Here is a 72,089-nt window from a genome sequence, read left to right on the forward strand (position 1 = left end):
GTTGGGAAAATGCTATGTACTTGCAGTCAGTGCCACAGTGATACATTCAACAGTTACAGTAGGTGGCATTAAAAGACAAATTAAAGCTCTCCTGGCCTTATTTCATAGCTGATCTGACCCCATGCAAAATAAGACCCAAACTATTGCCCGAATGTCCTTTGATACGCCATCACCACTGAAAAGAATACAGTCTGCCTTGTAGTCTCCATATGTCAGTTCTCAAATCCTTCCACAAAAGAGCCACATACACGCCATTTTTGTTCTTGATCTCTCAGAAACACAAACTGTCTCTCTCCCTCCCTCTCTTTCTTTCAAAAACAAACACTCTCTCTTTGACTGGCCTATACACACACTGTACTCTTGCATTTACACTCGCGCAGCACACAGTCCTCTTCTCACAGTATAAAGCCTGAAGACAGGTGTTGGATTAGCTTTCTGGAAGAAAAGAGCTCAGCTCCTTTCATAGGAGTTGAGCTGGCCTGGAGAGCCGGGGAGGCAGGTGCACCATGAGAAGAGGGAACGGGAAAGAAGTGCGTGTATGCATGTGCGTTTGTGTGTCAGAGGATGCAGCCCAGTCATCCTATCTATTGAGAGGAAAAGAAGGGGCTTTTGGCAAAGCTGGCTCCTGTAATTGGAGATCCTGGCGTGGCCAGAAGTGAAGCGTGGTTGGCTGTTGCCACGTGGTGACAGTTGCTTGCCAGCCATCCTGTCTATACACATATACAAGCACACTTTCATACACACAGAGAGACAAATGCACACTTGGACGTTTAAACTTTTGAATGCCTTCCACTGACTAACAGTTGCTCTAATCTGTTTAGATTTTCCCCACAAAAATTGTTATGTTCATCATGAGAATCAGATCATTTATGCATCATCTCTAAAATGAAAAACAATCTTTTTATTATTAATTGTAAATCCAACAATCATGCAATCAGGAACCTGGCCAACCTAGCAAATACTTACATTGCAGACTCACAGACTTTGCAAACATGCACAAGCTGCCAGCTTGTAACCAGGGTAACAGAGAGAGCAAAGGAGGCCTCTTCCAGATGCTTTTGTTCTTAAGGACAACCCTTGGAGACTGTCTGCCATATTACCATGGGACTCTAGCCCTCTCTCTCTCTCACTCACCCTCTCCCTCGCTCTCTCTTCTCTCTCTCTCTATCACCTTTAATCCTCCAATTTGAGGCTTTTTTCATTTAAATGACCAATTACAGAGATGCAGAGTAAAGGGGGAAGCGCAACAAAGTAGAGGGGGTTTGAGGAGGGGAGTAAACTGAAGGGCAGATGGAAAAGTACAAAAAGAGCTGAAGATAGGCAAGCATACTGTAGTGTGGTTGTGTGTGTCTGTGTGTGCATGTGTGTGTGGGTGGGTGGATGGGTGGGTTGTGTGTTGGTGTGTCATATTAAAACCCAGAGGAACCCAACCTTACCCTGCCAGCTGTGAGGCAGGTGTAAGGTTACATTCTACACTCAAGTTGCACTCCAAAAAAACTCTTGCATTTGTGTTTAGCAAATAAGTGTGTGTGCGTGTGTGTGTAGGTGTGTGTGTGTGTGTGTGTGAGGCACTTGAATTTCGTCTGAACATTCAAACAAAAAGTAAAGTAGTAGCTTTTTTTCATACATTTGCTTATCATAAAAGCAAAAGAAGTTTGGATCTTCACATTTACGGTAGCTCATGAAATAAAGTCTTCAGCATAGCGTGGCTCGTGTGATTTTTCCTGTTTTTTTTTGCATTTTGATCTTCATTTAATTGGGAATGGAAGATAAACTCAAAGTGCTTAAGGTAATAACACACAACCACACACTTATTAATTAATAACAGGTCCTCCTTTACCCCTGAATAAATAGCTGCAGATTTGAAATCATGTTTTTCCCTCTGCTGTATTTCAGCTATGGGTTGATCTTTTCATGTTTGCTTGCAGTGCTCGTTTTGCTACATGCTACGTGTTCTTCCTAAATTAAGAAACTTAATAAACCAAACCTTTCTGGGGAACTGCTCTATCCTTTTAAAAAAAAAATCTTATATTTATTATACTTTTTTGGCAGTTCTCAGTTAAATGGCTTGAAACAAGTGTGTGAGAGAGAGTGTGACCCTGTGGGGTGTGATTCAGCGTGATTAATTGTTGTTAAGTGCGCTTCTTATAAGAGATGTTGTGCCTGCAGAGGAAAGAGACTATTACAGCTGAGACCCATACATCAAGCCTGATAGACCAGTGAAAGACGACCACCATCAGCGCACATGTGCACAAATGGTACAATTAAAACAGCTAAAAATGTGGGGGTAGGTAACTACAGGGACATCAGGCTATTGACCCAGCAATCTGTGCTCATAATGTGTGCGTGGCAGGGCATGTGCATTAAGTGTTACTGGCTATTAATAATTTTGTGTTGGACGATGTATAGGATTTATACCTGACAGCTCCTTTCAGATCATATTTCCTCTCTATTTGCCTTCAAATCCATAACTTTGAAAATCCCAGTCTTCTCTGTTTATTAAAGCATGATGGGAGCATAAGGATAATTATAATTAAGGATAAACATCATTATTAGTTTACTGAAAATGATGTGAAACTGATCCTTTTTTGGTCACAATACATTACATGGATGCCATTACTGAAGGGCCTGTGTCAGAATTACATTAGCATTTATAGATATGGGATTTCTCTCAATTACTTCTTCCCATATTACTGGCTTACAGGGCTCATGGCCCATATAAGAATGAAGCTAAAGATAAACCAATTAATTTAACCAAAGATTACTGCTCTATCTTACTTTTTTTTTCTCACCACAATTCTTTCCAACTGAATAAATGCTGCCTTGGTTTAATGTCTGTACAGCTATAACTTTGACAGCTTTCTCTCCAAAGAGAAAGATCACCTCCATCACAATGGCACTTTTGCCCCCTCCAGTCAGTGGTTTATGAAATACAGCATGGTCCAAGTCCAAGTGGAAAGTCCAAGCTTCCAGCCCTGGAATGGCAGATTGACTGAGGAATCAATAAGATGACAAATAGGCCACAACACCAAGGCTAAGGATTCAAGATGGATAAATCTGGTCTTCCTTCTCTCCATCTATCATACAATATAAGAGAGGCAGGGAGAGCAAATGCAATGCAGCTACGATCACTACTACAAAATCTTTCTTATCTTTTGTCTCACTTGAAAAAAAAATAACAAGAAAACATTAATTAGTTTCTGTGTAAGAAATCTTGAAACTTCAGTTCAGAAATGTTGAATTATGGATGCACATTTCACAATTGTAATAGCTTTTGCAAAGAATCAGCTTTCATTTCCTCTGTGCCTCCAATTCTCATCATAATATAATATAACAGGAAATAAATAAATCACATTATATCAAAGAGCTATTGCACAAGCCTTGGCATCGAGGAAAAGCTCCAGTTGCAGATTATTTTATTTCATGAGCAGAATGTTTCAAGTTTTCATTGGCTGCACCGACATCAAATGCTGTAAAACTTTTTTAAAACTTAATTTAAGTATTAAAATCATAGTCTACCTTAAAATGACTGTCAAACAGTACACATAATAATATCAGTAAATGTTTGACGAATGTAGGTCAGTGTCTAGATAGTATGTAATGGTGCTGAGGCTAGGCTGAATTTGTTTACTGTTATTGCAGTTCCCACGAAGTCCAGTAGATGTCAGGCTTGTTAGCAGAAAGTTAATATTGACTGCAGTGTGGGTGTTGACGTCGGTAGATTGATGGCAAATAATGTATTGCCATGAGATGCTTAAATTATTTATCTGATATTTTCATTTATAACATCTCTGTCACCATGGGATTTTTTTCTTGTTAAGATTTAGTGGCTAATGGAAGATAGATTTGTATGTTGTACAGATAGCAAAGCCAATTGATTGAAATTGTGATTTTTGAGACTGGGTTATAGAAATATAACTGACTTGATTTGCTTATATTATGTCTATTAGATCAAATTATCCAGAATTATCCAATCATAATGAGCCTTACTGTGTAGTATAATTTAGAGCACACTAACAGAATAGCTTAAAGTGTCCCCCCCCCCCCCCCTCCCTACCTCTAAATAAGACTCAGTTATATGGGTGCTTAATATAGCTTTTAAGATATAGTGTATATAAATTATGGTGACATAATCAAATACACAACTCTCGAGGCAAAATAGCTTAATAAGGTGTACTTTTCTACCAATTCAATATAGATATTTATTTTAAATATGTGAAAAATATTTATTTAAGATTAGTGCCACTTGAACACTGCATCATGAAATGAATGGTTGGTGGAAAAAAAGGCTAATTGGACAACATTTTCCTATACATGACCAGTAACTTCCAGAGAAGGTTCACCATATAAATCAGAGTATAATGAAATAAATTTGCAGCGGAAGAACACAAGACCACAGACGAGAACAGGGGAAATCATAGAGCAAAGGAGAATAAAATGGCTTCTGTTGCAGCCACAACACTGAATCAGCCATGAACATCTCTGTATACCAAAGTACTCTAGAATCAAATGTGAGGCCATCTGTCCAACAGCTGAAGCTTGGTAAAAACTGAGTCATGCAACAGGACAATGATGCCAAGCACAGCAGAAAATCTACAACAGAATGGCCAAAAAGGAAAAGAATCAAGGTGATGCAGAGGCCCAAAGTCCAGACCTGAACCTTATTAAAATGCCTAGAATAAAACCTTAAGAGAGGTGCATAAACAAATGCCTGTAAACATTTAAAACAGAGGAACTGTAGCTTGCCAAGTGAAGGGACACTTCAGTAAAATCTTGTTAAAATGTTATTGTTCCACTTTCCCATGAGAAACAATACACCAGCTTATTAACAAGTGAAAGTTTATCTTGAAACATTTGATTTTTAACATGGTAACAATGACACCCTGCTAACAGCACAATATTATAGCTATGTTGCTGTTTTACTCTGTAACTAGATAATGAGAACTTTCCAAACTTTATTATTTATTTATTTATTTTTTTACATTTCATTGAAAAATTACACCCGTCAGCCACAACATTAAAACTACTTGCCCAATATTGTACTGGTCCCTCACCATGCCTATCATGGTGTTCCGTTCAGTTTAGTTCAATTCAGTTTATAAAGCTGCCAACAGATAATATTATTGCCATGGGTTTGTGATGTGCAGCAAAATTTACATGGATGGTGGGTTTTCTCAGAGTAATATCATCATGAATGCCTGGACATACTGTAAGACTTCCAAACAGAATAATACACAGAGTATCACGCTCCATCTCCACAGCTTGTGTTCCTTCCTATCCTGCTACTATCTCAGATAAAAGAAAAAAAATAATTAAGTGTTGCTATTAACATAATACACAGGAAAAAGTCCATACATCCTTGTTTGATTCTTTCAAGAAATGGGTGTGATGCTTGGATGCACAGTGTGAAGTAGACAAGGGTGTAACCAGTTTGCAGCTTTTCAGGCAACACACAGTAAGTGGTAATGCATATCTTAGAAAGCATTCTTCTATAACCAGCAGAAAGCACAAGAAAAAAGCACTGTCTGCTTTTGAAATTTAATGCTAATGTATATGCCATTATGCTTCCATGCAGCTTAGTTTTTTAATACAGCATTTCATTGTATCTTATATCTGTGTCATGAAAATTTTACGGATAAATTTGAGCATCTAATAAAATGCACAATACAAACTTTACAAAACATAACCTCAGTTTTACTCTGCATGAGAAATGTCCACCTCAGTAGTACTTAAATCTGCATGCAAACCCCTTTTTATTTAAATAAACACAAAGTTGTACTTTTTAAAATACTGTATAATTACAGGGGATGAGGCAGTTAACCTTGAGGTGAAGGCAAACTCTGGAAGTCCCCAAAAGTAAAGAGGTTGATTTAGCAAACCTGTTATCATTACTGTCAAACCATTTCAGGGCTGCAGGATAGCTTGTGGTAAAATTGGAGTTTCCTTCATAATCAGCTGTCATACACTTATACACAAAAGGCATCTTGAGTCATAATGTACTCCGGCTGCAGCATCACTGCTAATGTAGGTCACAATGTCCGGCGGGTTGCCAGGTACCATCACCCTATATATCAGTTAACTTAAGTGATATGCCAAGAAGCAAACATGAGCAATATGAGATGCTTTCTTTCTTATATATATTTCTTATCCTATTTACTGTAGTGTTAAAAGCTATGTGCCTTCTATAGCTACACAACCTGCATCCATTTAGTAATTATTGTGCTGTATTTCACACTAAGTGTGTTGTAGGTGAACAACCTGTTAGCCAAACAAACACCAGACACACAGTATTTAAGTAGCATACCTTTAATATAAACATTTTATTATTTTATTCTACTGTGACCAATACTCGGCCCTGCTCTCTGCAGCTCAGTGCTGTCTCTCTCTAATGAGCTATGGTTTGCCATCAGTCATTACAGGAAGCCTGATTATCCAACTGGCATTCTGCACAGCTCACAGAGAACTTCCTGAAGGTGACCTTCTCAGGTTGCCATAGAAACCTCTCTCTCAGTGAGATAGAGAGAGAGAGTGAGAGAGAGGCAAAGAGAGCGAGGGACAGAGACAGAGCAATACAGAGAACAATAACAGAACATTTTGTCCAAATAAAAAAGCATTAGTATGCTGTGGTGTCATTGCACAGGCACATCATCTGGCAGTAGAGTTGTCTTGTTAACCAGTGGTAAACAGATAAAAAAAAAAATCCCCTATCATTATTCAACAGCCTTCCATTTACTTTATTTATTTCATTCATTACCTTATTACCTTATTACCTGATGCAAAAGATGGTTTAACATTGTCTTGCTAAAATGTGAAAGGCCTTCCCTGAAAAAGATCACATGTGCAAAGGAGCTGTGTGTTGCTTTAAATACAGGTTGCTGTTAATATACTTTTGAGCACTGATGATATCTTTTTCAAATGTGCAAGCTGCCAGTTTCATAGGCACTAATGCAACCCCATTCCATCAGAGATGCAGGCTTTTGAACAGAGCGCAGAAAAAAGACAGATGGTCCCTTTCCTTTTTTTTAGTCTGGAGGATGTGGCCTCCATGTTTTCCCAAAAAGAATTTCAAATTTCAATTAATCTGACCACAGAACAGTTTTCCACTTTGCCTCAGTCAATGATAAATGAGCTTTAACCCAAATAATCCAGAAGTGTTTCTGGTTCATGTTCACATATCATGGCTTCTTTTTGTTCATAATAGAGCTTTTACCTCCACATGTGGATTGCACAATGAACAGAGCCTGTGCATTCATTTGCATGACTGACCCAGAGTCTTTGGAACTTTATGTTGAGGAACATTATGCTGAAACTATTCCACAATTTCCATGCATTTCTTTGAGATTTGTGAACATCTGCCTATCTTTACTTCAGAGGAACTCAGCTTCTCTAAGATGCTCTTTTTATACACAGTCATTTAACTGACCTTTTGCCAGTTAACCTTATTAGTTTCAAAATGTTCCTCTAGGTGTTTCTTTTTGCTACCATCTACTTTTCCAGTTTTTGCTGTCTCTATCCAAACTTTTTTGATGTATTGCTGCCAGCAAATTCTAGGGTTTTTTTTTTCAGTTTAAAAAACTGATGCGGTTCCAAGTCACTGGATTCTATTTTAATAATGCTGTGCACAGCAACATTTTTGCGATGCTGGTTGTACATGTAATACTTTGATCTTACATTATTACATTTCCAGTGCAACAAAAGCATGAAGGCAACTTTACTTTCCTAATACAGGTAAAAGAAAACATGTTGATTTGAAGCATAAGGTAACTTGACCTCTTTTTCAAGACATTACAGCATCACTTCATATATATCCAATGACTTTCATAGTGGATATTTCACTACCTTTCCACTAGAAAAACTTAAGAATTCCTTTACTGTGATTTGACTGCGGCACAGAGACTTTTCAGCGTGCACTATCAGTCATTCAAAATAAAGAGATGAACTTTCTCAGTTACCTTTCTGCCAAATCACTCTTTAAAATTTGAATGGTCCAGCCCTTGTTTGTTCTCCTGTTGTTTTTCTGCTCCAGTCACTTACAATTACGCCTTTTGACCAATAAAAGACAAATTTTATTAAACCTGTTCTGTCTTTCTCCACAACCAAGTCAACAAAACAAACAGTGACAGGTTTTCTTTATACAACTTAAATTCCAAAGCCTGTATCAAAAAAAGCTAACATTTTTCTAAAAGCTGAAATAAAAATGTCAATTACATTATTAAAGCAAGGCATGAGCAAGGCAAATGGGGAACTAAGTCTGCCATTCTTATTCTTTCTTTATTCCGCATGGACTTTATTTCTGAGGCGCAATATAGTTTGCTCTTTTAGATTCCACCTCCTTCATGATGATTGCTGATATGGTGACTAACACTTCCTTCAGCCATTTATGTCACCAAGTGAGCTAAAAATAGAGAGCTCTGGAATGTGACCAGAAAAAAATATATGTTTTACGTCACTCTGTACCATTGCATGTTCTCTGACTTTGTTCTGACTTGTTCCCCTTGAAATCTATCTATCTATCTATCTATCTGTAAAATTATGAATGAAATTCTTTTTTTCTAATCCTTCCATCCCTCCTGCCTGGTTATTTATAATCGTTACTGAATCATATACTGTCATGGATGGAACGCCTGCGCAGTAGACAGCGTGAAAATGTGAATCATCGACAGAGAGAGAGGGGTGACTGTAGAGTGATGGGACCCGGCTAAGGGAAGAGCAGCGAATGATCACTCTCCGAGCTGGTAATGACAGGTAAATGGCGATTTATCATCATCATTATTATTATTATTTGGAAATATGGGGATAGTGCTGTAGCATCGGTGCGGGTTGTTGTTTTTGTTAGTAGCACACCGAGAACTCACATTTTCTAAGAAGACTCCTTCAGTCGTGTCCTCCATGCACCGCTGCACATCTGGAAGAAGCTTCCGTGTTGACAATGTCAAAGTAATGTTTGTTTTAATCACCGTGCATTCATTTGTATCTCATTTTTTCTATGTCGAGTATTTCTGTCTTACTTTAAACTCGTTTCGGGCGTTGCTGTCTTAATGACATGGAACAACGTTTCTCCAATACGTTTCTTCGGCGTATGTCATTTCATGCTAAAGGATTAGCTACTTTTTCTCAAGTGGTTACAATATCAGCCAACTTGATTTGGACGTTTTTTGTGTTGTTTTTTTACGTGAAGTCCACATTTGCAAGGTTAAGCTTCAACGGTGCAGTGGGTCTCAATCTCATAGGGGGTTGGGAGGGCGAGTGGATGAAGTCTATTTTCAGACTGGCGTCACATATTACGTCTGTGTGTTTTCCTGCTGGGTTAAGGCTGAATGATTTTCAGCACCACGGTCAGTGGTGCTGATATGTTTGGACCGTTATATCAAGACATTCCGGTTTGATTTGTCCTAACAGCTCTGATTTTTAACCGAGATGGGTTAAAATGTTTGTGTTTGATTTACTTTTATTTTTATGTCTTGTTTTATCTGTTGTAGAAAGGAAACACACAACAGCTGATTGAAGATTAGTTAAAGATTGGATGTTGTTTAAAGTTATTCAAGCCATTCTAATTAAAAATGTTTGTTTTCTTAAAAGCTATTATAACAAGTTCCCATTAAAGTTAACAGACTGAATTAAATTTGAATTACACCTTGTTGTTGACTCAACAACTAAAAAAACAGAAAATTAAAACTAACAGTCAGTCAGCAAACTCAAGCTTTCATTGTTCATTTTTCAGGTACATGATATATGAGTACAATATAAATATTCTTCTGTACTTTGTACAATTAAGCTGTGTGTGACAAAGGTAAACGTACTAGGGAAGAGTGTGCCTCATCTGTATGCAGCATTTCAGATAAGAGGCACTGGCTGGGTAGAGTAGCAACATGAGAGCTGTTGTTTGCACAGAGAGAGAATGTGTCCTTTATCTACTTACTTATAATTACAACAATGAAGACAAAGTGAACTAACCCTTTGTTGGTATTTGTCATATGGTTAGTTTACGCCAATTAAAAACTTTTTGAACTATTTTGTGACTATGGAGTACATAAATAAAACAGACAAAAGTATAAACATCATCAGGTCCACTGATTATGTAATGGTAACTATAAAAGCTAAGTAAAAATAAGCAAACCGACAGTTTAAACTAGAGTTGTGTAACCATATTAATAGCACTGTGGGTTGGAGGTTAAAAAATACTTGACATGTCCACTCAAATTTCCTCCTGTAGGACTCTTTCATATTGCACTATCACTGTACACTTTGCATTAGTAAATTGATTTTATATGATTTACTCTACAACTCATCCACATATAATTTGGCTGTAGAACTTTCATTTAAAAATGTTGTTTAGATATTAACTGTAAAGCTTCAGATTATGACTGATAATATTGTTTACTGCCTCTATTAACATTATTTGAATGACTATTACAAAGGTGAACATCAGGTTTATAATATATGTGAAGTGTAACAGGAGTTTGAACATTAAGATCACAATCTGTTTCAATTACTGTTAACGTTTTCTTCGCTAGATGGTTAGGTTTGGGCAGCTTAATGTTGTGGTTTACACCATTAACCCTGCATATTATAAATGTCCAGTGCATGCAAATGTGAGCAAGAGGTCTTTCACAAGAGGTTTGGATCACTGATCAGCAAATAAACCATTATTACCTTAGAATGATAGTGTCTAGGAATGATTAAAACCAAACTAACAAACAAACAACCAATATGTTTTATAAAATGCAATGTGTGCTGATGTGTGTGAGGTGTTATCGTCTGACATTGACTATGATGTAATGCACAATACTATATTATTAATGATTTTTTAAATTTGATATCATAGAAACTGATGGAAAAAAAACATATTATATAAGATTACTAATTAGTTAAAAGTGAAGTTATTTAGTAATTTAGTTATTTAGTAATGTGTAATTAACTATGAATTTATATAGATGATTATTATATATTATTATATACTATTATTATTGTCATTATTATTTTATAGTATTGTTCTGTTTATTTATATCCTGCTGCTAAACTAAACTAATTTCCCCTTGTGGGACAATAAAGAAATTGAATTTAATTAAAAAAAATAATGTTTTTCTTTTAATAATAATATTGTAAATAATTTACTCGCTAGTTTGGTATAATGTGGTTCCAGCTACAAGAGGTATGTAATTTCATGTACTATTATGTCTGACATCTAACTGATGAGTTTTACAATATCAGGCCAGTGGTTTTCTTATGAGGTTAGACACTTAGTTTTTTTTTTCATTATTCCAACCACAATGCATTGTATACCAGTGTCTTACTTGAAAGAGCATGATCACATTTTAACATATATGGACTCAATATTTCCTTCCCACAATTAAACCCTTTTCTTATTGTAATTCAGTCCAGCAGAAATAGTCGATTTAGTATTAGCTAACAAAAACATGAAGCATAATTGGTTTGTACAGAGCAGAACTGTGCAATGCAGTTAGCTCTCAGTCAGTAGGGGATTAATGTTCATAAAATCTATTCACATATGGTCACAGATATTATTAGTTTTTAACTAACACCTAATAGTTACATATTTCACATATTTCACTGTTGAGGCAAAGTCCAATATGCAGTTATGTTTGTTAATAGTTTTTCTTTAAACATTACAAAAAAGATTTTTCTATGTATGTCAGCACCCTCTGCATTTAGCTGAAACATCATTGGATCCAAAGAGTAATATGTCACGCTTTATTTTATAACAGCAGACAAGCAGAATGCATCATTAAACTCAATGCCCTATGGCACCCATTCCTTCAGTACATTGTTACATAACAACAGTGACTACATGCTTATGTGTACAAAAGCATAAATGTACTGCACATGTGTATGCAATTATGCGTTTAAACAGTTTGTCCAGAAACTGTGTATGCAAACAACAACAAAAAATAAAATAAACAAACTGCCTTTTTTAACTCCTACTGCAAGTATGATGTATAAAAACAGAAATAGCCTCACCCATGCGGCTTTGGCTGTGGTGAGCAGAAGGCTGTACTATTAGGCTTTAGTAATGCCACTGATATTAGGCTGCTTTCACGGTAAGTCTAAATCTTTGAATATGAAGATACATCCCATTATATTTAAACCCACACTTTCCTTTTGACTGTCATTTTTTTTTCTTGCCTTGCTGAATCGAGAAGTTTTTGAGCTAGATTTTCCCCCATTGAAATGAGGTTTCCAATATTGGGAGATATGTACATTATATAATTAAGAAGAGGTGCAAGAGTTTAGTTTCCTCCCAGATCTCTTGAATTAAATCAGGCTTAAAGGTTATTGGAGATGTGTGTTTTTTATGTGTGTTCTCAGGTAGACAGATGTGAAGGATGACTTCTTGCTCAGAGATCTGTGGGTCAGAATATAGTGAGCAAGTTCAAACCGGTGGGAACTACCAGCAGTATGGCGTCCGCTCCTACCTACACCAGGTAACAGTGTAACCAGACTCAGCACCCACACAAAGTAAGACGTCTCCTATGAAACTCACAAACGGATAAAAGCACAAAATCACCAAACCTTCATTTCTTGTAGGTTTAGGTTCAAGATGTGAATTTTAAGAATGCCTGTACTTTTCTTTGATTCCTTATCCAGTTTTATGAGGACTGCACAGCTTCTATCTGGGAACGTGATGAAGATTTTCAGATTCAGAGATTGCCTAGCAGGTGGAGCTCTTTACTCTGGAAGGTCAGATTAACCCTTAGCTTGTTCAAAACGACACCAATATAATGGAACTGAAAATAAACCAAATTAACCAAATTATTTACAACTATAACAATATATGTTTTTGACTTTCGTTGTTTTTTGACTTTTTCTTTTCACAGGTCTGTCTCGCGTTCGGTACCTTGATCTTGTTTGCGGGCCTCATTGTTGTTTTGGTAGGTTATGCCACTCCAGCCAAGATTGAAGCATTTGGTGAAGATGATCTACTCTTTGTTGACAGGTATAGAAACAGTACAACGTACGAGTGGGAAAGAATTTAGGTAACCTTTGCTATTCTGAAATAGTAAAGGTTACATAGACTTACAATTAACAGATCATGAACTTTATTTGAAGTGTTACTTCTTAGTCTTGACAATAATGTCCAAGAACAGTGTTCTAGTAGGACATGCATATGTTTAAATTTAGAAATAACTCTAAATAGTTGTATAAATATTGAACAAAAAGACTTGGTGGCAAATAAATGATTGCTTTGAACTGTTCTTGTAACAGCCATGCCGTCAGTTTCAACCGTGCACTGGATGTTTGTAAGCTGACTGGTGCAGTGCTGTTCTGTGTGGGAGGCACCTCCATGGCTGTGGGTCTCCTGCTGTCTGCCTTTGCCAAAAGCTACTCCAAAGAAGAATTGTTTCTGCAACAGAAGTTTAAGGAGAGGTTGGCAGATCTGCAAGCAACAGTTGGTAAGTTTTCATTCTCTTCTTTCCCAGTATAACACGTTCAAATTAATGTAAGCAGAATAAATGTAAAGGTTGTTGAAATGGCTCTGCGTTTGTATATGAATATGGATATCTAAATCACAGTAACTGCTTATGCCACAGGTACTCCAATAATGAGAGCACCAACTCCCGGAGAAGGAAAGGTGCCAGTCACACTTACCAAAGTTCAGAACATCCAGCCAGTGACCACAAAGTCAGAGCCCTGATCAAGGCTAAGATCAAGGCATAAAGTGAAAGTTGTAAGAGGACCGGTGTGTGTATGTCGATCCATGTGTGCAGTTTATCTTTTTAAAAGGTCAGCTTACATAACAAATAGTATTGCTTCCTCATCTTATTTTGTTTGACATTAAAATGAGATTTTAAAAACTTAGAAAGGATGAACAAAATATAGGGGATTTATTTATCAGATGTTATGAAACTTTAATATTAAGAAAACATTTTTTTTAAATTTCACTGGAAAAGACATCTGCAGAATAGTGACACAGTGCAGTAGTTTCCACAGAGCGTGTTTTCTGTTTGTTTACTGTTGAGAGAATTCTTACTTTTGTAAAAGGCAATGATGTTACTGCTGGAGGGCGATGGGCAGCAAGTGGCATATTTGAAATTTTTGTCCCCCATTCCCAGAAATGATCAAATGTACCACTTAACACTCATTACCTCTGACTAGTGACCATCAGGATGAGTGCATGTTTGGAATTATTAGCTGTTAAAAGTGTAAATGTACTATATTTACCTGAAACGTTCATCCAGGCTGACAAAGCACGACATCGTTTTATAATACCTTTTTTTTTCCCCTTTCTGATAAAGTAGTAACTCAAAGGTCTTAACCTTTCTAAAGGTTCACAGTGTCCTAACAGATTAGACATAAATGCAGATTAGAAGAGACAGTATGGGGAGATTCTGTGTCTATCTTCTGTCTTATTAGGCCAGTGACCTTGTTTCCTTCAGTAAATCTTCAGACAGAATCAATACACAAGAGCAGACAGGCTGATGAAAGTTACATTGAACCAGACAGAGCATGCAGAACAGCAATGATATGTCAGATTACTTCCAACATACAGCAAATAAGACATTCATCATGTCTTCTATCTTTATTTTTAAGTTTTTAATACCTAAACACTGGCTTACCCACCTTTTCCTTTCCATTGTTTCCTTTTCACCCTGTGACAAAAGGCTCATAGACACACACAGATCCATCAGAGCAGACGCTGTTTTGAATCAAAATGCTAATAGCTACCAGACATGAGTCAGTGCTACTCATGAAAATGAAGATGGGTGCATCGAGAGAGACAATGTGACACACAGGTTACATAACGGAGGGAAGATGAGAGCACGTTCAGCTCTCCAATGGGATCGCAGCAACATTGTATCTGACAGCACTAATGGATGAATTAAAGAGATTCAATAAATGCCTTCCTACTATCACACACAAAATTTGAAACTCAATAATTTATATCACAGTCAGCAATGTTTAACACCGGAGAGCTGTTAAATTCCAGGACCACATTTTTTACACTATAGAGAATTTGCTTATGTACTGGATGTGAAACTGAAGGAGTGATTATTAAGACGGTTCCTGTTTTATTCATTCCTTTATGCTATACAAGAATTCACACTGTAACTGTAACTTAGAAGCACAATAAGCTGGTAACGGCCATGTTTTTCTGCTTTTTAACACACTGTGTCCTCATGTGTTGTACATATATTTATTACAATTACTGTAATCCTACCCTATCACTTTAAAAGCTTGTTTTTGTTTGTTTTTCTTAACATGTATCTTTTGTTTCATCATTATAAACAAACCTGTACTGTAAAAAAAATCTGTACTTGGTTAGAACAATTCTACTGTCCAAGATACAAGCTTCAGTTTTTTTTAAACCATATCTCATCATCAAATTCTTGCAGCACAGCTTGTATATTTACTCTATAAGATGTTGATTTGCTATGCTGACTACTATTGTCAATGTAAGTTGACCTTTTCAATATTATTCTAATTACCTCCAATCTTCTTTCTACTAAGTCCTGGTGTCATTTTAACACATTTACTCTCAGATGCAACACAGAAGCATAGCTGTAACTACAAAAAAAACCAACCTAGTAATAAGCAAGGCATTTCATTTTCAAGATACACAGCCACTGAGCTGCGGGCCTTCAGTACATGAAGAAAAGCCAAGCTGTTAAACAAGCCATTACGGACAAACCTTCTAGTGCGGCCAGGACTTTAACAGGCAGTGCTGGTTTGTAATGTTATGCTGTTTCCTGCTGCATTACAAACTCTAATCCATAATGGATATTTTTTTTCTGCTATATATCAAACTTGAAGTCTTTCCTGATGTAACAGTGGATCATCCCACTAAATAAAAAACGATGCTACCCTTATTTGCGAACAGATCGGATAAAGAACACATATAAATCAGTGTCTACATGCAGTATGTCTATTTTTCGAACAGCACAATAAAACTGACATATCGGTGGATCGGAAATGTGTGAAAACTGTATTGCAGCACACTGTGCAGTAAACTGACAGCCTGGTGGCTTAACTGTTGATAAAACTTTATACCTCCCAACAGAAGTGAGAGGTATAAAGTGGTATAAAGTGGGAGTATAAAGTGGCTTAGTTTATGTCTCCCTACAGAAATAAAAAAATACTTCACTGTTGTCACAAGGGTCAAATGTTTTTGATCTTATTTTAATCTTTAATCTTCCCTGCTGTTTTCCTTTAATATCTCACAGTTGCCATCTATGTGTGCCAAACAACTGACACTTTTACTTCCTAAATTCCCTGCAGGGTTATTTAAATATACTGTACAATACTAGCTAAGCAGGACTTTGTGTTCTTTAAAATCTGGTGCCTTCCCTTTTTTTCTTAATCAAGAAAAAATTATAATTTTTGATTATTGATTCAAATCAATGTTTAAATAATTATAGATTTAAATTAATTCAAACAATATGTTAATAATGTTCATTTTTACATTGTAGAAGCCCCCCTTGTAATCAGTCTGGAGGGTGTGTTATTTAGGGCCTTACTGAACACGCCCACATGCATACACACTCAGAAAACAGTAGCTGGTGGAGGAGATAACACAGAATTAATGGTGACGCCAGAAATAGCATCTTGAGGATCATCACCTCAACCAGGCAGGCCTTATGACTCACACACTTCTGCCCCCACCTCCTTTGCTTTCTGCGTCTCCTGCTCTTTGCTCTCTCGTTCTTCCTCCTCCCTCTCAGCCAGGTTCCTTATCTCTCTTGGGATGGTGAATCACAAACACATCGACTGCATGAATCCCAATTTGAACAGCTGCGGGGATGAGCGGGCAGTGGGGCCATCATACATACTGAATTAGATCAGAGTTCATATTTCCTGCCTGCAGCTGGTGGTTTATAGTGGATTTATGGAACTTTGTTTCAGGAAAAAAATGACAAATTAAAATCACTGAATGAGAGTGAGAAGAGTGGCTCTCCAAAAATATCACTTTTCTTCCTGTCAGGATGAAAGCAGCTAAAGACCAAAGTGCAGTTTCACTAAGACAGACTGAAGATCTAGATCTAATGCATCATGAGACATTAGTTATAGTAGGTCTCTAAGTCCATATTAGTCCATCTAAGTCTTCATAACAACAACATAATGACCTATGCCTAGAGTTTTAAGGGTTTTAAGAATGTTCTGTTTGGAAAATTCAACCAAGAGCGTCCCACAAAAAAGTTGGGACGCTGTAAATAAAAACAGAATCTGATGACTTGAAAATCTCATAAACCGATATTTTATTCACCAAAGAGAAAAGAAAACATAGTTGTTTTACTATTTCAGGAAAAATTGTATTTTGAGTTTGGCAGCAACACATCTCAAAAAGTTGTGATGGGGTTGGAAATATAAATGCTACTGAAAAAGAAACAGCAGGAGGAACATTTTGCAACTAAGTAGGTTAACTGGCAACAGGTCAGTAAAATGACTGAGCATTTTACAGAGGCAGTGACAAATTGTCCAATTTGTAAAAAAAAAAACATCTGAATAATGTCCCTGAATGTAAAATTGCAAAGACTTTAAATATCACATCTACTACACAGAGTCTGGTGAAATCTCTGTGCGGAAGGGACAGGAATGTGATATTTGAGACCTCAGGCAGCACTGCATTAAAAACAGGATGGATTCTGCATGGGCTCAGGAAAACTTCCAGAACGTGTTGGTGATCCACAGAAAAATCTACATCTGTGAACATGATCCAAATACACTGACTCAAAGTGGAAAGCTGTTCCACCATGAAAAGAATTGAAATTTGAGATTCTTTTTGAAAAGCATGGACATCACATCCTCCAGAGTATAGAGGAGAGGGACCATCCAGGTTGTTACTGATACTTAGTTACAAAGCCTGTATCACTGATGGTGTGGAGGTGCATTAGTGCCCATGCTTCTATGCAGATGGAATCTTTTTCAGATTGTATAAGACACTAAACTGCATAGTGCATCTACTACAACAAGGCCTTCTAATAGAAAAGTCCAGGTGCTAAACATTTGGCCCATCATGAAAAGAAAAGTGAGGAAAGTAGGACTGAAAACTATTGAGCAGTTAGAATCCTGACCTTTTTTTTTCTTCTTCTTTTGCAAAATAGTTTTCTCAGTTTAAATATTTGATATCATTCTATGTTCTAAAGTGAATGAAAAACGGGCTTATGGGACATTAAAACGTTTAATTCTCTTGTATTTACATTTTACACGTACATCTCAACTCTTGTGGAATGGAGAGTGTAGTTCCATCTCAGTGAACTTTTAAAAAAAGCTTTACGCCTGCTGTGAAATTAATTTCCAATATCATACATCATCATCACTTTTTTAAATGATTTTATTTTTACTATTCCATTGACTAATACGTTTCATCACTGAAGTATCAGTTACAGAAGACCAAAAAAACTGTCTTTTTTTCCTTCAGTTTAATTTTTCTGGAAGCAGATGGACATTGGCATAGCAGCAACATTACAAAATAATATGACATGAAACTGCCTTTAAAAATTAGACATTGAAAATATGGTTCAGTGACAGAAATCAACATTAGGCGTAACAGTAAGGTTCTGGGCCTCCACTTGCACTTGTAGACTGGGAATAATTCTGTAAGTCTCTGGAACTGCATTACAGGGATGAAACATCATTGTTATAAAAGATATTGACTATTGTGATGTGTTGATCCTGCCGTTAGAGGGGACTAAAAATATAATGGACAAAAATCTTGCACGAGTGTTCTGGGTATGTTAAATTTATATGATGCACATCACTTTGATGCTAACTGAATCATTCAGTGACAACTTTAGCCCTATAGATGGAAGCACTCATTTAGGAAGAAGATCTGAATTTTTTATAAATTAGCTTACCATTCAAAAACAAACAATAATATATGTCTCGTTAAATACATTTGTATGAGTTTCTATGAGAGGCATAACCATTCTTTCGAAAAATTTCAAAGGATATTATTATATTATCATTTCTCTGCATCACTCACAACAGTGCTCACAGACAGTGTGTAAAGAAACAATAAAGCAACCTATTAGTTAAGAACATTTTTAATGCAAAAATAAGAATATATATGGATTTTATATGTGTATTCTGTTTCAAACATGAAAGTTATAAAGTTTTGATCCATATGGTGTTTCTGTAGTTTAGCAGACAACCATTTAAAGATTTAGGTTACATGCTCAGCATTGCAAAACTGCTTTTATATTGCTTTGTTTTCTATAAATTTCTATAAATTTTCATCTGTCACTTTCATTATATAAATAGATTTTGTAATTTCATATTTTCAGTATAAAGAACTTGGTGTTTTTTCCTATCCTTTAAATTTTTCACTTTCGTCTTGCCTCTCTTGATCACCATCTTCCCCTGTGTGTGCACTCGGCATCTTTGCTGGTTCATTTTTTCTCATCTGTGTTGAGCTCTGCTTCACCTTCTACCTCATTATCTTCTCCACTGACCTCAGCATTCACCTTGCTCTCTTCTTCTTCACCTGACTCTTTGGTAGTGCCCTCTTTTGTTTCGTTTTCATCCTCTTCTTGATTACTGTTGCCTCTGCTACTTCTACTGCTATCGTTCTCTTTAGTCTCGTTATCTAACTGAGTCGTCTCTGGATCGTTGCCGTTTCCCGTCTTTTTCTGTTCCTCCACTGTGTCTACATCATTAGTGTGATCCGTAGTGCTTTTTTCCACCTCAGTGTGGTCTTTATCTTCCTTCTCATCTTCCACAATTTTCCTCCTTTCACCTTGAAAAGACATATTGTTTCCATCCTCAGTCTCCTTACTGTCTAGAGCCTTATCACTGCTAGATCCATACTCTTCACCATTAAACACCTTCTTATTCTTTTCTGGATCCTCCTTCTTTTCCTCCACTTTCTTCTCATTTTCTGCTATGTCTTCTCCTTTTCCATCTTTTTGTCCATCGATTTCTGTTTTTCCTCCACCTCCCCCCTCTTTTTCACCGTTTGTCTCCTGGTTATTCATCTTGTTTTCACTGCTAGGTAAATCACCTTCTTCTCTGCCATTTTCAGTGGCAACCTCCTCTTTTTCTTCTGGCTTTTCAACATTCTCCTCTGTTTCATTTGTATCAGTAGCATCAAGTTTCTGTAATGCAGTATAACCACAGAAGCAATTAATATCTCTAAATATTTTAACAGATGCAGTATGTTGAATTCTTTCTGTGATTTACACTGTTCTGTTGATGCTATGGTTCGTTGGTGCTATCTGCCTCTGTACACCCGCACAGTAGATTTTAAATCAAACATCAAGAATCAAGAAACGATAAACAGCAATCAATTATTGCCATACTGTAACTGTTTAGGAATTACAGTCAATTTTATACATAGTTTTCAGACGCCTGAAGTAATTGAACAGTTAACTGACAAGCAGTTTCATGCCCAGGTGAAACCAGTCCGTCCCCTCATAATCTTATCAAAAATTAAGCAGAAAAAGATCTGGAGATGAATCCAAGTATTTGGTATCTTTTCCCCCGAATTCTCAATGTGATGTCCCAAAGACATGAAAAAAACAAAAACCTATGAGACCTATGCACTGGCCAGCTCAGCAAAACCAAAAGGGCTGGAACACCATCGTTTGTTGGTTACGAAAAAAGCCTTCACGACTTCTAGACCAGTCAAGAAAACTATCAAGGAGTTTAGTCTAAAATGAAGAGATGCTTTCATAAATGGAAAGAGAAGGTGCAAATCAGTGGTTCCACTGAAGAATGGGAAGAACATAGCAAATATCTAAAAGAGCCTACACAGTTCTGGAACAACGTTTTCATCTGTTCTTTGGTCAGATGAAATCAAGAATCATGGAAAGGAGCATGGAGAAGAAAAGGAATAGCCCATGTTCCGAAGCATACCACATCATCTGTCAAACATGATGGACATATGGGAATGTATGGCTACTGAAACCAGGTCACTAGTGTTTATTTATGATGTGAATGACAAAGTAGCAGGATAAACTGTGAAGTGTACAGGGTTGTACTCTCTGCTCCGATTCAGCCAAATGCTGCAAAACTGATCAGACAGTGCTTCACAGTGCAAACTGCAAAAGCAACCCAAGAATATGTCAAGACAAAAAAAAATCTGATATTTTTCAATGGCCAAGTGAGTCACCTGACCCCAATCAAATAAAGCATGTTTTTCAGTTAACTGAAGAAAAAGCAGAGAGACCCACAAACAAGCAACTACTGAATGTGGCTGGAGTAAAAACCTGCCACCTCAAGAAGGAGGAAGAACAGCATTTGGTGATGTCCATGGGTTCTAGACTTCAGGCTGTCAGTCAGGTAGACTAGACTACCACCACTGACTTTCATTATTAGTATTAAGAACAATCCTATTTAAAAATGCTTTGTTTAATAACTTGTGAGTCTGAAAATGAGGGATTATGTATAAAAATGACTGTAAATATATATGTAAAATAAAAAGAGCGAGTGAGTAGTGTATGTTTATACCGCTTCAGGTCCATTGTCTTCTAGTTTTTGGCAATCAGCATTTCCTTCATCAAACTTCTGTTCCAGTTCATCTAGAAAAACAGACAATATTAGCTCTGCATGCAAAATCAGAAGCTCATTTTACAGAGAGGTATTTGATTCCTTAAAGTACCGAAAAAAAACAAGTTAAAGCATGTTTTCCAGTTGTGTTCCATCCTAATGTGCAATATTGAATACTGAAAAGGCTTGTTGTGGCCAGTACAACATAAAGGAAAGGTAAATAAAGAGTGTCCTACTATCCTGGTATAGATGCAGTAGACTTAACTGGACTCATTCAGAAAAAAACATGTAAAATACAGTAAAATAATAATAATTGACAATGTTAATGAATACATGTAAAAAAAAAAAAAAAAAAAGCAGATGAATATAGTGTCACACCTGTAAAAACTTGCCCTCAAATCTTGTCATTCTTTGGGCATAAAAGAGCCAAAGTGTTCCTTTATGTGCCCACTGCTCATCTTTTCAAGACCCTGAAACCAAAATTTTCGCACTCACTGCAAATTAATTCATTTTACAAACCCAAAAAATCTGTCCCATAAATATGGGTGCTTTTATTCGTCCTTCAGTCGAAGTCTTGTTGAAATTATTCAGCTTTTATTCAGCAGATGTTGCCAAATTTGAATACATGCAGCACAAGAGTGACACCTGCTGGTCTAAAGGAAAAGCACCCAAGATAATTTGTTGCAAGTAAACAACTTTCCCTAGACAATGGAAGTGTGCAGGAGAGAGCCAGTAAACATTTTATAAGCTCATTTAGTGATCTAAATTTTACACTGAATGTTTAACATTGTCTTCATCTTTATTATCACCACTGCAGTAATCATCCTAATCATCACCACAGGCATGCAAAGTAGATGGTTTTCTCCTTTAACCATTGCTTTTGTATGATATCACAAAACAAATATGATGACCCATGATAATCATCCAACAGACTAGAGGCCTGTAGAAGAAATCCTCCAGTTCCCCCCGAGGAAACACAAACAACTGTAAAGTGAGACTGGGAGTCCAGGAATTTAAATGAAGGCATCGTACTACAACTCCAAACAAGCTCAGCTCAGCAAGGCAGTTCTGTTGGAGTGAGAAAATGGATACGGGGCTTTTCTATTTTCATGTGAGCATGTGCATCAAAGACCTTGGAGTAATTAACCCTAAACATAAGAGGAAGACAAGTATACGCTCTGATAAACAACATAATTACACACTTGTTTTGAAACATTGGATGAGACTGAAATTTCTAATCAGGAATGAAAAAAAGAACAGTGCAATTAATATCTTTAATATTAGTTTTCCTTTCTACACATACCGGTTAAGGAAGAAAAATGACTCCGGTAGAGATTAGAAGAGTTTATGGAGACATTTAATGCATTTCAAATGCAAAACTGATTGAAGTTTAGCCATGGTGGGAGATGAAACGTTATGGTAATAATAACAGACCTCTTTAAGAATATTTTATGGAAATCACCCCGCATTCATTAGGAGTGAGGGCCAAGCGATTCAGTGTAAGCAGTAAGCAGAGGAGGAGCTGCTATGACTCTAAACATCTTAACATGATTTAAGGATGAGGAACAGGCTCATGAAAATGCTAAATCAAATTAAATATGATATTTAGAATCTCCCCCTTCTTTCTCATTCCAGTATATCCGGAGAGTCTGGCTTTGCAAATGGTTGGACTGCTTTATGTATGTGTGTGCAACTGAGTGTAAAATGTGTCTGACTTTTCCTTTCATAATCAGGCAAACACACACACACACACACACACACACTCCCTCCTCCACAAGGCATAAGCAGACAGAGCACACCCACATTTCAGATGATGTGCTGCATCCATTAGTAAGAAGTAAAATTGTATGCAACTGCAAGCAGATATAATTACTCATATAAACGACTCTTGCTGGCATTATCTTGGAAGGTAAAGTTACAGATGATTGTCGCTCCAGAGAAATGCAATAAAACACAACTCAAGATGAAGTGATAGGCTGGATAGATTGCACACGTGCACACACAAATACAGTCTGCTTTTAGCGATGCAGGGTTTTTTTGCTGATCTAAATCCTGAAATGCATTGTTAAAAAGTTGCCAAAGGACATTTCACCAAATTCAAGTCTTAGCACAGTAGCAAAGCAGGTATTTTATCATTTTGCCTACCAGATGTAAAGGATTGCTGAAATCATGTGATGTTCTTAGAAGGTGTAGTGAAGAGGTTAATACAGAACTTAATAATCAAACATGAGCAAAGAGATGCATTCTACAAGAATGTTTCAAAGATTTTCCACTCCTTCAGGAAGCACTTTAAAGTCCAATAAACTTCTCCACAGGACATTTTTAACCACTATTGCAAAGGAATCTGTGAGTGAGTGGTATAATCTACACTGTTCTTTTTGTTGTTCTGCAAATTTGCAAATTATTCTCTAATTTGTGTTGGGACTTTTTAGAAAACCATTAACCCAGGTAAAACTCTTCTTTACCTTGTTTTTTTTAACCAAATCTTCCTTACAGAAAAAATAACTACTGTGCTCTGTCTAGTATCTGTGGATACTAGGTAGGATAGACATCTGTTATTGCAACATTTTCAGTGCTGATGATCACCAGGCATAATAACCTCTGACAGGGTGACACTTGCAGTAGGTTGTAACTCAGAGCAAAACAAATCACTGCTTTACACAGTAAAGCCAGTTTCTGCTGATCCCTTATTCACAAGGGGGTCACTCTGCATGTTTGATTTAGCAAGATGCCCTTCCTGACACAACCCTCGAGGGACTCGTGTCTCCTCTCAGGATCAAGCTGGAGCGCTTTTGTTAAGCGAGTGTGTAAACTACTACACTGTGGATGCACCACACTACATCACACACATGTGTACTTTTATTTATTTATTTGCTTGGCCTCCACAAGCCTGGTCTACTTTAGCATTAACTGTACTGCAGCTAATAAATTCTCAAGTCTTGAAATACTACTTAATGGACCTGAATCACTTCACACATCACTCCTTGTATTTCACTGGACAGTATAGTAAATTGCATATTTACACCCAGATGATTTAATCCACTCAGCCTGTACCTGAGTTATAGTTGGGTGTAAAACAACATGCACAGTGATTTGGAATGCTGCCACTCTGCATGTGCGCTCCGGTCACTGACCAGGGTCCTGTTAAAACATGCAATGACTGTATGGCTACATGGGAGACCCAGCTGCTGCTGGCTTTACATAAATCTGAAACACAGAAAAGCTGAACAGCTGAGAATAAAAATGGTTGACTGGTCTAACTCTTTCATTCTGTGATACCACAATAACATGACTTGATACTTATAATGCTAATGATTTGTAAATGAAGATTTGGTGACTCATATGTCACTTACTCCAAATCAACCCTAAGGACTTTACTCATAAAGACAGCTGGAATCTCCCTTTGTTGGTATTATTAGAATGGTAAGATCCACCAGTTTCGGAGCTTAACTCAGTACAATGGATCACTATCTTGGCATTTGTTGCCATCGCTAAATATTATTGTTATATAATGGAAGTGCAAAACCTTGCCATGTCCTTTTAAAAGATATGGTATATTGAAATGTCTAGCATTAAGAATAGACACAAGCTGTCTACACTGTGGCATTAAGTATTTCTTATGTATAGCCTTTATCTTTGAGATTTGTTTCCAAGATACATCTGGAAAAAAAAATGCCATGCACTTTTGTGTAGAAAATTCCTCATATGCTCTGTGCTTAGATAGCTTTGACATTAAATCAAAGAAAACCTTTGCTTAACAATGTTGCAACCAGACAGCCAAAGTAATATTTATAAAGGTCACAGCTTCTGTTAAATGTTTAAATAATTCATGGAGCTTTTTCCCCTGCACTGTTCTCAAAGTTGCCTGAAATCTTGCCATTGACCGTTTTCATTAAACAAAGGTTTTAATCTGAATGAATGTCTAAGTGCAATATAAACACATATTAAAATCTGATTTCTTTTCCTTTCTACATAACTGAAAAAAACATGAGAGCATGACCATTTTATTCCAAGTTCAAGTACTTATGCTGTTGAGTTGTAATCATCAAATCTAAGAAAACACTGAACGCAATTCCTTTCTCTAATAATTCAAGCACTGATAGTCTTCTGTATATTTATTTAATTACTAATTGATTTATATCTTTTCTGATAGTTGTTCATGTTCTCTTTATCCTCTAAACTACATTATATGGACTAAAACTAGAAGAAAAGAAAGAAAAACACATTTTAAAATGCATCGTTGATGCCATTTGCTTGCATTCCTAAACCTCTCTTTAACAAATAATATAAACTTTAGATGGCCAAATGAAGAGAAATGCTAAAAAAAAGACAAGCCTGAAAAGTAGAGATTGAACCTGATAGACATGAGGAATATTTGTGTCAATAAGAGTGTCACACATCACCTTAACACATCACCATCACAGCCGGTGCTGTTGTATGTCACAGCCAAAACACTTGTTAACAGATGAATGTGGCAGATTAGTACAGCTTCCCTGCTCTTTAATCCAGTAATCCTGCATCAATGGGTCATGAAGAACCCTTTTCTGCTGTAGTGAAAAGGAAGGAGATGAAAGGAATAGAAGAATCCACGAAGAACAGACAAGCATGGCGGTGATGTCGGAAATTTGACATATGAGCGTGTGCACAAATGCACATAAAAACAGACATGTGTGCGCACACACACACAGCACACGTTGTCAGAACTTAGCAAATGAAAAAAAAAAAAAGTGGTGCCATCATTCATCCCTCACTGCTTAGCCTCTTTTTTGACACAGGCACACGATTTGAGATGCACACTCTCTTTGTGTACATGTCTCCTGCCTCCTAACACTGGGTTGAACCCTATTTCACTCTGACAAGCATTATAGATACATATGCTAACAGGGCTAATTCCCCCCAGCAGAATCACATTTTATGACACCAGAGGCTGAGGTTTGATCTGGTTGGTTGGCTTGTGCATACGCAAAGGCATGCAGAGACAAGCATAATCACACAAACACACATGCACACAAGCTCACTCACTCATGTCCAGCAATTTTTATTTCTCTCACATTCAACTTTCAAATAATACAAAGAATGGTTTTTGTTCCCTTTCTTATTTAAAACTGACTTCAAATCAAAGCCCTTTTGAGAAAATGTATGCTGTACATCCTTCATAAAACATACTTAAATACAACAGAAATTCAACTGGCTTCTGCTACCTTCAAAAAGATAAAGTACAAGAAAAGAAGGGAGCCATGCTATTCAGACATGAAGGTTCTGTGTAAAGTGAATGCCCTTGAAGTATTAATGCAAGTGCAGAAATCATGTGTGTGAAATTCAACATCTCTAGATTTATATTTTTAAATAAAAGGCATGATGAACCATGTTGGAATATTGGCTGCTCTGTAAGTAAATAGAAGTAGAAATAGAAAGCCCATTTTTAGCTAAGCTGATGCATTTTTTTTTTTTACCCTATTTCTGAGGGTTTCAAGCTGCAAAGAATCCAGATTTTCCACAAATTTTCCTGTAGTAACTTCCTATAGTAACTAACTACAAAGTGGAAAACAATGTTTGGCTTCCACTTCTAATCATTATTTGTACTGTAGCTTGCATTACATCCACTATTTATTGCATTGTGTGCTATTATTTCTTCCTACAAGAAAAAGCATCCTGGATTAAAAGTATTCCACAAATTTAATCACACAAAAAGTTCTTTAGGGAACAAAATAAACCTGACCCTTTAATTAGTGTCTCATCCACCCCCCACCAACAGTGTTAATGTAATAAGTAGGCATGTACACAGCCTGTAAAAGTTCAGATAATCAGTAGAACCCTGCTCTGCCTTTACCTTTCCTCTCTCTCCTCTTGTGCATACCTTTTTATCAGTAATTTCTTCTTGAAGTACAAGGCTCTTTTGTTGATTTTCAGAGCAGCAATTTGGCGCCAGCGAGGGGCCCAGGCAACTAAAAATCTGCTTTGATGACTCTAAATGGAGAGATTATCCAAATGAAAGGCAATTATCCAAACCCCACCCATCCCTCTACCCGTTAATATCTCTCTGAGCGTTTTTTTTTTATTCCATCCAGTACTCATGCTTCATCATCCCTTGGTTATTCATCAAATTCACTGTTTGATTCCACCTGTTTTCCCTTTTCCTCCCTTCTCCACCTCCATAATGTTCTACTCACTTCATCATCTCAGCTTTTTATTCCCTCTTCTCTCCTTCTTTATCCCCAATCACCTGTCTAAACACATCCTTTTCTCCTTTTTCGGTTACGCTTTTCTTTGTCTCCCCTTTTGGTTCTGCTGCATTCCCCTTCTTTTCCCAGGAGAGCCATTAACTGAATTGGCCACAGAGGCCATTTAAGAAAGAGAACACTGATAAACATCCCATTTCTATTTTGAGGCTAGCAACAACTGCTAATTGCTTCCATTCAAGCTGTTTTTGAAAGAAAAGGCTAACACTGACTAAATTGGACCAATAAGTTTAAAAGAATAATAAAGACCAAACCAACAAGCCATGTGTCTTTCTGGTTAAGTCTTTTAACCCACAGATACTGGTTATGTTTCATGCCTTCACAGTATAGTCTGGGTTAATTCCCCTCATATTAAGTGTGTTTTGAACTACAGGTCAATTTAGAATGTCTAAATAGCATCTCTGAAATTAACAATAATGCTAATAATCCTTAATTAATGTTTCAGAGAGCAGGAAGAATGTATCGTTTAGGCTACTGGATGGTATCTACCATCACACAGTAGCATGCCCTGTTTTACTCAACACATGAAAACATAACAAATATAATGAATTTAAACATATTTTATCAAAAGCGGAAATCACGAGAACATTCTGGAACTGTTGGGAGTTGTTATGCCTAACCACTAAAACCTTACGTATGTGGCATTTTCACATATGCTTCCCACATACTACATAACTGCATGATGCTTGATTTAAATATCCTCCTCTTTATATTTTATGACTTGAGAAAGGAAATCCCAGAAATACGACACAACAGGTTCTGGTGCAAAAATCTTTGAGCTCCCACCTCTTCCAAACAATCTTATCACTGCACTCTCAATGCCAAGAGTACTTTTTTAATGCCAAAACCTAGATGGCACTGGCATAAGACATTAGCAAATTTGACCTTAAGTCTCTTGGCTGGCTGGGAATACTTTGGTGAATATTGATATATATCCAAAATCAATTGCAATTGTATGGGTCAAATTTGACCCTGAACAGCCTCAGGGTACAACAATTTATATTATACAATACAATTTTTAAATACATCTTGTGTATTTTTGGGTCACTTTATAAAAAGTCTTAAAATCCAGGTCAAAAGCATGACATTTAGGGTACGTTTTCTGCTGTCAAATGTCAAAAAAGGCTACATTTGACCTGAACAGGATGCAAGGGTTAAGCTGGGTCTCTTTGTTATATTAAGGTCAAATTCATGTCATTCATTCCAAGTTTGCTGCATGAGATGTCACACCTCCTCTCCCTTCTCTCTGCTCTCACTCAGCATTGTGTTCCCTAATGAAACAGCAAAGGTAAAGGCTTTACAATAGACGGTGAGTAACGGGGACTGGTGAACACACACACATAGACACACGCACTCAAAAACTAAACTCCATGTTGTAAACACAGTGAGTGCACTGCAGAGGGAGAATCTCCGGTTACAGGGTCACTCGGTCTCGTTTGTCTTTTTTTCCCGCTGTCATCGGCTTGCTTGTCCTTACAGTCTCATCCCTCATTCCAAAGCCATCTTTGACAAATACATTTATAATGAATTGATGCTTTTATAATCATATAATATCTTTTGTCTTGGTTCCAATGTTCCAACACATCAGAGATCTGAAGTGTGGGTTTCATGCTTTGTACTTTCCACAGCCTCTGCCAGTCTGGCAACCTTTTGGCTGTGTTCCTTTTGGCACCAGAGCGGGGTGTATTTACCTCATGCCCGGCCAGGGCAGGATTTCCCAAAGGGAAAATAACACCAAACACCTCTGTGCTGCTTACAATCACCATAAAAGGTGATATGAACACTGTGTTCCTGTTGCAAAGCCAAATACTAACACAACACTGAATTTAACCTACCTAAGATGGTAGGCTAAAGGGACATTTTTATTGTTGTTGTCGTTGTTGTGTAAGCCAGTATTTGTTCATGTTTCATTTGAGAACCAAAAAAACAAAACAAAACAAACAAAAAAAAAGCAATAAATAAAAAGAATAAAGATGTCTTTGGGAATTAAATATACTGCTTAGAGTGAAATCAGGACCATGGACAGAGACAAACACTCCGTCTTTCTATGAAACCAAACAAATAAGGAAAATATTGTGTCTCACTAACATGAAAGGACTAAGAAAGCATTGTACAGGTCAAACGGTGAGGACTGCATGAGAAAGTGAAATGTCCTCAAAGCCATTTAAAGATGTCTTATGTCAGATTTTGTTTTCTGAGATGTCTGTCTGTTAATGTAATTTTTGCTCAATGTCATCCAAGGGGACCAACAATGCAGTATGCTTTTCTGTGCCTGTAATATGACGTGCCACACAATCTGATACAGGCAATTTTGAGGGTGACATTACAGGCTGCAAATGCAGACATGAACATACCAACACACACACACACACACACACACACACACACACACACACACACACATTCCTCAGTTCTCTCGTTTGATGCAAAAAGCCACCTCCTCTGAACCACAGTCACAAATTCTCCATGCTCTTTTGGGGGTTCTGCTGTCAAATCCCCTGCCAGAGAGCCAACAGGCAAAATCTATTAAGAGCCACAACATGACGTAATGTGGTTCATAACACAGAATCAGTTATAACAAGGTCAGCAGCAGTCTGCAGAAGATTTGCTTCCCTTTGACTTTAAAACTGATAATCATAAAGACAATGGATGAATGGATAGATGGATGAATAATAATAATAATGAGATTAAGAGTCCCAGAGCAGCAAAACCTCCTAATTTCCAAAAAAAAAAAAAAAAGGATGGCAGGTGCCAAACTTTCTGTAGGACATTATTATATACGTATCACAAGAAGATGACGTAATGTGTTTGTTGTAATAAAGGTTAATGTCATCATGTTAGACCTACTTTTAATATTTCATGGCAAATATTTTGCAGAGCAACAGTGCCACTGTGTGGACATTTATGAATGCAGCAGGTTACATAAGATTCCAGTGACAAAGCATTACATCATATTTTTGTGTATGTTAAACTCTCAGCAGCACATAAACACCACTTGTGAAACATGGGATGGCAAATTCTTAAAGAAGTAGATTATTCTGATACCTTCCACTTGCACACATCTACCATACTCTATAGATGAAAAATGAATACAGAAAGTGGTGATGATGATGACAGAATCACAGGAGCATGAGTGTTGCTAACTATTGGTTATTGGGTATATTATTATCCATGAACTAAACTATTTTAGTTCTTGGGTAATAATATGTCAAACAAACTTTGATTAGATTCCTTTTGTATGATTTTCCTTCACTAGCTCATTTTTATTAAAACGTGACTTTTTTGACGGTGTTGAAACAAGTAAATACTACTGATTATAACTCTATGTTTAAATATATATTACACACAAACTACTTAAGGATATAATTACAAATGCAAGCCCCAGAATAATATGAGCAAGAGCATGTCACTGCTATATTGTTTATCCAGTGTAGTCAAAGTAACCCTTAAATATAAACCTATACTATATACAGTAGCAATGCTTTCCTTTCTTTGACTTCGGGATGAATACAGCCCCGCTGAGCTTAATAGCCACCATGAAAACAAACAGGTGTAGATATTAAAATTTCACTTCTATTCACGGTGATCTTTTTTGTGTTTTTGCATTACCATTGTCAGATGCACCAGGAGTCAAGCTCTGTCTGCTCTTAATTTTCTTTAAGGAGAGCAGCCTGGCCTGAGAAATCTCTCTTACAATGGAGGACAGGTGTTCCTTGTTGTGGCTTGGAGGCGAGGCCTTAGGAGACTCTCCATCTCCACTGTCACTGCTCTGGACCATCGACTTACCCTGCAGAAAGTAGCAGTCAGATTTAGTTAGTAAGAAACTTCTCATAATCATGATGATGGAGAGTAAAAAAAGACTTACATCTTGGGTTTGCTGCATCAGTTTATCCAAAGGTGGGATTTTGAAATGAACCATAACGTTTTGTTTTTTTTAGAAACATGACTAAATATTTTATATTCACAATGAAATACAATTCTGCAAGTCCACTTGATCCTAAATTTAATTCAGGCTTAAAATTTAGGACTGGGGAGTCTAGACCACCATGTTTTTACATCATTATTTGCTAGCCATCCCTAAATAATTAAACCAGCAGAATTTTTCAGAGAAAATCTTTTCTCTGTGCTTTGCATGTTAAAGAATCCTGGAAAAGTTTTGGATTATAAAATATAAATAAATAACAGCTCACAAAATATTGGACTACTGACATTTTCACTCTGTTTTGAGAACCTGTAGATGGGCGGCAAAGAATAAGATTTCATTCTGTGAAAAAAAGAAAACAGACAAAAAGTGTTGACATATATATTTGATACTGCAAAAATGATTAACGAATATTGACTTACATACATGAAACCCATACATAAAGGATTGAAGTGTAATACATTTGAACATGACATGTGCAGGTATATTTAGTGTGTACGTGTGTGTGCATGTACATGTCTATGCATAGGAATAGTAGTGGTAGAAAAGTTATTTTAAGCTATATAGTTTATGTCTTGCATATTTCCACAACCATATCCATAATCACATACTGTGTATGCTACCATTGTATATAGTGCATTATCTTACTTCTTTTTTATTTGTTTGTATTTTATTTGTATTTTTTGTATTTTCCTTCTGATATCTGTACTTGAGCTGAGGTAACGCAAAAATCTCCCCATCGTGGAATCAATAAAGTCTTGTCTTATCTTATCTTAAATAACATCTGTTCACAAACTTCCTAATATCTATGTTTGTTTTTTAGTCTGTCTATAATTAAGCTCTTCATAGTTGTGTGTACGTGCCTATAATATCTATCTGTAATCATAATCATTTCAAACAGAACACCTTCATACAGATGGAACATGCGTGAGGATTGTAGTTTTCAAGGGAATTAAAAGCAGCTTTGTAGCCCTAAAGGAGTAATTAGTTGCCCCAGTGGAAAAGATCTAAACACAAACTGTACGGTTTCCAAGAAGCATCCCTGGTCACCATAGTATTCTATTTTTAAAGTTCCACAGCTCTTCATGAATGACTCAAGACTACACATAGTGATGGATATTAACGGTGTTCATGACTCACTGCTATTCGTGTGCAATTCTATTGTAGAAATGCTTGTGTTTATTTTTAATGCAGGCTAAATCAAATGGAAAATTTCAAACCTAATGACATCATTTTGCAGATCTTAGATGTGTGACAGTTTGGTAAATGTCAAGTCTTCATTTTTGTTTTTAAATCAAGCACTCAGTGTTAAGATAAAGTGTTACTTTCTTTACCCTCTGACTCGCCTCGTCCCTCTGGGTTTGGTGAAGAGCAGATCACTGTAAGGAAGCTTCTTAAACTTTTCTCTTCCCACAGCCACATAAAGCTGACCACTCTCTAGCTGATTCCCCTCAGTCACCTGTTGGCCTTCATAGGTAAAGAGACTAGAACACACAAAGAGAATCAAAAGCCTTATTGTTTACATCATGTGCTGGCTCCATGTGATCGTTTATTGAGCTGGTTGAAAAATGAAGCATACCGACTTTTGTTGTGCCAGTAGAATGTATGTTTCATATAGTGTCAGAGCAGATAGACTACCAGTTAAAAGTTTAGACACAGCTTCACATTTAATGGTTTTTCTTTATTTTTCTGACTATTTACATTATAGATTCACACTGAAGGCATCAACACTATGAATGAACACATATGGAATTGTATAGTAAACAAAAAAGTTAAATAACTCAAAACATGTTTTATATTTTAAATTCTTATATTTGGTGTCTTTAGCATATGCCTACAATATAACTGAATGAGAAGGTGTGTCCAAATTTTTGACTGGTAGTGTATATTTTTACTTAACAAAAGAAAATCCGTTTTAGCATCGGTAGTAAATACATTTTGAGATCAAAAATCAAATCAAAATTCAATAATGCAAATATATGAAATTGGGAATAATGTGCTGTAACGGAAGTGCATGTGTTGAAAGTCTGATGAAAATTAGTTTATATAATAAAGTTTGCAAAGAAATGCAGTACATTTATGCAGTTTTTTGTTTTTTGAAATTGTCCACCTACCTTCTAACTCCCCCGAGGACTCTTAAACCCATCTTCTCTGTAATCATTTCTAGTATCTTGTCAAACTGGCCCAGTATCCTCTGGTGGACCAACAGCCTCACTGCGGAGTTCAATATATCACCATTTGCCACCACACTATGGAAGGGAAATGCACAGTTAAAAAAATAAAAGGCAGAACTTTGGTGCAAACTGCTTCAGTTTCCATTGTCAAGTCCAGTTTTTCTTACACTACCTATCTACTACATCTACTTCTTTTCTATGTCCAAATTGGTCATATATTTATATTGTGTATTTAATCCAAAATAATGGGACAATTTAAGAAGATTTTTTCCCAAAGTGAAGTTAAAAACTTGAAAAATGAAAATTCAGCTTACAATATGGTGCATGGCTCCTTGATGGGTTTCAGGAATCGAGCTGACACAATGAATCTATTTGGTGGAAATGGTTTAATCTAAAAAAAAGAGAAAAAAAGAAACAGTCAAAAAGTGTCAATAAGTCTATATCAAACATACAGCTGTTAATTAAATTTATCTGGAAGAAAAAACCTATTAGTGCAGTTTTTAATAATGCATTAAGCTGAATGAGTAATGTTGATGTTTTGTGATAACAGGACTAAGTTAAAAGCTTATTGGTGAATCACCTTGTCCACATGGGATCTGGAGGCTCAAAACAACAGACCTGTATAAACTTTAGGGACTTTGCAGACCAATGCTCATACTGTAGTCCAAACAGAATGGGCACTTTACTAACCCTTCATCCTAAATACTGGATACAAAAGACTCATCAGGGTTAATAATAGCATGCAAGCTCTAGAGTCAAAACTAGCAACAACAGTTTGACAGTAATTAAATGGCTTTGTAAAATCATTTTAACCATACAGGGAGTGCAGAATTATTAGGCAAATGAGTATTTTGTCCACATCATCCTCTTCATGCATGTTGTCTTACTCCAAGCTGTATAGGCTCGAAAGCCTACTACCAATTAAGCATATTAGGTGATGTGCATCTCTGTAATGAGAAGGGGTGTGGTCTAATGACATCAACACCCTATATCAGGTGTTCATAATTATTAGGCAACGTCCTTTCCTTTGGCAAAATGGGTCAAAAGAAGGACTTGACAGGCTCAGAAAAGTCAAAAATAGTGAGATATCTTGCAGAGGGATGCAACAGTCTCAAAATTGCAAAGCTTCTGAAGCGTGATCATCGAACAATCGAGCGTTTCATTCAAAATAGTCAACAGGGTCGCAAGAAACGTGTGGAAAAACCAAGGCGCAAAATAACTGCCCATGAACTGAGAAAAGTCAAGCGTGCAGCTGCCAAGATGCCACTTGCCACCAGTTTGGCCATATTTCAGAGCTGCAACATCACTGGAGTGCCCAAAAGCACAAGGTGTGCAATACTCAGAGACATGGCCAAGGTAAGAAAGGCTGAAAGACGACCACCACTGAACAAGACACACAAGCTGAAACGTCAAGACTGGGCCAAGAAATATCTCAAGACTGATTTTTCTAAGGTTTTATGGACTGATGAAATGAGAGTGAGTCTTGATGGGCCAGATGGATGGGCCCGTGGCTGGATTGGTAAAGGGCAGAGAGCTCCAGTCCGACTCAGAGGCCAGCAAGGTGGAGGTGGAGTACTGGTTTGGGCTGGTATCATCAAAGATGAGCTTGTGGGGCCTTTTCGGGTTGAGGATGGAGTCAAGCTCAACTCCCAGTCCTACTGCCAGTTTCTGGAAGACACCTTCTTCAAGCAGTGGTACAGGAAGAAGTCTGCATCCTTCAAGAAAAACATGATTTTCATGCAGGACAATGCTCCATCACACGCGTCCAAGTACTCCACAGCGTGGCTGGCAAGAAAGGGTATAAAAGAAGAAAAACTAATGACATGGCCACCTTGTTCACCTGATCTGAACCCCATTGAGAACCTGTGGTCCATCATCAAATGTGAGATTTACAAGGAGGGAAAACAGTACACCTCTCTGAACAGTGTCTGGGAGGCTGTGGTTGCTGCTGCACGCAATGTTGATGGTGAACAGATCAAAACACTGACAGAATCCATGGATGGCAGGCTTTTGAGTGTCCTTGCAAAGAAAGGCAGCTATATTGGTTGCTGATTTGTTTTTGTTTTGTTTTTGAATGTCAGAAATGTATATTTGTGAATGTGGAGATGTTATATTGGTTTCACTGGTAAAAATAAATAATTGAAATGGGTATATATTTGTTTTTTGTTAAGTTGCCTAATAATCATGCACAGTAATACTCACCTGCACACATAGATATCCCCCTAAAATAGCTAAAACTAAAAACAAACTAAAAACTACTTCCAAAAACATTCAGCTTTGATATTAATGAGTTTTTTGGGTTCATTGAGAACATGGTTGTTGTTCAATAATAAAATTATTCCTCAAAAATACAACTTGCCTAATAATTCTGCACTCCCTGTATTTTTAGTACACGAAAGTACAAAATAAAGAAAGAGCAACATCAAAGCTTTTACTTATAAAGAAAATCCGCTATTGTCCACACTAAAATCATCCGTGATGTCCATGACAGCAAAAGAATGAGCTCCCCTGTGATGTGAGGCTGCAGAGAGTAAGCTCTGCAGGTTTTGTCCCACAACACCTGTAACCTACTGTGAGACTTGCATCCTAGGGGAGAATGGGATGAGGGAGGAGTTATATTAAAAGTCTTCTGGTGTGTGTGAGTGCAACCTGGCAACTGAGGTGTGAAGGTCAGAAGTAAAATTAAAAAATCTTAGATAAATAAAGGGCGGTGCATGTTCAGTGGTACACCAGTTTTCAACAACAAGCCAACTGCACACTGCACACCGGGAGAAAATGCTACAACATACTACAGAGAGAGGCTTTGGAAACCACAGAAGATGATAAAACACCACAATCAAAAATCCTGAAATCTGCTGTTTGCTAGAGAATAGAATTATTTTTATTTATTTTATGTTTTTTGTTAGACCTAGCTAACCAATCCAAATCAGGAAGAAACCAAGCAAGGCAAGGCATGCATCAGTCTCTAGGGACATCGCACAAGTTTTTATTATCTATCGATTTGTTTATCAGTATCTGATCTTTCATTCTATAGTGGGCAAAAAGTCCCCACGGCTCGTTTTAGCGTCCTTGTACATAGTCCACTTGGCAGAAAAAAAAAACAAAACAAAGGAAACTCCTTGTTCTTTCAGTGCATCATTTAAATGGAACCTCTGCCACATCACACACCTACTCAGTTATATCTTGAGTGTGCACTCGCTAGATACCAGTGAAGTAAACAACAATTAACAAGGTCATCTATAATGAAAGTTCTTGCAGCGGGTGATGAGACATAATCAAGAGCACGTTCTCTTTGAACGATAAACACGTTACAGTCAAGAGGAGCAGATGATGACAGCTAGTGTCTTTAAAGTTGTGGTCATAAGTTAAAAAAAATAAATTACAATAATTTTAAAAATGGGCTGCACACTTTTTAGAATACCCTGACAAAATTTGGAGTGCCCCATTATTTGCTCTGACAGCAATTAGCATGTCAAATTCTGCACCTCTTTATTTTCTGACATCTTGTCCATAATGCAAATGAAGTCAGCAAAATTTGTTATTTTGGGTTCTACTAGACCATTCTGTGCTTTCGCCAGGATACATTTTATATTAGTTTAAAAAAAAATAAGGAGGTCATGAACCTGTGGGCTACCTGACTTTAAGCTCCTTTGGCTCTGACTTCATTGATGCATTAAAGATGTATTAAAAGGAGGGATGATTATGATCCATAAATCAATAATGCATGGAAACTGAGACGACAACACAGTGATTCCTCACAGAGAACAATTAGGGGGAATGCTAAACATAACACCTTTCTTCAAGGATCTTCATAAAATCTTTATGCTGTGAGTGTTCCCAAATATATTTTTCATTTTGAAGCAGTTTTGGATGTTAAAAACTGGACATAACAACTTTGTAGTTGAAATGTAGCCACTTCAACACACTAAAGTGTCTGAAACTAAATCTAATGCAACCTATGGACTTGATGTAGTAAGAGAGCATTTGAGGAGTCTAGCTGGATTATTGGAACTGTAAATTATATAAACCATCTCTTCTAATTGCTAGTTTAAAGCCAGCTATAAAAAAAAATCCTGGGAATTCCAGGCTGTTAACACTGTTACCCTATAACAGCGTGGATCTTACTGACTTTTGAAGCCGCTTTGCCATACCTGCACTGGAACGGTCTGCATCATTTTCTTCTTCCTGGAGCCAATCTGTAGATAACTAAAAACAAGAGATAACGTGACGTAAAGGTTAGGTTTCCTGTTCTGTAAGGTATTCTGCACCCCACACATGCAGAATAACGTTTTCAGCAGTTAGCAAATTCTCATCCCTAACTGCTGAAAGCTGTACCAAGAGTTAAACAACTAGAATTTAGCCACTTGTCGCATAAAGTCAATTACCAAATGTGCAGATTTTTACTGCACAAAATTTAATAAGTTGTTATACAGAGAGTGTTAATTTCAATTGTTCCTGCATCATCACAGCTGATATTCCAAACATTTTTATCTGAATATTTAAAGAAAATAAATCTGCATGCACTTTCTCTGGTTTTTACTGTAAAAATAAAGGAGGATGGAGACAGTATGCAATCTTTTTGCATCTGGGATACATTAACTTCCCCTCTGCTGCTTCTCCATTGCATTCTATGAATAAGTGGCTGCTCAAATCTCATTATCTGCTGCATGAGGCCACTTATTTTTAGGCTAGGACAGAGTACACTTCTCTACAGTGCTGATCTCATTTATCACTGCCGTGAGTCAGCACTGGTGCAAAACTTTAAAGCCACGACTCAGCTCCGTGTCTGACAATTGGCTCGATTTGCGTACATATATATTTGCTAATGTCAGCTACAATGATTATGAAACAGTAGGGATATTTCAAAAGAAATTTGCATGAGTCTCGATTAACAATGATTGCTAAGGGCCAGCTTTCCCTCTTGAATGCATCCGCAACTGGTAGATGGTTTATTCCTGGTCATCTACAGCTGTATGCATCTAATGCTTATTGACGTCTGTATAATGACACAGCGTGAAAGCCTTATAAAAGTAGGCTAGCTTATTTGCCTAAACCACAATTTATGCTTACTCTAGCTTTTTGAATTTTTCCCTCCCAGCAGCGACGTACTGCTCCCCGCTCCTCAGGCTCTCCAAGCAGTCAACTTTATGACCTCCTCTCGGTGTGTAAATGTTTCTCACGGCTCCAAACGGGGCTTGTATGCCGCCCGTCACCTCTCTTAGCAAGGTTTCAAAGTTGCACATCCTCTTTTGGTTTATCACTATCCGCCGAGCATCGTAGTATGGATCGCCGTTTCGAAACATGAAAACGTTCTTCACCACGGGTTGAGAGAGAAAGTTTGGCCTCTCCGAACTCATCTTTGTGCGTAAAAGCGGGCGGAGAGGGAAAAAAACACGTTACAACAAACTCACGGTTCAGAGGTACGGGCCATTATAACGTCATTAGAGCTGTTCCATTCTCGTCAAATGTTCTGGGTTGAGTAAAAATGGGTAATGGAGGCAAATCTTCAACCAGCAGACTGGACAGAGAAAAATCCAGAGGAGGAAAAAACTGCTTTCTGCACTTAAGAAAGTTGCTGATTAAAAGTATGATGGAGCGTATAAAAGTGCTGACGTTTCCCTGCGTTACAAATGTCAGCTGTCTGCAGAATTCCCGCTCCTCTGCACAGGAGTGTGTGGAGTAACCGCTACAGCGTGTGCACCGCTATAAACCGCAGGTGATGGTAAAAAGCCCAGCGAGTCTAAGTAGTTCCCTACTCTATGTAGACTGGGTATCATGGGAGCTCAACTGTTGGGATGTATCTATGGGAACAAGCCGTCGTCCCCTGGCCGATTAGAAGGGACCTTGCACAGCCATAATCACCAGGTAGTCAATCATTAGCTGATGAGATGGAGACCTAAGTGTTCAAATGCGCCCCGTCAGTGTGTGGGGTAAGATAACAGCATAGGCCCAAAGAAGTCCGTGATCAGAGAAAAATAATAATAATTAAAAAAAAAATTGTAACCAAATACTCCTGGTGGGCAGGTGAGAACGTTAATGAGGCACCATGAGACCAGGTCGAAGCCGGGTTGCTGGTGACATCCTGAAAGCGGGGCGAAAAACATGTTTGTCTTGTGAACTGTAATTATTCTGGAAACGCAGCTTCTAGATATGTGTACCTTATGTACTTTTGCTCAAAAGTGAAACGCCAAATGTATTCATACAAGTCAAAAGACCCTGATTCATTTTAATTAATGAATGCAATGTTTCCATTAGAACCAATACTGATACTACTAATAACAAGAAGAAGAAGACGACGACGAACAACAACTATTACTACTAATGCACTGTCTGTGGTTGATTTCTGTGAAGTTCTAAGCTTTCCACCTTATTTTTATAATTTTGCTGAGCAATCCGCTTGTTAGAGGTCCGTCAGATAATTCAGAGCAAAAGTTCTACACAAGTAATTATAATAAATATAACTAAATGTAATAAATATAGCCACTGTGGTGTACTTTTTTGGAGCCATTTCGGTGACATTATGAGCGTCTGTAAGTGCGTGAATTACCTAGAAGATGATGCATAAAGTGTAATTCATTTACAAAGAGAATTCACGCCTGGGCCAATAATAGCTTACACTAGTATGATTATTATCCGAATACTGAAATTTGAAGTGGAACAAAAAACCACCAAGTTTTGCATCATATTTTTAAACACACCATAGTAGACAGGATATGAGGTCAGTTATATTAAAATGGGTTAGGTTCTTTATTTGAACTCTTCATAATGAGTAAGCTCTGTGCTCTCTTTTTTTTTTTTTTTTTTTTTTTTGGCAACCGAACTGTATATACAAGTAACCTTGCATTGATGGGCTGCTTATAGTGGCATATAGTGCCCTTTTCCAACCAGTAGAGGGCAGTGGACACCAAATAACGGATCATAAACACACACCTGCAAGATAAGAAGCCAAAAGAAAGTATTTTTATGCAATAAAAAGTAATTTGTGTACTTATCCATTCACAGAGGGTTGCCTCTGTTGGTTCCGTGATGTCATAGTAGTACAATAGTATGGTGCATGAAAACGTGATGCATTTAGCAATACTCTCATGACATAAGAAGTTATAGAGTATTGTCTCAAATGTACAATTAACTACAGGCAGTGACCGCTTTGTTTATTTGTTTTCTGTATGCTATGAAATTAAATTGATTCGTTTATTCTTTGAACATAAAAGACCTCCAGTTTGAGACTGGGAGGAGATGCAAACCCAGCCTCAGGTGGTCACAAGCTAGTATACTCCTAATGCTGGTTCCAAATGAGAGGGCTGCATCAGGAAATGACAAACCTTTGGAAATAAGGGAGCAGCTAAAAGTACCTCTTTTTTAATTTGGAAAAATGATTATGTTCCTAGCATTTTTTTTTCAAAAGACATGTTTATTTAATACTTTCAGTGCACAAGGTTTACACAGTTTCAGTTAAAGTGACTGGAAAGTTGCAGAATGTGTATATCCCATTAGACACAATATCAAGAATAAGCCCAAATAATATAAGCACAGTGCACATCAAAACAACAAAATTCCATTTTCTTCCACCTTTCCTTGTGTATATGTATGTCTTTTTTCAATCTCAACATCAGTGGCAAGACATGAAATTATACATAATTGCTGTTGTTTATCGGATGTGATAATGGCACCTTTTAAACCCTATCCCTGCACAGCCAAAATTGCTTTGCAATTGCCCTTGCTTGACAACATTTGGAAAAAACTTGATGGCAAATATCTGTCATTGCCTGATAACACTAGCGAGAAACTGAAGTCGGGTGGCATCATGAAAACGTAGAAATTCAGGTATATTAAGGATCTACGTCCATATCAAATAAAATGTAAATGTACAAAAGTGCTTGTTTGGCTAAAAAGGATCAGTAGAGATAGCAGTTGATACAAAAACAGTTAAGTGCTGTAACTAAGAAAAATGTGTGCTTTTATTTTGTAAACCTGGCACATTAAGGAATCATAATAAAATGATAAATAAGTGAAGGCTTTTATTTTTGAAAATCTGAACAATTTCTGAGGATAACATTTAATTTTTTTTAAGTTAATGGGAGTTTTAACAGCTGGGATAAGATCCAGTAACGTATGAAAGACAGTCCTGTTCTTGTATTAATCACCAGGGTATGTCACATAGAAAGAGACGAAAGAGGCAAAACTGTGTACTACAGATAGGAATACAAACTTTATTTTACTATATCTAATAATATTACATTACTATTACATTAATGTAGCAAAAGGTTCAGCTAACTTTGCATAAAAATAGGTGGTAGAAATATTCTTCAAGGAGCTATTTCTACTTTCTTATTTTAAGTATGTTTCAGAGCCTGTACTTTTTCACTTCACTTGCTGTAAAAATCTGAAATCTTTGGATTGTAATGATATTGATATGATAGTGGTTAAAAGAGTCATTGAGGCTATTATAAAACCATACATCTGTAATTTATCATTTCAAACTGGTCGATTTCCAGACAGAATGAAAATAGCAAAAGTTATACTTCTATACAAATCTGGAAACAAACACCATTTCACCAACTACAGGCCTGTCTCTTTACTACCTCAATTCTCAAAAGTTCTTGAAAAACTGTTTAAAAACCGACAGTAAAAATTTATAGATAAACAAAAACTACTCACTGAGAGTCAGTACGGATTCAGATCAAGCAGATCAACATCATCGGCACTATTAGATTCAATAGAATACATCACAAATTCCATAGACAAAAAGCAATATGTGGCTGAGTTATTCATAGACTTGACAAAGGCATTTGACACTATAGATCATGATATATTAATAAGAAAACTGGAACGTTATGGTGTCAGAGGGGTAGTTTTAGATTGGGTCCGGAGTTATTTAAGTGACAGAAAGCAGTTTGTGAAAATAAATGGTTGTTCCTTATGTATGGACATTGCTTGTGGTGTACCCCAAGGGTCAGTTTTGGGTCCAAAATTCTCCAACTTGTACATTAACGACATCTGTAAAGTGTCCAAAGTATTAAAAATGGTTGTCTTTGCTGACGACAAACATTTTTTGCTCTGGTGATGATCTGCAGAATTTATTGGAGGATATGACTAATGAAATAAGTAAAGTGAAGTCCTGGCTTGATAAAAATAAATTATCATTAAATTTGAATAAATCTAAACTTATGTTATTTGGAAATAGTAGTTTAAATACAAATGCAAAGATTCAAATAAATGGTGTTGATATTGAAAGAGTCAGTGAAAATAAATTTCTGGGGGTAATAATAGATGAAAAACTTAACTGGAGAGCTCACGTAAGATATATTCATTCCAAAGTATCACGAAGCATTGCAATACTAAACAAGGCAAAACAGGTATTCGACAGAACATCACTTCATATTCTATACTGTTCACTGGTTTCACCATACTTAAGCTATTGTGCAGAGGTCTGGGGCAATAACTATAAAACCACATTACATTCACTTTTTACTCTTCAAATAAAAAGCAATTCGAATCATCCACAATGCAGGTTATAGGGAACATACAAACTCACTATTTTTGCAGTCTGAAATATTGAAAATTGACGATATAGTGAAATTCCAAACAGCACAAATTCTATTCAAAGCAAAAAATAAAGACCTGCCAGGTAATATTCAGAGTATGTTTTTTTTGAAAGAAGGAAGTTGTAATTTAAGGGGTTTTTGTAACTTCAAAACAATGAAGGTACGTACTACAAGAAAAGGTTTTTGTGTTTCTGTTCATGGAGTGAAACTATGGAACAGTCTGAATATGGAATTAAAGCAATGTCCAAACATAAAACTGTTCAAAAAGAGTTATAAAAATATGATCTTCTCGAACTATAAAGAAAAGGAAAATATTTAAATTAAGTGAATGTTGCTATTTAAAAAACAAACAAACAAACAGACAAAAAAACTCATGATGTGATATTATAGTATATAGTATATCAGAAATCTGTTCACTGTTTTTATTACAAATTATATCAGTAAGGAAGCTGACTAAATATTAACTGATCATTTATGGCAAAGGGGTGGGATTAAATAAGTGTTTACTTCTTCCCACTCCCTTTCAACATGTAAATTAATCAGAACTTTTTTTTATGTAATTTGTATAGTATTTTTTTCTTTCTTATTTTCTTTTCTAAATGTACTTGTATATTGTTCACATGTTGGAATAAATTACCAAATTACCCAAATTACCAATTACTTGAATCAGCACTTCAGCTTTTATCGTAGTGTTTTTTGACACTGGTATCAAAAGTACAGATATTCTTTACTTAGTTCTACTCAAATAAAGAACATCTGTACTTTTGCCACTTCTGTCTACTACTCAGCCACTGACAGCACTTCAGCATGTCTTAAATACTCTTGAAACTGAGGAAGAATCAAGAACAATGTAAACGTCCTCCTTTTATGAGATGGTTAGCATGAGGGTCTGTGCAGACCTCCTTTTGCTCTACAGGTCCATATTGCCCTGCCCATACAGATGGTGCACTAGGGCTCTCAAGAACCTAAATATCTGCTCTGGCTGGAGGTGTGGCTGAATCATTTGCCACCTGGGTTCAGTTACTACACCTGTTTCCCATCTTCAAATTACCACTGTGGATTTGAGGACCAGTTCTTACCTCAATTTTGCTGTCATACCTGCTAGTTGTCATTTACCGCCTTGTGTTCCCATGGATAGATGGCAATGTCATGAATATATAGTACCTGCTAGTATTTTATATTTTATTATTATCATTATTAGTAGTAGTAGTTTTCAGTTTATCCAGCTATAATGTGTAGAAGTTAATTAATACCAGTGATAGTGCTATTGATCACTACTTTCTTATGGACAGCAATGGATGATGATCTAGTTTCTTCATGAGCAAAAGCTGTTTGGTGCAAGTTTCAGGTCTGTGGTGAAATTGCTTAATGAACAGGACTTCTCTACATGCCTGAGAAAATAACCTTGAAGGCAAACTAGCCAAATTTAAATATTTAAAGATACATATTCTGATTCCCAGAACTTCTTCATTATGCTCAGTGTCCCATACATATTTATATATACACTCAGGGTAAGAATAAAGTGTACCCATTGTCGATTCTAAGATTTTACATATCTGGAATCATAAAAAGATCATCTGTCCTTTAGCAGGGTCTAAAATTGCATAATAACAATACATAACAACGGCATCATTTATTTAACACAAACTAAGCTAAAATGCAAAATTATTGCATGAAAAACTGAGGTGCTTAGCTTTCACATGCTGTTTTTGCATTTTGACTTAGATTTTTTAAATAAATAATGACACATTGTAAAATGTCATGTACTCTCGTGATCTATTTCCTCATTTAAATGAATTGAATAATTTTAAAACATGCTAAGCTTTGATAAAACTATGATATATGATGCCTTAGAAATGAGGACAGATGCACTGAACACTAATGAAACGTTTATTTTAAAACAACAACATTTGGGAATCTTTAACAAATGCAGAATGTAGAATGTTACATTAGTGCTTCCCATCATTAGTACACATCAATTAGCAAACTGTAAGTAACTAAGTAAAGTCTAATAAACAATGAAATTGCAGTGAATTAATCATCTTTTCATTCTGAATGACAAATCAACCCTTACAGTGTCATTTAATAACCAGGAAGTTAAACTTTTGATTTCTTTTGAGAGATCATGCTTTTTAATCATCAATTGTACCCAAATGTTTGTCTTGGTGGATAAGGAATATTATGTTTCTGTGGACTGCCTCTGAAACCATTTGTCTAACGCACTTGTTACAGTAATGAACACCACAGAGTCTGGGTCACGCTGACCAATCTTGAAAGAGCTCAATTATCGGTGCTTTTCACAACATGCGGGCTGTGTTTATGTTTTTCAGTTTAGTGGTTATCTGTTTAGTTAGAATAAATCACTTGAATACAGACATGCCTGGAGGGTAGATGGCTAAAATGTCTCTTTTGGAATACCGAAGACAACGTTATGAGGGATCAATAAACCTTCTGGTTTTTGTACACAAAATTGTTCGAGTGGAACCCTGACATTTGTGCTCCTAATGATCATACCAGATTACATCATTTTTATTTAATATTAAAGTAATAGCTTCACTGATCAGCAGTTACTTAAAAAAATTATTTAGGTGCTAACTTCTATAAAGCCATCACAGTGCCATAAAGAAAGGAAAAGAAAGTATTATCGTTATTGTTGTTGCTGTTGGTTAAAAGAGAAAACAATGAGGTATATTTAAATTGAATTAATTATACTTTATTTGACAGTACAAAACAAAATTATACAGTTGTAAACACCACAAGGCACAGTACAGCAGCACAGGCATACAATTTGGGACATAGTGTTACATGTACCATAAGGAGTGATAACAAGTCATTATTGACCTGTTTGGGAAGGATTACTTGTTTTCTGATTAAACAGAAAGAGTTTGCAAGAGGAAGAAAATGTATGTAAATCTTATATGAATATATGTGCGTTTGTGTGTTTGCAGTTATTTAATATCATACAGTACAATACAAGGCTCTCTACATTACATTTACTTACACAGATATACCAGTTTGTTACATTACACACTATTTATTTGCAGTTCAATAAAAAGCAGCTTTCAAACTGTCTTGAAATACTGGTTAAGACTGTGTAAACTGTGAAATTAAAGCTTTATGCTTTCTGGAGGAAATGTGACAGTCATTGTCGCCAAATCACAACCTGAAACTTTTGAGGAAGGGGTGGGGACACGATTTGTTACAATGTGTAAAGAGTTAATGATCTTCTAAGATGAGCTGTGTACAGTTTAAAAGAAAGTACATCCCTTGGCAAAATATTCTCATTAGATGACGAGATATCTGAATTTTTTTTTTTAACTCACTGTGCTCTTTGGTCGATTAAATCAGCAGCGTGGCTAATGCTTTTTTTTTTTTTGTCTATCGGTACGTTCTTTTAAACTTTAGAATTGGCATTGAGCTCATGTGACTCCAGGGCAGCTGTAATAAATGACAGTTTTATCTTCAGCGTATTTTGTGATTTTTAACCTAAAGAATTACGTTGTGATGCGAAGTGAATGAGCTCAGAGTAAAAGCTCCTTTTTACTCTCATGTCATTTTAGTTTAATGCAATATTGGAATTGGAAATAAAGTAAAAACCTGGTGAAATATGCTCTGCAGGAATCCTAACTTCATAACAGTCTTTTAACAGAAACAGCAAACAGATATATAGCGACATTAACATAATATGGACTGGGATTCAGTAAAACTTTGAGCGCTCAGCATTTCAATTATTTCTGAGCGCTGAATATTTGAAGATTTTTCACCCAGAACAATAACAACAATAAAAACATAAAGGTAATGAAAATAAAGGCCACATGCTGTTTGAACTTTATCAGCTAACTGAAAATGAAACAAACCAACATAAATAAAACGTGACATTGTTTGTGTGTAGCACCTCAACATCTTCCACAGTTGTCATGTTGACAAATGTCCATGGGCATCTAAACATACAGCATTCATTTTCTTGGAGCTTTCATTGGTCGTTATTGGGAATGGCTAATGCAAAAATATCCAAGAATATTTCTCACACTGCTACTTCGCAAGCTGCATTCAGGGACCTTTGCATTTATGGAAAAGAACAGGCTGAACACCACATGAACTGTTTAACTGAATCCCATTCACTAGCAGTAATTAAATGGTGGAGATGTCCAATGCACAGCTTCACACAAAATTAAAGAACACTACGATTTCATTGTGTGTGTGTGTGTGTGTGGTTTTTTTTCTTGGCACTTTTAAACTTCCCACCACCATTATCATTGTTTTTAAATAAACTGCTCTCCTCTTCTTTGTTCCTCGGACATTTACTGTGCATGCATTCACTCAGTGTCCATGCAGTCATCCTCTCTCTTTTTCTCTCTCGCACTCTCTCTCTTTCTTTCTTTCCCACTCTCTCTGTAGCCCTCAGACCACCAACCAGTGATGCAACTGTGGGGGGGGGGAAAAGTGCAATGCGTCAAAGAAATAAATTACAGTACTGTGCTCCCGTACAAATTACCATAAAGTATGATTGAATTAACTCTTACAGTGAACTGCCGGACCTCCCCGTTGTCTACCAGATGATGCTCTGTCTCTGGGGTGATGGCATAAGCCAATCTCTGTTCAAGGGAAAAGAGTAATTAACTCTTGTCATACACTCCACTTAATTAATCAAGAAAGAGCTCCATCATGACAAAGGCAGCTAAAGATGGAAGATTAGTATGGATAAGAATCATCTGAAAAGATTTTGGAGCTTATAGACTTACGTCGCAAAACTTTCCAGGCAGTGTGCACAGTTTGTAGATGGCATAGAGAGGCACCATGGTCATTGATGACATGGCCAGACACCACCCAAGCATGTTAGCCCATGCAGGAAACATGTAGGAGCCATAGTTTGGGGGGTTAAATGTGGCAAAGCTCACCACAACCATGAACTATGGGAAAGAGATTTATGAACACACATGACCTGAAAAACCACTGATTAAAAGGAGGTAAGATTATTGCAAGACAACACTTGTGGCTGATGTTAAAATGGAAAGCATAGTAAGAAATGAACTCAATCATTCATTCTCATGATGAGTGAATCACATGCCTTAGCCACCCCAGGAAAGATGAGAGACTAGGGAACAATAATATCCAGTAAAGTTGTTTCCTTTGTGTACGTATTTGGAAGAAGATGCTGTAGTAACAGTGTTTTGCTGCTGACATATAGTTGTGTGAGTGTACTGCAAGACATAAGCAGAGGATATGAACAATCTGATTTATACTCAGTGTGAATGTGAATCAAAAGCTAAGCAGTGAGATAATGATAGGGTTAATGTATGGGGGTTGAAAAGCTACTTTATTCATTCAGCAGGTCTGTTGATTTTTTTAGATGCAAAATTAAACATGCTTTTTTATTTCTGGTATTGAGGTCACATGTTGTCTGTGGAAAACTAAATTCTCTGTTTAAAAGTCAAACTTTGTTTGGTTATCATGATAAAAAAAAACACTGATGAGAGGAGAATCAGATCAAACTACAGTCTAAGTTTTATGCATCTTTTGATTTCACATTTTTTAACTTTCACTTGCTGGGGTTTGTATAACTCACCAGGAGGAAGCAGGGACTGACAAACTTCCAGCATAGCCTCCAGTACCTGCCTGGTCGGTGGCCAATCATCTCCTCAATGTCATCGCTGAAACGGTCCACTCCTAAAACACACAGAAATACTCAATATTACCATGACATGGTTAAAGAAAAGCAGAGTTACAGTACTGTATATTAGCTTGGAGCATAAGAAGAACAATCTCTCTGTCTTTCTCTCTGCACAATTCCAAGAGAAATTTTGGTATGAGCATTATCAACGCAGGGTGTGTGTTCATGCTCCATGTGTATACATTTAAATTGAAAGTTAAGTCTAATACAAAAAAAACTGTAATACCAGAGGTTATCAGGTATCAGTAAAAATAGCAAAAATACAGCATACCATTAAACTATTTGCATTAACCAACGTCATTCTGCAAAGCTAACCATTATGAGCTGCTGCACCATTTTTCACCTTTGTCATGATTTTGCTTCTCTTATTCCTTGGCTGTATTTTGCCTTTTTGCCTTCCTGTCCTGAAGGCATCTCTCACCGCAGAGGAATAGATCCGGAACGACTGCCAGGTATTCCGCACTGCTAGATGTACTTATGCAGTGGAGTGCAGATCAAAAGACCACAGTGGCCGGGGTCAAGCATTTCTGTCAGCAGTCAAGAGTATTGGGGGGAAAAGAGCCAGAAAAAGGCCCCCTAAAGCCTTAGGCTTGATTTATCTGACTTGCCAAGGTCAGGACCCACCAAAGTGGGGCAATATGTTGACCTCATTGCCTGGGGCCTGCTTAGTATTTAGTCCTTTATGCACCTCTTCATAGTCATACTTATTAGACATTAGACAAGAAACTCAGTCTCTGACCTTTAAAGTGTTTTTCTGTCTGCTGGTGTTTCCGAATAGGGTCTAGAATTTCCACTCAATTATTATTATTATTTTTTAATTTGCTTGTTTTTCTTTTAAGCTGTTATTGCTGTCGGTGAAAATCCATGAAAAAAAATCAAACACACATAGACTTACCCCTTCCCTCTGGGGGGGGGCTATCATTACTGCAATTATCTACAGAACCACAAGAGGTCACTAAAGAGCACACAGGGGCCTAATATTTGTCTTCATGAGCTCCTACCAAAACTAGAGGTGTCTTTCTATACAGTGCCTCTTACCCTGTAAATATAATAATTTTTTTTTTTATTTTCTTCCTCTGTCTGATGTCATTCACAAATAATTTAATTTGTTATTGACAAAAATTATGTTAAATGGAGTATCATAAGAATCTGGCCACATGGAGAAAGTTTGACTTGCACACAAGAGACTGCGATCTAGATATGAGGCAGCTGATTCCTGCCGGTTCCCAAGATACAATTTTCTTTACATAGTTCTTCATCACTGCTGATTGAGCACAAAGATTCACACGGGCAATGATTAGAATTCGTCTTCATCTTGCAAGCACCACAGGTACTGTATATGCTTGTGACTTGGGTAGAGATTTGGTCAGAGAGTGAAGTGGCCAGTAGGAATGGATTGTCTGGCAGCAATATTCTTACATCTAATAGAAATATGTTGCATTGAGGCACAGATGACTTATGCGAAAAGATTTCTCATCAAACCCTTAATAAAGCATCAGCTTTGTTGGCCATGAAAAAAAATCATCCCCCTGCCTCTTTTCTTTAGTCCATCTTTCTCACCATAGAACCACGCTATACCGATGGCTTCAATAAGCACTCCAAACAGAATCGATGTTCCTGCTGCAAAGTGGTCCAGCAGAGTAAACACATACATCCCTCCCTGGAGAGGAAGAGGAGAGAAAGAAAATAATGCCTGTAAGTTTTCTACTGTTACCTTGTTTTTAGACAGTTTTGCAGATATTATGTCTGTACGTATGCAAACACTAGGAGTTTAACCACAGTGCAAGGATAAATTCTAACTAGCACACTAACGTGATGTGCATGCCATTAAACACAGACTCCTCAATAAGAGACTTACATTTGTAACACAGAAGAGGGAGATGAGAAAAGTGGAAACAACAATAAAGAGGGTGAACAGCTCTCTGTGCTTGTGGAGGAATTTGAATTCATCAATTAGTCCCGTGATCACTGATTCCATGCCACCCATCTACAACAAAAAACACAGCAGTTAGAAAGAAAGAAAAAGTCAGTCCTGAGCTGTTAAGTCACTGAAGAGGCCCGTCGATGCTTGGATAGTTACTGCTCCTAGACTATATATTTGAGAGTAATGAAAAACAGTAATTTGGCACAGAAAAGGTATGCTATTTGGCTGACCAAAGGGATGTAACTGTGAGTGTCTGTGTGGATACTCACTGCACTGTCAATGCCCAGAGTCAACAGCATGATGAAGAAGATAACTGCCCAAATTGATGACCCGGGTAGTGTTGCAATGGCTTCGGGGTAAATGACAAACACTAATCCAGCGCCTAAAAGAGCACAAAAACCATGAAAAAAAGAGCAAAGGTGAACAGCAGCGCAAAACAAAATGTAGTGCTCAAACTATTTCCCCTTCTAGCAAATATAAAATAAAAGTAAAAGAGGAGGTAGAACAAAAATGGATGTTGTAGATTAGCCAAAATCAACAGCCTTATAGCCTTCCCGTCAGTTTTATGACATTTTAAACTCAAAATTAAACAGTTTAAAAAGCTTTGCATAATCAACAATAAACAATCATACCGTCTCTTGCAACTTTGTCTAGAGCCACGTTGTGCTTTTGGGACATGTACCCAAGGAAGGAGAAAACCACAAAGCCAGAGAAGAAACTTGTTAAAGAGTTGATGGAGCTGGTAATGATGGCGTCCCTGGATCAATAAAAGAAGGCAGAAACACGATAGTCCATAATAAGAATGTAAAACACTTTGTCAATATATCATCAGCCAGCAAACAGTCAATATCCACATAACTGACCAGACCAGCTGTGAATCAGGGATGCACTTAAAAAAAAATTATGTACAGGCTTGACATCAGCTTAGGAAACCTTTGACTGATCTAGATCTAGATAGATTGCTCTGTCAGATTTTCAGTATCTTGCATCATGTGACAAACTAGTGAGTTGTTCTTTTCATTAAAAAAAAAAAAAAGAACAAAACAGCAATAACCTTTTTAAGGTTAAATGGTACGTTAAAAGCGAGTTTATGCTTTTATGGAATCCTCGAAGTGTTAGTTATCAGAAGCATTTTTTTAAAGGGCAAAACGGGGGAGATAAAAGCCACCTGTGGGTCGCAGATGATTTTCAAAGAGTGCAACAGTTTTGATTGGTGTAACATCTAAAGTAGTCTGCTGCGCAGCTTGGTGTCAAAGACATAGAGGGTTTCAAGGAGCTTCAAAGGTTATTGTAATTCACCTGCTTATGTTGCATGTGTGCTTGCAGAATCAGCTTCCCCACCTCCGTGTGCCTCCGTGAATTCCCACCTGCCTCTCCCCGTGTATCCGTACCTGTAACAGTTGTTGCTGAATTTGTTGTAGCTGGAAAAGGCAATTAGCACACCAAACCCCACTCCCAGCGAGAAACAGATCTGCGTTGCTGCCTCAATCCAGACCTGGGGAGAGAAAGAACAAGCGCACTTGTGTGAAGCGGCAAACAAAAGGCACAGGAGAGGAAAAAAGCCATTATTAGAGATAATTGCAGGAAACTCATTCAACAGCAGCAGATGAAAGACGCTTGTGAATACGGGGGGTAATTTTGCAAATTACTGCTCCATGCATCTATCTAATCTAATTCTCCAATTGCTCCCGTGCATCTCTCAATCTCTGTCCTTGCTTTCGCTATCATAAATGAATCCTTTAGTCACGCATGTGGATTTATTGGGACCCTCAACACCTAGTGTTAAGTTAAATTAGATATTTATATTGTGATAGGAGGTTTCATGGATAAGAAAAATATTTGAAATGAGTGACACAAGTAGTTTTCTCAAATTTCTTTATTGCCTCCAGGGAAGGTAGCAATTAAAACAATGCTGTGTTTACTTGCACTAAAATAATTCCACATTCAGGCTTTTGGCACAATAAAATTAAAGGGTTAATTTAACAGTAGACATAGAGGATAGCAATAGTAGAGCCCAATGCTCTTGTTATGCTTCTTGTTTGTTAAGCAAATAAAACTTCATTATGCTTTTTTTCTGTTATCGCTGTTTCGGGTTCTCTTAATCTGTGGACTTGAGCTCAGAATTTTATGTGTCAACATTTTTTGTGTGTGAGCAGGTCTGTTGTCTAAATCACTCTTTGTGGAACCATAATTAAACTAAACTAGACTAAAATAAAATAAACTAAGATAAAACACAGATTTAGACTTTCTTTTATTGATGGCCACTTCCATCTTTTATATACAGCCTGTATTTTCTACCCTTTTTTCTGAGTTGTTGTTTTGTTTTTTTCTGTTTTGGTTATTTATCTCAGAAAATCCATAACTATGCCAACAAATCTACAGCTATAAAATACTTTCTTGGATTATGTTATATCACATTTTGGGTTGATAAGAATATCATTCATCAAGATCTAGGACTTTAAATGCTAAATTTATCAGCGTTAGTTGTTGCAGTATGTGTTGGTTTTGACCTATACACTGGCTTTGCATTGGATGTCAAGCAACAGGTACAAGTTACAATTCCCTGCCATGAGAACTCCTGTTAAGCACAGTAGTATGATATGTTAAAAAAATTGTTGTAGTTGTGCATTCTTCATTTTTTAGTATTGGAGTCTCTTTACATGCAAGTGTAAAAATTAAATACAGGAAATACAAGTGAAAATGTAAATAAAGCCACAGTATTTCCCCTCATACTATATCTTCTTCTTGTGGAACACTGTCACTCTCACTTCACTTGTGTCTCCTCTTTCTTCTTTTGGCGCTCACCTTGGCATCACAGAGTCTTAGGAAGTCCACGGAGAGGTAGGCCTTAATGCCATCAATGGCTCCAGGCAGGGTGACTCCGCGGAGCAGCAGCACAGTTAAGACCACATAGGGCATTGTGGCTGTGATCCACACAACCTGAAAGAGTCACACAAGGTACACACACACACACACACTCACATGATACACACAAGAAAAAGATACATGCATGCAGAACAATCATGCATTTAAAGATGGTGCTGCATTTGACTGCTATGCTGTTAAAGTCACTGTGCACCATGACTCACTTAGATTTTTAGTTTTGCAAATATAACAGTAATTAATGTCTGCTATCTTATATGTTACCTTGCCAGAAGTCTTGACTCCCTTCCAGAGACTGAAGTAGAGCAGAACAATAACCACAGCTAGACAGGAAGTCAGCTGCCAACGTGGACGACCCAGGTTATCAATGCCGTTACTGTCCTGGATATGGAGTACTGCCCTTCTGAGAAAGGAGAACATTCAAGCAAGAGGCATGGTGACTCCTAAATCACCATTTAGTGTACACTGACTGTCTTGTATGTATGAGCACATTCAAATTTAGAAAGACTTCGCTTAACAGAGGTGTGAAGAGACAGGATGAGCTCAAGAATACTGGCCTAAAAAGCTGTCACCAGAATTTCATGTCACACATTGTTGACACCAATCCATCGTCTGCACTGGGCTTAACATTGTAGCTAATTTCTGAGTTTTTTAGTTACCATAGTTACTGCACTAAATCCAAAGGGTTCCCTTTTTTTCTGACGAGAGCTTAGCGTCTTAAAAAAAAGAATAAAAAGAACATATGCAACAGAAGGTAAAGCAACACCTCTGTTGACTTCTCTCCAGACATTTAAAAAGAAAAAAATAACCTATTTTATTATTTCTGTCATGAAAATGTATCAACACCAATTAAATATATGTTTAAATATGTTCCATATGAACTACAGGACGTAAAATACCATTACTAAAACACACACATCTAAAGTACATACAGTACTGTATGTACTGAGTAGGATATTCAGGGTTCACTGATTCCAGATGTAATCATAATAACTGCTGCAATCAAGATAAAAATGACTAAAGTTCATTATAATATTATTATTCATATCAGAAACTGAAGTATAAACTAGGCTCCAGATACCCTTCATAAGATTGGCTTTACATCCAGTCCCTGTTTCTGAAAGATGATACTTGAGCTTCACCTAAAGGGAGATTTGAGACCTCAGGCTGTCTGACCAGATGCTGCACCAAGTGTCGCTACATCTGTTGCAAGTGCTGAAAATAATGCATTATAATGAATTACATTATCACAAATGGCAGCTAAGATGGGAAAACTGCCTAAAGGTGACAACGTTCAAAGTCTACTTTATTCTAGATAGTTACCAAGCATGTGTCACGTTAAAGACTAAATTCAGTGGACATTGTTTTTGCCTTGATCCATAAATTTAGAGGCAGCCTAACAGATGAGACTAAATAAGATCAGCCAATTTTCAGCTGATATAGTCAAATTGTCTGCAGGTGGTTGTGCATAAATAGCCCACTGCCATTTTATCTAACGTGGATGAAATACTGCATCTGTCACAGCAGAACAACCCCTTTCACTTGCTGAAATAGGAGACACCTGGTCAGCTTCATAAAGGAAGGCAATATTGGCTAAATGCAGCCAAACTGTGCATTTCTGATTCTCTGTTATAATATATCTCAGCTATTTAGGCTGCAAAGGCATTCCATTACTGCACTCCAACCAAACACATCATACCTCATGCAGTAGACATGTGCAGGACTATCTAAGCAACCTTTTTTACTCCTTACAAATAGTGTGCTAAAGCTGAAGATCAGGCCAACTTACTCAAAATACTCCTGAGCCGGGGTGGCTTTGTAAATGTCACTGACTGAGCCGTTGTCAGCCCAGTCGGAGCAGTTTGGACTGTTCCACGTGTTGTTGCAATGAACCCACGGTAGCTCGCCGGTGAAAGAGGAGAAGAGGTAGAACATTGCCCATGAGATGATGACGTTATAGTAGAAACCAACATAGAGGGAGATGAGGATCACTGTAAAGCCTACACCTGTTGAGGGAAACATAAGTTATGAATATCATAGACACTAAGGATACAATACTGAAGAATATTACTACTAATACTAATAATATTACTGTCTTTCTTGTGACCAGACATAACATATTGTTAGTGCACACCATAAAGCACACTGTGAGTATACAGTAGCCAGAGTAGCCAGTGCTACATGCCTGCAGTCTCACAAAAAAAGAAACAACCTTCAAACGCTGCCTCTTTATGCCTTAATTATCAATCCATCTACCCTTTCTGTAAATCAGAAACAATGTCCACTCTTCTAAGGCTGTATTTAAATGTTAACCTTTGCTAGGAAGCATAACTGCAACTGTGCCTTATTGATTTCTTTGTAATGTGGATGTGATATTTGTCCAGGGAGCCATGTCTCTTATTAGCGCCACATGCGGCCGTGCTATCTCTCAATCTCCCTTCACCAACCCTTTCCAAGTCCTTTTTTCTTCAAATGGATTGATCCTGGGAGGAAACCAGCTTTTTGATCAGAATAATTACTGTCAATACGGGCATGTGTACGTGTATTTGAATAATTACTGTTATCCCCCTGCTGAGAGACAGAGAGAGAGTGAAGCGTGTGATTAGAACGTCAACGTACTCTGTGTGGTCCCTGACAGACGGCACATGCTCCAAGGAACACACATAGACGAAAAACACGAAGCAACACGTACACACTGCGGGCCACCTTCAGACCAACAAGGGCACGATGCCACACAAGACAGCCTTATGGCTTCTCACTGTGGAGCAACAGATGGTCTGCTGTTATCAGAGGTAACTTCTTCTAAAAAATCAAAGGGAATTCAGAGAAAGCGACGGATGAATGCACACAAATTAAAGCTTGTTTAAAAAGCGTAAAAAACAGAGCCAAGTAAAGTGTATCATTATATTTTCAACTCGTGACTTTGCTTAGAAACGTGAGTCGGACTTCATGTTTGTTTCTCCATTAGTGTATGTTTGGATGGCATTTCTCCTGAACTGCGCTTTGCTTAACGGTGTGTTGAAAAGTACCCAGAACAAGCATCAGCCAGTGTTACCTGCCACTGGGTGACACAAAAGGATGCGGACAATCAGAATAAAAGTCTAAAAGCCCAATTTTCATTTGCTTTCCATGTGAGTGCCAGCAGAACCTGATGTTCCGGGAGGGATAAACAATGCCTGTCGCTGCTCAGCTTAGAGACAAGCAGACAAAAGAGACTGGCATGTGGACAGGCAGGCATGTGGGCAGGCAAGCAGACAGAAAGACACGTAGGGATTAAAGGGAGAATGTTAGCAGACAGACAGCCATGTAGGCAGATGGACATACAGAAAAATGTAACTCGTCCCATGATACATTTATTATATTCCTAAGAGGGTGTGCGTATATCCTCGAGTGTTTGCATATGTGAGCAAGGGTCTGTCACATTTGATTTTACCTTCATACATTTTACTTTCCTACCTTTAAATATGGGACATATCTTCCAGACTCCTGCTGCCCCCTCTCTGTTATACTGACCCAGAGCCAGCTCCATGTAGAAGAGTGGCATGCCTGCTATCACCATGAAAAACAGGTACGGCACCAGAAATGCACCTACACACACACACACACACACACACACACACACACAATTTTAAAAATAAATACATTTATTTACTTATGTCTTGCAGACATGTTCACACATGTAAATTCAAAGAACAGCATCAGTTTAGTGCCAGTTTACAGGATCATATGCAGTGTCAACGCAGATTATGAAAATGTAGTATTTAGTATTTTTACATTTTTCTTTCTATGTCAAACTGCCACTGTACGATAGACAGCCCTCTTTACTCCAATAATTGACTATTCTAATAAAATGAAAACACAATTTTCAAAAGAGGGGGCTCATATATAAAAGTGTAGTTTGTCTTTGAAGATAAAGTTTATGCCTCTGACAGAACTTTTGTCATATTTCCTTACATACATATTAGACTTAGCGACGTGAAAGGCTGTGTGTTAGCCTTGACCATAGCTGCAGCATCATTTACAGCTCTTAAACATAATGAGAGCTCTATGCTAAACAGCCATAATTAGTGACACTGATTGTTAGAGCTAATCTATTCAGAACAGCTGTGGTGGTTTTTCCCCTATTTTGATCTCTGTAAAGGATTGAAATAAGACGAAAACAACGGCCATCATACACACAGATCTGAAGCACACACAAACATGTGCATGTAGTACATGCATGCATAAAGTACTCTAGCCTGTAACTAATTCCTCCTTTTCTCTGCCTTCTTCTCTCTCTGTTTCATTATTTTTCTTATTTGCCTTTGCTCAGCACAGTCACCATGTTTATGCCCTCCTACCCCTCTCAATGTGGCAGACTAATCCCCTGGACTGGGGCAAAAAAAAGAAAGAAAGAAAGAAAGAAAGAAAGAAAGAAAGAAAGAAAGAAAGAAAGAAAGAAAGAAAGAAAGAAAGAAAGAAAGAAAGAAAGAAAGAAAGAAAGAAAGAAAGAAAGAAAAACAGTTTCCTCACATCAGTCTCTTCATCAATCTCACCTCCTCCATTTTTGTAGCAGAGATAAGGGAACCTCCAGACATTTGCCAGGTCCACAGCAAATCCAATCACGGACAGGAGGAAGTCAATTTTCTTTCCCCAGGTCTCCCTCTCTTCCTCCCCACTGGGGTTAGTCTGAGTCGGAGTTGGAGTCACTAAGGTGGTCGATGTGAACTGAACCCCATTCTGTTCCTTTACAAGTATCAGCTCCACCTGAAGGGTCACCAAGTTTAAAATCAATCATGCATAATGCAGAATGGAATATTACAAACACATTCACCTTAAGAAATGTTATTCATGGTGATGTATTAAAAATGTACTGTAAAATACTATTATTTGTACTATTTTTTACCATTTTTGTCATTCTTTAAAAAAAGCATCATATTTGTATAATGCTGATCTTTAGCACTTTATAGTTTAGTACAATATAATGAGTCACACAGATGAGAGAGCAAATGCAGTCATTTCATAAATTGAGACCTTTGCACAGTAACAGCCTTGTGTGTCTTAGATCTGTACCGACCTCTTTTGGACCCATCGTGTTGGAGGTGGGTTTTTCTGGGGCTACAACTGAGGACATCACGGTGCAAAATGGTAATAGTTGAAATCTCGGTAGGTAAAGCTGACAAGTCTTGAGCACAAAATGAGACAGAAAAAAATGAGTTTGTTTTTTTTTATTCCGTTTGTGAAGAATAAGGTTTTTGATTCAAGTATAAAAATCATCAAAAGGATCACTGGGATGAAAATTAAGGATTAAGAACAATATGAGATGCTTTTAAACACTGAAACTGTAGCAAAGATATACATATTTTTAAAAAAATTAAATGTGGCATAAGAGAGAGAAAGAGAAAACACAACAGAGTCATTTGATTCAGACTGAGGGTAACAAGAAGGGATGGGGGAGCATGTCTACAAGGTCATCACAGCATGCTCGTTTTATTTCACAAGTGCTGATAACCATTTTACTTGCAGAATGGCCTAGTATGTTGATGATGCACACTATCTACCAACATGTTGTACTCCAGATTTAATTTTGGTTTAAAATTATGTCACAAAAATACTTTTTATGTGAAAGTGTATGTGTTTTTTTGTTTTTGTTTTTCTCTAAATCTTTTCAAAAGGATCACATCAAATTATTGTAATTAAATTGCAATTAATTAATTTTTCTTTTTTACTAACAACACAGGATATAATGGATATATAATGCTATTAATACAGGGAAATACAGAGTTACAAAGCACAAAACATTTTAAACTACAAAATGATATTCTTACCTTTTAGAAATAATAGCTGAACTCCGATGTCAGTTTGGATTCAATTCCAGTGCTGATGTTCTCTAGTGTGCTGTAAACTGATGCTGATCATATTTACGCAGACCTTCCTTGATAAGTTAGACTCAAAGCAAGAGATGTTAAGCACAAACAGAAGGGGGAAAAAAGATGATAATTAAGAGAGAAAAAGATGAGGAACTGGCAATCTATGAGTTATAGAAAGCCCTCCCACCCTCCTTGGCTCCACTGAAAGACACACAGAGCCCCGAGCACCCTGTGGGTTTGTATGGAGATCTGTCTGCGGGACCACTCTTGAAATATGAGAAACAATCAACAACACCCCCCCATCACCGTCACTCTCCTCCCTCCCTCCTCGATCAAGCTTCATGTCTTCCTCCTCCTCTCTCACCCATCATATATCCATGTAAGTGTGAGGGGATAAAAAGCAAATACAATATTGCAACACTTATTCCCAGATGCATGCAGTTTCAGCATCGTTATCATCCTCTTGATTCAGATACATTATAGCTGTATAACATAAGCACCTAATCTTTTCTGGCCCACGGATAAGACAGCAGTGAGAGCTTAAAGCTTAAAGATTTCTAAAATAAAGTGCAATAAAATTTTTAAAAAACATAAATAAATTTAAATAATAATTTTATTAATTACATTGAAAAGCCTTAATTTTGCATCTAACCTACAGCTGTATTGGTAAATGGACTGATTCTTATATAGCGCTTTCCTACTCTCCCAGAGAACTCAAAGCACTTTATACGACATGCCACATTCACCATTTCACACTTTCTTTTATTCTTTCTATCCACTATTCACACCTTCATACTCCAATGGATGCATAGTTAGTATCTTGCCCAAGGATATTTGGCATGCAGACTGAAGGAAACAGGGATCAAACCACCAACCTTCCAATCAGTAGATGACCTGCTCTACCTCCTGAGCTACAGCCACCCTTTATATAAGGTAGAGTGGATTTGGTGAAAGCTGTTCATAGACTTTCTTGGTTTTATGTTCAGGGAACTCACCTTTAACAGCAATACAGTTGGCAGCAATTCATTGCAATCTCAATACCCAAAGTAATAAGGTGATAGAAGAAAGACGGTGGTAGAAAAAAGAGAAAACCATACAGCTCCTTCAACCTCCAAAATAAAACTATTCAGTAAATTAATTTGCAGTGGGTCTGAGGCATTATCACCAATATATGATTTGCATAAGCTGCCATAACAAGAACAATTTTAATATATAATTAGAAAAAATGTATTTTAATTTGTCTTAAAAAATGTCTAAAAAACCAAAATAAATACGCAAAAGGGTTGGCTTGGCCGAATCAGCATGAACACAGAATACCATTATGCAACAAACTGCAATGATTCAGTCTCTCAAAATCAAATCTCTAACTTGGTTTCACCTGAGATTCAAACTAGCTTATAACAATACCTGTCTCCTGGAGCAGCTAGCATTAGCGAAAACCCTCAAAAGAAATGAAACATTGTGAGCAGCAGCAAGAAAAGACAACCGTATCTAATAATAATATGCATCGAACCCTATCCCACTTGAAATCAGTGTCAGTCGCACAAAGAACAACACACACACAAACAAAATACTAATTGAACTAAATGAAACTTTGCTTTGGGGTTTAATAGTAAGAAGTAGAAGTAAGGTGTTCTGGGAGGTTTTAATAATTTTGCCTCTTATGTGTAAAACCCAAGGTTAACATCAAAGGTCTTTCTTAGTTGATACCCCCCCTTCTACCTTTAAAACGATCTCAGTGACCAAGTGACACACCGTGTCCAAGCAAAAATGTCATTACCTGTAATGTTCAGCAGGCAAAACAGAATCAGCACTGACACTTAGACCCCTTCCATTTCAGATTTAACCACAGCAGGACCAGGGCATTGAATAACCCAATCAGCCTGCTCCCCTTGGACGGACGTATAACTCATGTTTAGAATGGCAACTTGTTGTTTGCAAGCCAATCGTGGTGATCAATTGTCCACCAACCCCAGCTCAACTGACACAATACACAACGCACACACCTTTAAAGTGCAATCATCCTTCAAGCCTCGTATCAGAAGTTGTTGGGTCGATGTAAGCCGTGCTGGAATTATGAGGTTTCCGACAGAGCTTGGACAACGATGAGTTGAACATAATCGAGTGTCTTGTTTTCATAAATGCAACAGCTGAGACCCAGAGGAGAAGGGTCACGAGGAGGAGGAGGGGAGCAAGCAGGAGCAGAAGATAGGCAAGGGTGAGGAAAGAATGGCAGAGGAGGAAGTGAAAGGCAATGCAAAAGGAAAAGAAAATGAGAAAAATGTTAAAATGGGAAGAAGTACAGTACAGTACCAGCCAGTAATACAGTATTACTGGCTGGTAACTACTACAACCTGAAACTTTCCTTTTCGTTCTAATGAGTTTTCTCCTTTGAATAAGCAGTTACATCTAGATGATGATTTGAGAGGGTTAGTAGATGCACAAGCCCGTTTTCTCCTTGTGAGCGCCGTCTGCTTGATCATGAAAGGAGGGAAAAAGAAACACAGGAGAAGGAATGAGGACAAATTCTTAACCCATTGAGTCATGAGCATAAGCACTCATTTCAGACAATAAGAACATTCCTCCCCTCCACAGACTAACCTATTTAACCTCCTGAGCATCACAGGGGGGGTTCCTGAAAGTCTAATTCAATAATAAATTATTTTTGAAACAGTTTTTTTTTTTTTACTTACTTGTGTTCTCTAATTGGGAAAATGCCATTAACACTTTTCAGTTACATACAAAGCCTCTGGTAACCACAAAGGAACAATAATAACTCTTACATACAGTTATTGAGCAATTGGTTTCAACTGACTGAAGAGTCTTCAGCCATGGTAATTGCTCAGGGAGTACATACACACTGAGGTTTTGTACTAAATGTTTATGCAAGCATGGTAGCATATTGTTGCTGGATGTTTTACAGAATGGCAGAGAGAATTGCCTAGTTTTGCTACACACTAGAGGTCACACTATAGAGGCCCCTAAGTAACAAGAGTGCATGGAAAATAAATTCATTGAATTACACACTTCTGGAACTAAAGGAAAAGTCAAGGGATGACCAGTATTGTTAGCATCCATCCCCTGTGAACTCTGAATGTCTGTGAGTAACCCATTATGTACATGGATAGTGTGTCACATGCACATAATTTATGTCAAAACATTTCACTGTGGCTCAAAGTGGTGGAACTGGGTGAACAGAACAGAGATTAACGTCTATAGAGAGGTGACCAAAGTATACCTGACAAAAAACAGAGCTGGAAGGAAATTAAATGGCTGAATATACTTGTGCAAATCATTTCATAAACATGACCTCAACGTATTGTGAGTCACATAATTTGCTAGATATTTAACTTAAATTGTACCATTATGGATTTCTCCTACCCCAGTCTCCGTCATGCAGCCTACTGCAGCTCAACATACTGGACTTGACTTAAAAGAAAAAAAAACAAACAAAAAAGAAAACACTGCATTTTCTCTGTGTTTCCTCAAGAGGGAGGCATTTCTGCAATAACAGGTCAAGAAAATAGATGACTGTATGAACATGTGGCCTGACTACGTTTCTATCAACCTTATAATTCATGGTTATAGATGTAAGGCATATATGGAAGATTAAAACAATTTAAGAATTGATACTGCAATTACACTTTCCTCAATATCTTTAACATGCGTTATACAGTAAAGCTAAATTCATAATTACAAATAGAATTTTTTTCACTGCAAAGGCTTTCTTGTACTGATGTAGAAGTCATTGCACCCCAACCTCACATAATAAAACCTCTGTTACAGAATGACCCAATAACACTGTGACAGACAGGAGGAGTGTTGATGCTTCTTTAATTCCATCGGCGAGTCACATTAACAAGTTATATCATAGCAGTCCTGAACAAATTCAAAACTCTCAATCATCAAAATGCATTAACAAAATAAAAACAAAAACTTATTCAGAAAAAAGTTTGAAGTAAAGCTACAGGAGAAAAGTAGTTCAGTTTCATAGTCCATATACAGTGAGCCATCAGAAAGTTAATATCGCTCTTTCAGAGTACACAAGTCTTTCGTCTTAGGCTCACTGTTAGATAAACTGTTTAAGCAGGCAGTAATAGCATACAAGTTCTCTCATAGGTTTACATTTTCTCAGACTGATACAAAGTCAGGAAAAACACTGCCTCTACTGAGGTACCTGAAATGAAAATATGTGAGTGGAGGGAGACAAAAAAGTCATGAAAGGAAATTTAAATAGTATTTTCATATAGCCCCAATGCAGAATTGTTCTGAATATAAATACTGACTATATAAAAAGCAGATCTTTGACTTGAATACATATCATAGTACATCATCATCCTCTGACCGTCCAGTGGAGCTTTCCATTTAAAATAAAACTGCAGGAGGGGTTACTGTGGCTCAATAAATCGCATTCTGTCAGGTGCTGAAATATTGACTTCCTGTTTCAGCCGTAATTCAAAATAAGATTCCCCATTTATATACAAAAACAGTATGGTTTCAAACATACAGAGTGAACTGTTAACTATGCATTAGAAAAAATCACATCACTAAGAAGTACATTTAATACTTAGCCATTTCACGGTGCAAACAGGTTTAAGTCATTCAAATCTTTACACTGATGCCAAGTCCCAGAAGTTCACAAATTCAATTTCAGGCTACAAAATTTCCACAATCCTGAGATGTTGCAGAAAAGTAGGGCTAAAAAGGGAAGGGGGGGCAGCTTTCTTTGTGATCTATACTTTTCTCTGTGCTCCCTTTACTGTAACAAATACATGAGAAAAAAAGAATCACATTAAAATGACCTACAATACTGTTGTCTACAAATGCAACATGCTTTAGAGCAATGTGAAATATTTAAGAAGGAAAAGCTACTAAAGTGCAAGCACAAATCGATAAAACTTAAATGACAAAGTATGGAGACAATACCAAAAGATTGTCATGACATGTGTGCAGTCTGGAGTGTCTGTATGATGTGGCCCGTCATGTGGCGGTTCTTCACCTCAGGGCTCGACATATGTACACACTCACACTTTACTTAGTTCAACCTGCACACACATCACACATTAGTAAAACAAGGAGGAAGGGGGGTGTGTGTGTGTGAAAAAGACAGAAAACAAAACTTTTGAAACCTTAATTCCTTAGGAAAATGTCCACTGGAGATCAGTGCCGAGTGGCTTCCAATTGTGACAAGATTGTCTATACATTCTTGATTTTCGCATAAAAATTCTACAGATTCAAGGCTATCATCACGAGTAGTAATAATATAGCAATAAACCTTTCATAGTGTAAGAGGAATACAGCACAAAAACAACTGCATTATTACACAAAGAAAAATAAAATGTGGCTCATTTATCAACAATAAAATCTGCAGAGAAGATCACAGATCTTTGTCATGGCAGTGAAAATAAAAATCAGTCATATACGTATATCAAAAATTCACAAAATGTCCTGCATTTGGAATATTCAAAATGCATATAAGAACTCTTCAAAAGCATACATCTTGAGAAGGCTTAAGAGATGTGAAATATTGCTTCACTGAAAGCCATAATGGGATACACATATACACTATGAATGATCACAGATGAGATGGAAATGTGATTTAAAATAATCTCCCAAAATCCCTCATTTTATTTGTTTCCAAAATAAAATAAATAAATAAAATAAAAATAAAATAAAAATCTGACCAAAGAACTAAATGAGGAACTACTTAACCTTAATTTTTTATTAAATCCCTTCACTGTCATTAAAATTGAAATCACAACCTCACCCCCTTACTGAGTGACTAAATCAGACCCCCTGGAGGGAGGGGGGGGGGAATCCAAAAGTAAAATTACAGGCGGACATTTCAAACAACAGACTGGTCCCTCAAATGGGGTGTATGAAGCACAATGTTACAGATGACTAAGGAGCAAACTCCATCCTGGAAGTCATTAGGGAAGATTAATTGACAATAATATGGTCCTACAAGGATAACAGTGTAATGCAGAAAATACACTTTTGCCTTTAAAATATCCAACTAAGCTACTTAACTGAATGTGCTTTCAGTGGTCACGTACAGTGATGTTTTTCCACTCTTTTCAACATTACACAACTAGCTCAAAAGGACAGTAACAAACCTAGAAGGTGACGTGAAATCATCAAATGCATTTTTGGTCCAAGTGTAATTTCTTTTAAAACATAAAAAAAAAAAAAAAAAAAACTTATGCGGGTGAGAAATGACCAAACTGTGGAATGTACATGCATGTGATCCATTGAACGCCAAAAATTGTGACATCATACAAGTTTTTCAATTTTGTCTCTGAACCCTGAGCGAAATCAAATATTATATTTATGTACAAATACATCCACACACACCAGGCTCATAGCAAGTACGACCACAAACTTGCAGAGACCCTAGTTAACCTCAAATGTGGCTATTGAAGCTAAATGCTTCAAGTAGTCCAACAGTTGTCACTGGTACCCTCAGGCCTTCCTTTTTCAGCACTTAATCCTCAATCCTGCTTAAATTAACTTGAGCCCATCCTTTCTGCACTTTCTACTCAAAAGGCAGCTATCATAAAGAGAGGAAATGGATAAAAGTTACAAATCAATGATAACCAAATACAGATGACTGGGGGCTCATTTTGTTCAGTTTCCCCTCATTTATATATTTAAAAAATAATAAAAAAAAATATCAAACAAAAGGACAGTCCATACTCTGTTAGAGGGAAAAGAATTTGCCCTAGAAATTTTAATATGTGCCTGCGCTTCAAGTATTCAAGTATTGTAACCCTAACAGCCATTGTTTGGCATTCTGACAAATCTTACTATGGAAGAGGAAAAAAAAGTAACAAAATAAACCTTTTAGAGGCTGAAAATCTCATAAATTTCACGGATACAATGGTAATAAAAGGTTATGGTAAACTTGATTTTTGTATTTGTGATTAATGAAAGATAGTCCCTTCTTATTCAGCAATTTACAGCTCTCCTTACACAACACTCCTCTCACCAGGAGAGGGGTTTGCTTTCCCCATCCAATTTCTCTAAACTCTTTTAGTTGTGTTTCTTGAGTCCATCTATTGTGCCATCGTGGTCGCTGAATTCGGGACAGATACCATTAGCCGTTTTGCTGGTGGCGGCGGCTCCTTTCACTTTCAGTGTCGACAGGCTGGGTTGGGTTTGGTGATCATTGTAGGGAGCACTGTGGAGGTCTGTGTTTTCTGTGTACAGGTAGTCGTCAGCAAAGTCTTGGTGGTGCTCCACAAAGTTTCTGAACTTGTCTGCGAAAAGACCACATGGGGGTGCCAGACACAAAGGCAGCATTAGGAAAAACTGCCAAGAGACTGAGGGCATCTTAAAATAAAGTGTCCTGGTTGTCAAATCTAATCCAATGCATGAGGGGGAAAAAAACTCACTTTGATAACTAATTATAGCTCAAAAGAATTCAGTGAAATATTTTTATGGCCGTTTTATTCGATCTCTTACCAAATGTGATCTTCCCTGTGTTGTCCACGTCAATGGCGGTAAACAGATGTGACACGCTGATGTGACTCACGCCTAAAGCTGTCTTAAGTATAACTGCTAACTCGCTTTCTGTGATGGCACCATCCTCCTCTGCCTCAAACATCTGGGGAAGAGGAAATATGATAAGATTAAAACATTCTCCTTAGCTTTGCTTTAGGGCCACTTGAACAGCATATAAGGTGACAGCCCTTGCTCAACTCAAATATCAAGCAAGTAAGAAGAGAAGATTATCATGCTCTTCTCACCTTACTTCATCAAGCTGATTTATAGATACCCAGAGTAACTGATCGGCTTCAGTGAAACCCTAAATGCACACTTCATCAAGCATTTTGAAAGGTTTTGAAATATGGGACAAATATAAATGTACTACCCAGAAGATGCGTTAATGGAGCAAATGTTATGCTGGTGCTTATGAAGCACAAAACTATTCTGCCAGTTGGTCAGATAAGCATAAATCTTACCTTAAAGGCCAATTTCATTGTTTCCAGAGTTTTGGCAGGCCTGCATACAACAGATAAGGCTATCACATATTCTCTAATATCCATTCTGTTATCTTCATGCTGAAAAGACAAGAGACCACAATAAAAATAAAATCAGACTGTGAGCAAGACTGCTATGTTTCACAGAAGCATCTGGCCGATAGCCATTTAGGTCAAAAACACATTGCAGCAACAAATCTTTTCTTGTTTAGGTTCCATTATGCAAATATGCACACTGAGTTTAGTTTAAAGAAAGCGCATACAATCCAGTTTTCTAGAAGCACTTTCTCATCAGACTACTTCAATCACGCCCCAAACTAGAACGAATATTGCTTCAGTTGTGCATTTTTCTAAAACTGCTGTTCTGTATCTGCATAATAAAAACTAAACGTGAAAATAATAAAACAAAATGCACTCAAGTAGCAGCAGTAACCACTGTGAAAGACTGCAGAGCAATCATGGTTATCAGTAAAAGGTCGCTGCAGTTTTTACCTCGTCAAAAAGACCAAACATGTCTCGCAGCATATCTGAAACTGGCACATCAAGGAAGTGTGCAAAGCCTTCCAGTCCCAGCTTCTGCCCCTCAAGCTTCCTGGCTCTGTTCCCATACTCCTGTAAAACCTTCTCGGAGTTCTGTGGTTTCAATCTGGGACAGCGATGACATAATAACATAAGAATAACAGTGTAAGCAAAGAGAGAGGGGAAAAAAATGAGAAGACTTGTGCTCCTGAGAATGAGCAAGCTATGACAACTCTATAGACTTTACAGTTATACTGTATAATATTTATGTGCTCCGTTCTACTCATTTGCATTTTCCCCCCCAACAAGCTACATGTTTTTCATTGTTTCGACTCTTTCATTCTCTGCTAGGCAAAACGCTAAATCCCTGCAGTGTTGGGAGAATATTTTGCCTTCCTCACCCTTGTGCCCCTTACTTAGTCATCTTTGATAGGTTTATTGCCTTGGAAAGTTTGAATGACTCACCCCAGTCTCCTGACAAGCTTGGCAAACTCCAGCAGACAGGTGTCGACTGGCAGCCTCAGCTGGCCTTCTGCCATGGCCAGCTGGCAGTCTTCAAATGAATAATCTGTGATGGGTACCCCCAGGGCTCTGTGCACCACACAGGAGAGATAATGATGGGACATCAGTTTGTGCAAATCAATATGAACTTTGCTTAAGGCCAATAACGCAGAGAAAGTATCTGATACATCTACTTTGAAGTTGGGAACAATGTTCCAAGTTTTCTCCATGAATCTGCAGAGCTGAAGTTTCCCCATGTGTGGCTCAAAGCAATAATGCACAAAATGTAGTAATCTAATAGGCAAGTATAGCCCTTACACAGCATAAGACAATGATAACTAGGTGGTTCACATTCATTTAGGATTGTATTTTATATATAATTATTATACTTCTAAAGAAAAATGCAAAGTTTCTAAACAGTGTATACTTTATTTAATAATTAGATGACAATGGAAATCTAAAAGATGTGGATTAATACAACTTTACAGCTAGAGACATTCACTGCATTCACCGTTTTTAAATGAAGCGGCAAAATTGGAATTGGAATAATAACCTCAGTCAACTTTGTGTTGTGTACATAAATTGTTGAAATGTATATAATATGATCAATTATTTCAACATACTTAGCCATGATACGTCTCACATTGATGGCAAAGAGTGCAGGATTCTTCTTCTCCTCCTCTGAGGGTGTATAGATGGGAAGAAACTGTAGAAAGCCCCCCCAAAAATATCTTTTTTAAAATCATTAGCATCTCTCTCAGAGTCATATTTTTCATACGGGTAGATATGCAATTATCTATATTGACAGTAATGCACACTTACCTCTATCACAAACTCATTGTGTAACTGGCAGAGTGTCAGCCATAAAATTTGGAATCTGGATAATAACAGGACATCAACAACAACAACAAATTACAAACAAACAAAAAGGAGAGCCCTGCACAGACAACACGTCAACTGAAAACCTCTTACATTTTTCTTGTTGTTTATTTAATTTTCTTAATGCACAAATTTTCAAACCCTTTAATATTTAAGTTCCAGCTGGGAAAGCTTAAGGTAACATGCGAGAATAAATTAATTAAAACACTGTCAAATTATCAAGTCATGTGAGATTGTGTGTAAATACTATGCAATTTCCATATTTGTCATTTTGAGTTTAGTTCTTTATTTATGTCTGATTTTGACTTAAAACAATGTTAGTTACAGTATGTAAAGAATGCACAAAGTGTTAAATTAAGAAAGTGTGAAATTCTGTACTTACGCTCCTGGGCCTTGCCATGTCCATGTGATTGAGTCCTGTTAAAAATAAATAAATAAACAAACAAACCACATGAAGAAGAGACAAATTATTAGTCTCTCAAACACACTTTTACTTTTTATTTCTTGGTTCAAGTGATAACTTTGCTCCAGCTTTCTTTCTCACAGGCAGCTTATTTTCAATCAGTTTAAAAATGATTACAGTGTAATTAGTTTATGGTAAGTTAAGTGTGCAATTAAATACTCAACTCTAGCACATTAAAATTCAGTTTGGACAAACATTTTTCAGACACCCCCAACAAGCATTTCATACAGGTTTCAATATGTTACAGTTTTGATGCGTTTACTCAGAGCGAAAACATGTATTAGCTTTAGACTTCACCTGGATACGTGCTTAGGTTTCCAAAGCTAAGAGATTCATTGTGCTAATGATTATTTATTCTTTTAAATTTTGGAAGGCTTCTATCCTTTTATGGACATTTCCAAAATAAGGTTGCTCCAAAAAAATGGAAATGCTATGTTTAATCCCTTAAATGTAAACACAGTAAGATAATGTGTGTCAATAAAATTCAAAATCCATTACGCTTCATGGCAGACTGAACTTTTTTTTTATTACCATTATATTAAAAAGTCTACTGTTCTCACGCAATGACACCTATTAAATGCAAATGAGGCAGCCCAGGAATTAATATTCACACAGACTAGCTAGAAGTTATTAAAAATTGGTTTCTGTACTTCGTTCTAATGCTTTGCAGCTGAATACAGATGGGCAAAATGGGCATCACTAGCGTTTTTTCTCAGCTAGGAGTGATTTCATATGGCTGAAAAACTAAGTTCTTCTGGAATCGCTTTTAACTCTTTAAAGCTGTGGAACCCACCCCCTTTCTTTCCTCTAGCTGTGGACACCGACTTCATTTTCATCAGACATAATTTTCATATGTAAAATTATGTCTCAGAAAGCTGTTATGCTTTTGAATGACTAAATTCTGCAGTCATAGTAAGATAATTTGCTGTGATATCAGCAGATAACAGCCTTGCTGTGCATCATTGCACAGTTATTATCATTGTGCATGAATTTCGGCATCATAAAAGTAAAGCCAATAGTGCCATCATGAGGAAAAAAAATGGCAAAACAAATTGGCATCAATCAACAAAACATTTTGGGTATTTGAAAATTCCATAACAAAAGCATCATGGTTAACCAGTCAATTGGTTTGAGGAACAAAAAGGGCGATGAGTGCTTTTCCAAATAAAATGAATTAATGCCACAGGACACGATTCTAGATTTGTTTTGTTTTTTTCTACATTTCACAGCTCCTATTTCTAATCTATCACCTAATGACAAAAAGGCTAAGGGGGGAAAAAAAAAACAACTTTTTGCCAATTTACTTACCAGTTTATTAGGGTAACGAATGACCACAGGCTGCACTGGTACAGCTGGGATGAAGGCCCCTACGAGGATTTAAAAACAACAACAAAAACAAGACAGGAGACTAGTTTTCATCTGTTATATTTGTAAAGGAAACATGCTGGTCTAAGAAAAAATTAGAATAGCAATTACACAGTTAAAAAAGAAAACAAAACAAAAAAAAAAAAACATGGGTACTTACCTGGCTTAAAGGTGATTAGGCAGGATCTATTGGTGCACGTTCCCTCTGGAAAAATCATGATCTGTATGTATGAGAGGGAAACTAGTTAGTGGTTGATGTTTACTGCAATGTCTGGTAAAAACAGATCATGGCATTCATGCATTTAATTGGTGCAACATGGTGACTCTTGCATAACTTCACCAACTTACCTGAGGCCATTCTCCTCCAGAGCGGGCTCTGCGTTTGATCTCCTCCACAGTCTTCTTCCTGGAGTCCTGGTCTGACCGGGAAACGAACACCGGCCTGATGTACTTAATCAAAGCTTGAAGCAGAAGGAAGACAGTGGAGGAAATTCAGATAGAAATTACTTGAGAAGCCATTGCTGCAAACAACAAATACTTCTATTTCTGCAATAAATATCCCAATCGTAAATGTAGAACTGTCAAACATCAAAAGCACAAACGCTTCACTACACAGAATAATTTAATTGGGCAGAGATCTAATCTTTTGCAGGCACAAAACTCAATCAAAAGTCTAAAGTTTTTAACACAAAGGAAAAACCGTATCCAATAATGACTGGGATTAGATAC

General features: G+C 37.1%; 4 protein-coding genes across 7 annotated transcripts in view; 1 reads left to right on the plus strand and 3 right to left on the minus strand.

Moving 5' to 3' along the window:
• Window positions 1-8,607: 8,607 nt before the first annotated feature.
• On the plus strand, window positions 8,608-16,110 carry nrsn1 (neurensin 1). The gene is made up of 6 exons (XM_026185886.1): window positions 8,608-8,745; window positions 12,328-12,443; window positions 12,607-12,699; window positions 12,837-12,955; window positions 13,225-13,412; window positions 13,551-16,110. Exons 2-6 carry the CDS (start codon window positions 12,345-12,347, stop codon window positions 13,652-13,654), a joined length of 603 nt encoding a protein of 200 aa, XP_026041671.1. The 5' UTR covers window positions 8,608-8,745; window positions 12,328-12,344; the 3' UTR covers window positions 13,655-16,110.
• A 2,248-nt stretch (window positions 16,111-18,358) lies between these two features.
• LOC113032776 (doublecortin domain-containing protein 2-like) lies at window positions 18,359-39,741 on the minus strand. Of its 3 annotated transcripts, none has more exons than XM_026185873.1 (9): window positions 38,850-39,741; window positions 37,931-37,985; window positions 34,094-34,170; window positions 33,720-33,854; window positions 32,940-33,089; window positions 31,893-31,947; window positions 31,293-31,470; window positions 21,406-21,476; window positions 18,359-20,051 (listed from the first exon to the last, which is right to left on the minus strand). In XM_026185873.1, exons 1-9 carry the CDS (start codon window positions 39,134-39,136, stop codon window positions 19,347-19,349), a joined length of 1,713 nt encoding a protein of 570 aa, XP_026041658.1. In that variant the 5' UTR covers window positions 39,137-39,741; the 3' UTR covers window positions 18,359-19,346. The 3 variants fall into 3 exon arrangements, with proteins under 3 accessions (XP_026041658.1, XP_026041660.1, XP_026041659.1); XM_026185875.1 differs by having other exon boundaries at window positions 39,191-39,738; XM_026185874.1 differs by lacking the exon at window positions 33,720-33,854.
• Window positions 39,742-46,671: 6,930 nt separating this feature from the next.
• On the minus strand, window positions 46,672-59,876 carry slc6a3 (solute carrier family 6 member 3). Of its 2 annotated transcripts, XM_026185532.1 has the most exons (16): window positions 59,610-59,876; window positions 58,859-58,966; window positions 58,338-58,548; window positions 57,259-57,390; window positions 55,592-55,808; window positions 54,067-54,205; window positions 53,725-53,859; window positions 52,311-52,414; window positions 51,552-51,676; window positions 51,189-51,301; window positions 50,854-50,982; window positions 50,556-50,655; window positions 48,891-48,991; window positions 48,067-48,234; window positions 47,848-47,919; window positions 46,672-47,749 (listed from the first exon to the last, which is right to left on the minus strand). In XM_026185532.1, exons 2-16 carry the CDS (start codon window positions 58,913-58,915, stop codon window positions 47,726-47,728), a joined length of 1,827 nt encoding a protein of 608 aa, XP_026041317.1. In that variant the 5' UTR covers window positions 58,916-58,966; window positions 59,610-59,876; the 3' UTR covers window positions 46,672-47,725. The 2 variants fall into 2 exon arrangements, with proteins under 2 accessions (XP_026041317.1, XP_026041318.1); XM_026185533.1 differs by lacking the exon at window positions 48,067-48,234.
• Window positions 59,877-65,283: 5,407 nt separating this feature from the next.
• Window positions 65,284-72,089, minus strand: part of LOC113032295 (lysophosphatidylcholine acyltransferase 1) — a 17,336-nt gene continuing 10,530 nt past the window's right edge. Inside the window, exons 4-14 of the mRNA XM_026185121.1 lie at window positions 71,709-71,821; window positions 71,521-71,581; window positions 71,304-71,362; window positions 69,915-69,949; window positions 69,476-69,530; window positions 69,277-69,359; window positions 68,618-68,743; window positions 68,126-68,279; window positions 67,616-67,714; window positions 67,116-67,257; window positions 65,284-66,910 (exon numbers count right to left, since the gene is read on the minus strand). Coding sequence (XP_026040906.1) covers window positions 66,684-66,910; window positions 67,116-67,257; window positions 67,616-67,714; window positions 68,126-68,279; window positions 68,618-68,743; window positions 69,277-69,359; window positions 69,476-69,530; window positions 69,915-69,949; window positions 71,304-71,362; window positions 71,521-71,581; window positions 71,709-71,821 — 1,154 coding nt within the window. The 3' untranslated portion in view covers window positions 65,284-66,683. The remainder of the gene's footprint in view (window positions 66,911-67,115; window positions 67,258-67,615; window positions 67,715-68,125; window positions 68,280-68,617; window positions 68,744-69,276; window positions 69,360-69,475; window positions 69,531-69,914; window positions 69,950-71,303; window positions 71,363-71,520; window positions 71,582-71,708; window positions 71,822-72,089) is intronic.

Source organism: Astatotilapia calliptera, chromosome 11 (assembly GCF_900246225.1).
Source record: "Astatotilapia calliptera chromosome 11, fAstCal1.2, whole genome shotgun sequence".
Taxonomy (NCBI): domain Eukaryota; kingdom Metazoa; phylum Chordata; class Actinopteri; order Cichliformes; family Cichlidae; genus Astatotilapia; species Astatotilapia calliptera.

Bases quoted from the DNA above. Each gene is read 5' to 3' on its own strand.
- LOC113032776 (XM_026185873.1), bottom strand. From the start codon at position 39,136: ATGAGTTCGGAGAGGCCAAACTTTCTCTCTCAACCCGTGGTGAAGAAC. The intron at 37,986-38,849 runs GTAAGCATAAAT...TCTTGTTTTTAG, and splicing joins GAAAAATTCAAAAAGCTAGA to TTATCTACAGATTGGCTCCA. The intron at 31,471-31,892 runs GTCAGTAGTCCA...TACTTTCTGCAG, and splicing joins TCTCAAAACAGAGTGAAAAT to GGTAAGTCGATGGTCCAGAG.
- slc6a3 (XM_026185532.1), bottom strand. From the start codon at position 58,915: ATGTCCTCAGTTGTAGCCCCAGAAAAACCCACCTCCAACACGATGGGT. The intron at 54,206-55,591 runs GTAAGTTGGCCT...CTCCTTTCTCAG, and splicing joins CCGGCTCAGGAGTATTTTGA to AAGGGCAGTACTCCATATCC. The intron at 52,415-53,724 runs GTGAGCGCCAAA...TTCTCTCCCCAG, and splicing joins TAAGACTCTGTGATGCCAAG to GTCTGGATTGAGGCAGCAAC.
- nrsn1 (XM_026185886.1), top strand. From the start codon at position 12,345: ATGACTTCTTGCTCAGAGATCTGTGGGTCAGAATATAGTGAGCAAGTT. The intron at 12,956-13,224 runs GTATAGAAACAG...TTCTTGTAACAG, and splicing joins GATCTACTCTTTGTTGACAG to CCATGCCGTCAGTTTCAACC. The intron at 13,413-13,550 runs GTAAGTTTTCAT...CTTATGCCACAG, and splicing joins AGATCTGCAAGCAACAGTTG to GTACTCCAATAATGAGAGCA.